The following is a 72,089-nucleotide window of genomic DNA, read 5'->3' as shown; positions in this document are numbered from 1 at the left end:
CAGATAAAGGTGGTTTATATGTCCACCTACAGAAATAAACACAAATCATTGTGTTTATTTCTGAATTCTGAGAATGGATTGGAGTGGGGTCAATATTGGAGACAATCTGAATAGGTAGTGTTGTGTTTTGTTTTGTAATTACAAATCATGGGGGAGGCCTGACATAAGATGATATCCATTTGGTCTCCTCTTCTTACTTTCTTCCTCCAATTCTGTTTTTTTCAGGTTCTCAAATTATGACACTCTCTCGGCGTGTCCCTTCCTTCTCTCCCTCAACCCTGGACAGCCCCACTGATTTGCTTCTCAGCAATATTCTTTTTAGTTATGTGATGGCTCAAGTTTTATTTCAAGTAACAGTTTTTATGAGCAGTATTCATAATTAGAGTTCTTTCCTTCTAAGAACTGAATGTTTGTGGTTAAACCTAGGGGGTGACATTTTGATGTCCTGAATGTTCTGCTTTCATTCAGAAAAACTTTCTGAGTCTTTTGGGCAGCTGCTCCTGTATTTACCCCACGATCTGGTGTTGAAAGAGCTTTCCCTGTTTTACTAAATGGACTATGTGCTGAACATAATTCTCCCACCAGCAAAGAAATATTTTCAAACACAGTGTCTATATGATATTAGAAATTATCAACCCAGCTCTCTGCACGTTAGGGCCAGTACTTTTTAATCATCCTCAAAATCACGTGGGCTCCTCTGGCATGCCATGTTCCTAATATCCGAAAGTCTTGAATTAGTGAGTCTATCACCAAATTAAAAAAAAGTCAACGATTGCTTTATTGATCTATAATGTCTTTATTTGATGATGAATTATATCTCTTGGAATGGAATGAAATTGTATTTCCCCAGAAGCAGAATTGAGAGAACTTGATGTGGGAATTTTGCAGAATTTCGGATACTTATATCCCCTAAATTTGATCCCTAAACTTCTTCAATAGCAAGAAAACCTATCTTAATTCAGGTACTATAGAGGCCAAGAGAAGTGCCTATATTTAACCTTATCCAATTATCCTTACTGTTTTTATCTTCCTACTGTCTATTATGAGATGAAACCATCCAGTTCCATGGTTGCTTAATTAAATTCAATTCATTTCAAAATTATAATTATTTTGACAATGATACTTCAACTTATAATAATTGAATGTTGACGTCAAGTGAATAACATCTTAACGCCCTTCCAACTGACGATTATTGTAAAAAATAATTCACATTGAAACTCTATGAATCTGAGAACACTATAACTGTTCAGTTTTATAGGAGACGGAATCCTGAAGAAATAATTTTCATAAACATTTATGATTTATTGAGATCTGAATCTGCCTAGAACTTTAACGAGAATATTTTTGATTTATAGATAAACTTAAGTATTTGGCTTGAGATAATTATTTAATGCCAATTGGGAAGCGCCAAATTCATAGCTAAAATGATTTGAGGCAGAACCGAGTATATGTTATATGTAAACCAATTAAATGTAAAATTCCCATCCACTTTTCTGGACATCTGTATTTGGAACCTGTTTCCTAAATAAGATTTTTTTTTAAGCTTTTCATTGGAGATTGTCTAAAATTAGCCACTTCCCCCTCTGTGTGTTTGTTTTATTCCCTCTACCAGTGCATTGTTTTTAAGAAATGATTGAAATGGGAAAGTAATACACAAACTTAAAATATTAGGAACATGCAATGACTGTGATCATATAGACATTTCATAACTTGAATTAAGGATATCTATTGAGTAGCAAATTAAAAGATTCCCTCTTTGTCTCTCTATCTCTCTTTTTCTCTTTATCTTCCTTTTTCATTCATTTTTGTTTCCTTTGGTGTCTGTTCTTTTTCTTGCCCATTCCCTCCCTCTCTCATCACTCCTGGCCCTGCCCCAACACCTGTGCTTCAGCACATGCCTTCTGCTGAGTATTCTCTCAGATGTAATGTATTTGTTCCGAAGGCAAATTATCAGAATGCCTCTTTCAGGACTGACCTAATTTGGAACTCAGAACATTCAACATGAGGTAACCAATAAAGTGGTTTGGCATCAAAAGAGTAGTGATTTGCAGAGAGCAACATTTATGGTGGTTTTTGCTGGTTATAATGTGGAGAGTTATTTAATAATCACTATTTGATTATAGCAATTTCCTTTTAGTGATAATCAAATATGTGGAGGACTTACACTTCCGACCAAGATGAAGTAACAGGGACTAGATTTACACTCTTGCCTGAAACAATGAATATATGAAACCAGGAAAAATATATGGATATATGTTTTCAAGATACTGGATATCAGTCACTAACAGAAAATCATACCCAAGAGGAAACAAAGGAGCCCTATGATTTTCTGACATTGCTACCTTCAGAGAATTTCATGGCTGGGGCCCAAGGAGTGGAAACCCAGACAAAGACCAGCAGATTCCTGTGGTGAGGAGATGAAGCTGAGATTCAGGGGAAACCAGAGCAGCTGAAGTTCACAAGACAGAGCACTGGATAGAAGTGAGGTGCACAGAGAGAGAACTCTGGATGTCTGCAGAATCTCCCTCAAGTATTCAGTAAAGTATAGATTATCACACATGTTTGGGGAAAGGACCATCTGAGAAGATTAGAGAGAAGAGTGCCCAGCACTCAGTCAAAACTGGAAATGTGAGTTGTTCCCACCAGGCGAACTAGACAACCTTAGGGTTCATGGCATGTTGGGTAGAGTGATGAGAAGGGGAGTCTTGCTTCCATGGTGGGGAATGATTGGGCTGGACTAAAATTATACGCTCCAGTCTCACCTGAAAGTCTTTAAAGCAAGATGCAAAGGAATCCTTCCACTTCCAAGTAAGGTAACCACCTCCTAGAACAAAACACAAGATCATTTATAAGAAAACAAAATTATTCACCCAACAAGAGAAACACAATGTCTGGCAGGCAATCAAAAATAACTAGGCAAGAGAGTGACATCAGCATCATGGCAGAGTGAGCTTTCCAGTAAACTCTTCCCCCTATAAGATACAACAAAAGAGTCAAGCATAGACCAACAAGAGACACTCACACTGCACAGAGAGACATCGGAAAGACCCACACTGCTGCACATCTGAGAGTGGACGTGCTGGGGCCCCCAGAGGAAGTGGGGAGTGGTAAGGAGGAATATTCTCCCTTCCCACCAAATTGGCAACTTGGGTCACATGGCTCCCAGAGAGAGGGGAGGGGCGGCCCTCTGCAGGGAAACCGTAGCTCTTTGGGCTCTCTCAGCCAGTGAGAAACTCCACACAGAGGACTCAGAACTGCTGCAGTGGTGCCATCAACATCTGAGCACCCCAGAAGAGCAGATAACGAGCGGCGAATGAGAAGGCCCCCCCACCTAGAGACCCAGCAGGCAAGGGAGAAAGCCCCTTGCCCCCTGCCTGCCCAACACTACAGATCAGCCGACCACTCTAAGCAGCCCCAGCAGAATGCAGGTGGCCCCTGGCAGCAGTGGAGTAGCCAGGGCAGAGCCCGGGCAGTCTCAGTGGTGGCAGAGTAGCTGGGGCAGAGCTGAGGCAGCTCACAGCAGTGGAACAGATGAGGCAGAGCAGAGCGTGGGTGGCTGTGCGGCAGAGTAGCTGGGGCAGAGCCCAGGTGGCCTGCGGTAGCAGAACAGCCAAGGCGGAGCACAGCGCTGTCAGCCTATGGCAGCAGAACGGCCGTGGCAGAGCACAGGGGGCTCAGATTACACAGCCCTTGACCCTCACACAGTAACGGCGGGTGGAAACTGCAACAAGATATTTCCAGGATGAGGAAAAACAAAGCCAATACAGCAACCACAATGCAAAAGTACATTAAATTGCCAGACCAGAAGGAAAATGACAAGCAACCAGAAATCCACCCTGAAGGCACAGAAATCCATAACCTAAATGACAGAGAATTCAAAATAGCTATTATAAAAAAGCTCAATGAAATACAAGAAAACACAGGTAAATAATTCAAGGAGATAAGGAGTTTCTTCACAAAAGAGATTGAAATCATAAAGAAAAACCAATCAGTATTGATGGAAATGAAGAACACAATGGAGGAGATAAAGGAGAATCTGGAATCTTTAAAGAACAGAGCTGCCAATATGGAGGAAAGAATTAGCATTATAGAGGGTAGGAATACAGATATACTCCAGGTGGAGGAGGAGAGAGAACTAAGACTAAAAAGAAATGAAGAAAGTCTCCGAGAAATATCCAACTCAATTAGGAAATGTAACATAAGAATTATAGGTATTCCTGATGGAGAAGAGAGGGAAAGAGGAACAGAGAACCTATTCAAGGAAATAATAGCTGAGAACTTCAAAAATCTGGGGAAAGAGCAGGAAATACCATTAAGGGAAGCCAACAGGTCACCTAAATATGTCATCAGGCAAAGGCCCACTCCATGGCATATAATAGTAAAACTGGCAAAGGTCAATGACAAAGAAGCAAGATTAAGGTCAGCTAGACAAAAACAAAGAATAACATACAAAAGAATTCCCATCAGGCTCTCAGCTGATTTCTCAACAGAAACTTTACAGGCTAGGAGAGACTGAAATGATATATTCAAAACACTGAAAGACAAAAACTTTCAGCCAAGAATACTCTATCCAGCAAAAATATCCTTCAAATATGATGGAGAAATAATAACTTTCCCAGATAAACAAAAGCTAAGGGAGTTCATGGCCATGAGACCCCCACTACAAGAAATTCTCAAGAACGCCCTGAGGCATGAAAAAAAGAAGAGAAAGGAAGTACAAAGCTTGGAGCAAGGAGAAAAATGGGTAAACAAAATCAGAAACATAGTAGATATTCACTAGAATAGGATAGCAACCTCTTAAATACCAAAATCCAAGATCAAAGGAAGGAAATCATCAAAAATAAATATAACCTCATCACTTTAAACACACACCCACAACACAAGATAGAATAAGTTGTGACAAGAATAACTTCGAAGGGGAAGAGGAAAGAGATTGAATTGACTTAGTAAAAGGGAATAAGAGGCCATCAGATAATGGACTATCTCATACACAAGATTTTTTATACAAACCTCAAGGTAACCACTAAACAAGTAATCAGAACAAAGTCACATATGATAAAAAAAGAGAAAACTAAAAGTGTCATAAGACAGAACAACCAAACTGAACTGGCACACTGAAACACATGGGACAAGAAGGAAATGCAAAAGAACCAGAAAATAGGCGATAAAACAGCAACATCAAGCCCTCATATATCAATAATTACTCTAAATGTAAATGGATTGAACTCACCAATCAAAAGACACAGAGTGAAAGGATGGATTAAAATGCAAGACCCAACAATATGCTGCCTCCAGGAAACGTATCTCAGCTCTAAAGACAAGCACAGGCTCAGAGTGAAAGGATGGAAGACAATACTCCAAGCTAATGGCAAACAAAAGAAAGCAGGTGTTGCTACACTCATATCAGACAAAGTAGACTTCAAGATAAAACAAGTTAAGAGAGACAAAGGGGGGCAATATATAATGATAAAAGGGACACTCTACCAAGAAGACATATCAATTATAAATATATATGCACCCGACATAGGAGCACCAAATTATATAAAGCAACTATTAACAAACCTAAAAGGAGATAATAACAACAACACAATAATAGTAGGGGATCTTAATACCCCACTTACACCAATGGATAGATCATCCAGATGAAAAAATCAGTAAAGAAACAGTGAACTTAAATGAAAAACTGGATGAGATGGACCTAGTAGACATATATAGAGCACTCTATCCAAAAACAGCTGACTACACATTCTTCTCAAACACACAGAGAACATTCTTAAGGATAGACTATATGTTGGGAAACAAGGCAAACCTCAATAAATTCAAGAAGATTGAAATCTTAACAAGCATTTTTTCAGACCATAATGCTATGAAACTGGAACTCAACCACAGGAAAAAAACTGGGAAAGTGACACAGATGTGGAGATTAAACAACATGCTACTGAACAACCAATGGATCATTGAAGAAATTAAAGAAGAAATCAAAAAATATCTGGAAACAAATACAAATGACAATATGCCATAGCAATTCATATGGGATGCAGTAAAAGCAGTCCTGAGAGGGAAGTTGATAGCAATATGGGCCCACCTCAACAAACAAGAAAAAGCCCAAATAAGCAACCTTAAATTACACCTAACAGAACTAGAAAAAGAAGAACAAACAAAGCCCAAAGTCAGCAGAGGAGAGAAATAGTAAAAATGAGAGCAGAAATAAATGAAATTGAGACCAAAAAAATAGTAGAAAGGATTAATGAAACAAAGAGTTGGTTCTTTGAGAAGATAAAAAAAATTGACAAACGCTTAGCCAGACTTACTAATAAAAAAAGAGAAAAGGCTCAAATAAATAAAATTTGGAATGAAAGAGGAGAAATTACAACAAATACCACGGAAATACAAAGGATTATAAGAGAATATCATGAGAAATTACATGCCAACAAATTGGACAATCTAGAAGAAATGGATAAATTCCTAGACTCATACAACCTCCCAAAACTGAACTAACAAGAAATAGAGAATCTGAATAGAACAATCACAAGTAAAGAGATTGAAATAGTAATCAAAAACCTCCCAAAAAATAAAAGTCCAGGACCAGACAGCTTCTCTGGTGAATTTTACCAAACATTCAAAGAAGAATTAATACCCATCCTTCTCAAACTATTCCCAAAAATAGAAGAAGATGGAACACTTCCTAACTCATTCTATGAGGCCAACATCACCCTGATACCAAAGCCAGACAAAGACAATACAAAAAAGGAAAATTACAGGCCAATTCGCTGATGAATATAGCCAACAAATATTGGCAAACCAAATACAGCAATACGTTAAAAAGATCATACACCATGATCAAGTGGGATTTATACCAGGGACACAGGGATGGTTCAACATCCACAAATCAATCAACATGATACACCATATCAACAAAACGAGGAATAGAAGCCACATGGTCATCTCAATAGACGTAGAGAAGGCGTTTGACAAGATCCAACACCCGTTTATGATAAAAACTCTCATCAAAATGGCTATAGAAGGAAAGTTCTTCAACACAATGAAGGCTATTTATGACAAACCCACAGCCAACATCATACTCAACAGGGAAAGTCTGAAAGCCATTCCTCTGAGAACAGGAATGAGACAAGGCTGTCCACTCTTGCCACTCTTATTCAACATAGCTCTGAAGGATTTGGCCAGAGTAATTACGTAAGAAAAAGGAATAAAAGGAATCCAAATAGGCAGTGAAGAAGTGAAACTCCCACTATTTGCAAATGACATGATGTTATATGTAGAAAACCCTAGAGAATCCACTGGAAAACTATTAGAAATAATCAACAACTACAGCAAAGTCACAGGGTACAAAATCAACCTACAAAAATCAGTTGCATTTCTGTATGCTAATAATGAACTAACAGAAAGAGAGTTCAAAATGATAATACCATTTACAATTGCATCAAAAAGAATAAAATATCAAGGAATAAATCTCACCAAGGAAGTGAAAGACCTATACAATGAAAACTACAAGACATTATTGAAAGAAAAACATGATGACATAAAGAAATGGAAAGATATCCTATGCACATGGATTGGAAGAATAAACATAGTTAAAATGTCTATATTACCTAGAGCAATCTACAGATTCAACGCAATCTCAATCAGAATCCCAATGACATTCTTCACGGAAATAGAAAAAAAGAATACTAAAATTCATTTGGGGCAACAAAAGACCCCGAATAGCTAAAGCAATCCTAAGGAAAAAGAACAAAGCAGGAAGCATCACAATCCCTGACTTCAAAACATACTACAAAGCAATAATAATCAAAACAGCATGGTACTGGTACAAAAACAGACACACAGATCAATGGAACAGAACTGAAAGCCCAGAAATAAAACCACACATATACGGACAGCTAATTTTTGACAAAGGAGCTAAGAACATACAATGGAGGAAAGACAGTCTCTTCAATAAACGGTGTTGCGAAAACTGGACAGCCACATGCAAAAGAATGAAAGTGGACCACCTTCTATCGTCATTCACAAAAATTAACTCAAAATGGATCAAAGACCTGAAGGTGAGACCTGAAACTATAAAACTCATAGAAGAAAATATAGGCAACACACTATTTGACATTGGTCATAAAGGAATCTTTTCAGATGCCATGCCTCGTCAGACTAGGGAAACTAAAGAAAAAATAAACAAATGGGACTCCATCAGATTAAAGAGCTCCTACAAGGCAAACAAAACCAGGATCAAAATGAATAGACAATCTGCCAGAGAAAACATTTGCAAAACATATATCTGAAAAGGGGTCAATCTCCGCAATATATAAAGAACACACACAACTGAACAACAAAAAAACAAACAACCCGATCAAAAAATGGGAAGAGGAAATGAACAGACACTTCTCCAAAGAAGATATACAGATGGCCAATAGGCATATGAAAAGATGTTCAACGTCACTAATCATCAGAGAAATGCAAACCAAAACAACGCTAAGATATCACCTCACGCCTGTTAGAATGACTATAATCACCAAGACAAAAAACAATAAATATTGCAGAGGATGTGGAGAAACAGGAACCCTCATACACAGCTGGTGGGAATGCAAACTGGCACAGCCTCTATGGAAAATGGTATGGAGATTCCTCAGAAAACTAAAAATAGATATATCCTATGATTCAGCTATCCCACTACTGGGACTATATCCAATGAACCTGAAATCAACAATCCAAAGAGGCTTATGCACCCCTATGATCACTGCAGCATTATTCACTATAGCCAAGAAGTGGAAGCACCCCTAGTGTCCCTTGACTGATGATTGGATAAAGAAGATGTGGTATATATATATACAAGGGAATACTACTCAGCCATAAAAAAAAAACACAAAATTGTCCCATTTGCAAGGACATGGATGAACCTGGAGGGTATTATGTAAAGTGAAATAAGCCACAAAGAGAAAGACAAACACAGGATAATTTCACTCATATGTGGAATATAAACCAACACATGGTCAGAAAGAACTGTATTGTGGTTACCAGGGGCAAAGGGGTTTGGTGGGTGGGCACAAGGGGTGAAAGGAGACATGTATATGACAATTGACAAACAAAAACGTACAACCAAAATTTCACAATGTTATAAACTATTAAGACATCAATAAAAAATAACTAGGCAAAAAAACAGAAGAATGAGGCCATTATTAGGATAAAAATCAATCAGTCAAAACTGAACTAGAGCAGACACCAGTTAAATAACAAAGACGAAGCAATTATAACTGTTTCATATGTTTAAAAATTAAATAGAGACATGGAAGACAGAAATAAAAGAATTTAAACTGAACAAAAATTAAGTCAAAATGAATAAAAGATCTCAATTTAAAACCTAAAACTATAAAATTTCTAGAAGATAACATAGGAAAAAATCTTTTAAATCTTGGTTGAAAGATTTTTTAATATAATACTAAAAGTATAGTCCATAAAATTTTTTAAAATAACTACATTAGACATCATCAAAATGAACTACTCTTTGAAAGAAACTGTTAGGAGAGTGAAAACATGGACTTGGAAGTATCTTTGCAAAGAATAGACATAATAGAGGATTGTTTCCAGAATGTATAAAGATATGTAAAGAACTCTCAAACCTCAATAATAAGAAAACAGACAATGCATTTAAGAAATATGCAAAAGATTTTAACAAACTTCACCAAAGACAGAGGTGTCAAATATATATGAGAAAAGAATGTTCAAATTTATTAGTCATTCAGGAAAAGCAAGCTAAAACTACAGTGCACCTGCCTATCAATGGCTAAAATTTTTAAAAAGACTGACAGAACAAATGTTGGTGCAGATATGGAGCAACTTGCTCTCTCATACATATCTGGTGGGAATATTATGTTGTACAACCATGTTGAGAAATGATTTGGCAATTTGTTTAAAATTTAAACATACACTTACCATATGATGTAGCCACGTGTCCTTACATTGAATATGGGTGTCCATAGAAGCTTTATTTGTAAGAGCAGAAAACTAAAATAACTCCAAGTCCATCAACAGCTGAAGAGAATAAACAAAATTTCTTACGTCCTCACAATGCAATGCTTCTTAGTATTTAAGAGTAATAAACTGCTGATACACATAGCAACATGGATGAATGTCACAATAATGATCCCGTGTGAAGGAAGTCAGGAAAAAAAAAGTGCATAGTCTGTTTCCGTCTATGAAAATCTCCTGAAAAAGCAAACTAATCTATAGTGACAGAAAGCAGACAGTGCTTGCCTGAGGATGGGGTCCTGAGCAGGGGAGGGACGGTTGGGTCTCAAACGAGAAGAAGGAAACTTTGAGTGTCCATATGTGTTCTCTCTCTGGATTATGGTAATTGTTTCACAGATGCGTACTTATAGGTCACCAAATTTTACACCTTAAATACATGCAGTTCATTGTATGCAAATTATACCTCAATAAAAATGAATTACTTAACTTCATGGATTGCAGATATGAATTTTTATATCCTGAATTTGCTCTGAATTGGGAAATAGGGCTTTGACTTCCTTATCTGTTAATTACAATATCAGAGATAGGTGTTTTGCAAGTCCTCCCAGAATGTTGATTTTGAGGCATTTTGTCCTTTCTTTCCTAGAACCATTCTGATGGCCATTTATTCACAACAGTGGTTGGTTATTTTTAAATTTTGAAATATAAAGTCTTGCATCATCCCCCACCACCTACAACCCCCCAAATCCCCCGAACCCCTTTTACCCCACAGAGGGTTCACTACATTTAGGACATATACGTATTGTGGGGGCTGAGAAAATGGATAATCAGCTCTTCTTTTATCCTATCAAAAATCCACGTCTAAATAGCAATGCTCAGTCTACCACTTGACAAATCAGTGTAAGGGAGGGCTGATAATATTTCTAGATGACAGATCAGTTTAAAAAAAAAAATCTCTAAATTGCCCTTTAATCAGAATAATAGCCAAGGAGACTGAGTATCCAGGCAACCATGCAGAGACTGCTGGGGCTGTGAGAAGCCTTCCTCAACCCTGGTGAGAAAATCAGCCCACTCTCCCCTTTGTAATAAGCGTGTTATATGCGACCACATGTATTTTGGGGGGTGAATGTAAATTATGGGAATTGCCTCTTAAACAATCATGTGACTGTGCAGTGTGCTGAAACGTTGTGTGACACCCCATGTGCAGACACTCTTCACAGCGCTGTTGGCCATCTCCATAACGTGTATCACTGTCACGGAAACTCCCGAAAACACCAAAAACTGCCCATAGCTGAGAATCTGTCCTTGCAGATCTCTGCAAAGACCTTCTCTGTAGGTAATGCCAGCTCATTTTGGTGTAAGCAAGCATGCGAGACCACACATGTGCCGGGGAACTTTTAACCCAAAATATCGTGTCTCTTTTTTTTACTGCTTTTGCGTGACTCACAAGATTTCCTTACTTCATCCAGGCATCCATTCTGCTTGAGGCAAAAATCACCCACTCAAAATGGCATTAGTACATAATCCCCTTTCTGTCATGAGTAAATGAATTTCAGTCCTATCCTTGAATGGCGTTATTTCTTAACAAAAGAGAGATTACCTGCATTGCACACACACACACACACAAATCAAGGAAATTCTTGATAGATTATGAGGCAGTGTGCCTTGAAGTTACATTGCAGTGTTAACCTCTGCTCAGGGCAGAAGATTTCCTCCAGGCAAAGCTAAATGGAAGAGGCATTACCTTATTGAGACAATGGTGGCTTCAGGGGGCCCTAGTCGTGAACTCAGGTAGAGCCTCTGCCACATAGTAACTGTGTATGTAAACCTGGATAAGACACGCAAACATTGAGTCTTAGCTTTCTGGTTTGGGGATAAACATACATCATCTTAAAAGATGGCCTGAAGACTAAATGTAGTGATGTAACCAAAATTCCTGGTGCATCAGCCACATTTTAATTGTTCAAGAAATAGTTTAATCTCACCTCTTCTAATAACTCAACTGAATTGATAAACTTTCTTGGATTTGGGAAAATATCATTAATTTAGTTTTGAAAAAAAAATCCTTCTATTCTGTGGAAGAATAAATCTGCATTTCAGTAAGCCTAGTACAGGAAGAAAAATCACTGAAAATTGAATTCCATGTATGTGACCTCGAGTAAGGCTATTAAAATGTGTTAGTTTCAACCTCTACCAGATAAGGATATTGACTCAGCTCTACAAAGTCTATAAGATAATTGTGAGTATGGAGGCATCAGAAATCATCCAAAGAGTTAAAAAATGTCCAATATAACATAATCATTGCATTATAATTGTCAGGGGATAATTAAATTTTTTCTGATTATTCCTTACTCTTAGAAAAATATCGATATTAAAATAATATAAAACAATTGTTTTTTCTACTGTTATTGTATCTTATTCCTTAACTTTTTATTTCCATAATAACTTTTATTGAATTCAGTATTTATTTAGACAACTAAATTGGACAAAATTGTGAAAATTAAAATGCTTTACCTTTGAATATCCTCTAGGACTACGCTTTGTTAATAGTATTTACACTTATTCATTTGTTAAATAATTATTAAGTGCTGTTCTGCAATATGCTAGGTACAAGGAATATAGCAATTACTAAGTCTGATTTGGCTCAGGCATTATGTCATTTACAGTATAATGGAAAATACAGATCTTGTGCAATAATAATAAGCATAAGAGCAAATAATTGAGTGATAATTAGGGGTAATGCAGTGGGCTATCAGAATATATAATAGGCAGCCTTAATCTCCTCTGGGCTGCTGAAGGCCAATTAGGAAAAGACCTTTGGTGAAAGTCATGATGAGGACTTTGGTCTTACCTGCTAAGGGCACCAGGAAAGTGACTACTGGTAGCTTTGGGCAGAGGACTATAAGGATGATATTTTCTTTGTAAATAAGAATACTTTGATGGCTTTGTGCATTAAAAAGGTGCACATGTGATTGCAGCCAGACCACGAGGTTATACACGAGACTAGTGGCTTAGAATGAGCTAGTTTATGAAAGATGAGAGGAATAGATGTGAGAGGGTGGAACGTACACAGAATGTAGTGATGTATTAGATTTGGAAGTTGAAAATTTCAATTGGAAGATGACAACTTGAGTCACAAGTGAATATTCAGGTTGAAGTGATTATGGAACATCCAAGAGAAGACTTGGATTCTTCTATGGGTTTGGAGCTCAGAAGTCGAGGCTGGAGGCTGACGTTGGTGATTTTCTTTAATTTCCCAGGAATTCAGCAGTGCTGCCATGGTCTAAGGTGCTGATTTGATAGTAAAGCCAGGAGCAACTGCAGATAGGTTTCTAAAATCGGCTGCAAAAACTACAACTATGGCCCACGTGAGGGTCTCCATGTCCCAAAATGGTAATTTTCTCTTACGTGCCAGATTCCATCTTCTACCTTTTTGTCTCACGTTAGGCACCAAAAGGGTTTGGGTTTCAGGAAAGGTTTTGATGATACCTCCACTTTTTCTCTTATCTGTGGTTTTGAACCAAAATAGCTTACACATAAGGAATAAAGCCAAATATGAGCTGAGGTAACACATTATTAATAGCTGGGAAAGTGCACAATATCCATCTTCTACCCCAGGGCAGGACTCCTCTGATGAGTGACAAGGGGATTTCACGTTGGTGCCCTGGTGGGTGGTCTTTACACGGCAACCACTGCCTTTGGTCATTAGCCACTGGACGGCACTGAGGTCGATGGAGAAAGAGACCTACCAACAGCAAAATATGGGTTGCTGCCTTTTTTGTGTATTCACGTGGGCACAAATATTCAAAGAGGCTCCATGCATTCTCCATCTTCTCACGACTTTACCAAGCCTTCTTGTTGCCATTTTCCCAATCCTTAAATGTTGTTCCTTCTGAGATCCTGAGCATCTGGCCAAAACATTAATGACTTCTCATAAATCACTAATCCCTTCCTCAAAATTAACAACTACATACATATATATATGAAGTTCTCTCATTAGAAGACATTCCTCCTCTGTTCTATTTTGGAGTCACCTCACCTAGGACAGCCATGGTGGAGCACTCCACTTGCAGTCTGAGCATCACGGGGAATCACCTGTAAATGAAGCTCACCTTTTTTCCTCCTCAGTCAGCTGCTCGCTGGGAAGTCCGCACGAAGCCACACATGTGGATAGAGTGAGAGATAGTAATGTGGCAGAACGAGGCACATTGCTAATGCAAAGAATCTGCTCAGGGTGCTTACCTGTGCTTTCAAGATCTATTTAGATCTATTTGTGCGTATGCTACTTGTACTTGGTTGTGATGAGCAAACAATTAATGATGAGCCTCCCAGATTACATGGTTACCTTTTGCCTGCTGGTCAGTATATCACTCTCTCCTAGTGCCTGGTAGCAAGCCAAGGCTTGGTTATTAACATGAGCTTGGTTATGAGTAAAACAAGGATGCAAAATGGCTGAGGTCTCCATATGATCCACTTAGGGCTTTCTGGAAGCCCCATGAATTATCCTAATCTGGCACAGAAACTTGTAGCACTGTTGGACGCACAAAATTATGAAGTCCAATTGGCAAAGCCTGTTCCTCTGGAGACAATACCAGCTGTAGAGCTGCTTTATGTAGAGGACTTTATGTTTGTGTCACCACTATCACCCTGCCCACAAATTCATGTGTTGAAACATAACCCCCAATGTGAAGGTATTTGGAATTGGAGCCTTTGGGGGTGATTAGGGTTCAATTAAGTCATGATTGTGAGACCTCATGATGGAGTTAGTGCTCTTATAAAAAGAAGAAGAGACATGGGATGTGTGTGTGTGTGTGTGTGTGTGCACAAACCAGGGAAGGTCATGTGAGGACATTACCAGGAAGATCCCTCACCAAGAACCTAACCATGCTGACACCTTGATCTTGGAGTTCAGCCTCCAGAATCATGAGAAATCTGTTTCTTAAGCCACCCAGTCTGTAGTATTCTCTTATAGCAGCCTGAATTGACTAAAACAAGAGACTGTTTTGCTCTGGGCCTCACTCCAAGTTGATATTGTGACTCATTTTCTTAGTGGTGAGAAAGAAAAGGAGTAACAACCTGTCCCAGACAAGTGGACTTCAGAAATTTCTTAGAGATTGCAAGAGCTTCTATTTTCATGGAATTTAATTCTCCTTCTCTGGAACACTTTTACTATCAAGACATATAGGAAACCTGCCACTTCCAGCCTTCCAGGTAATCTTGGCATGACGTTACTAGCATAGGAGATCACCAATATGCCCTGTGGACTTACAGAATCATTGGGGTCCCTTTGGAATTAATTATGACACAGAGCCAGAGATATGATATAAGACCCTAAATCTAAACTCTCTTCTTTCCTCCTAAGAATTGTATTCTTATAGGATCCATTCCTATACACATTCTTCAGGAATTCAGTGATAGAAATTCAAAACATTTTCACTGTTTTGTATCAATTTTGATGGATCAGTGTAGGTAGAAACCACGTGGAGAATTTTAGGATATGTAGATATCTCTTCCCAGGTGTGTGGATATGCGAAGGAATAGAGTGATAGGAGAACTGCTAGAATGCAGGGTGGGCTCTAAGGGTTGGTGTTTGATTTGGTTCTGATTTTTAAAATAAAAATCTTCAGTATGTTTTAATGCTAAGTGTTGTTTACAGAGGAAGAGAATGAAAATAAAGGGATAAGAGGGAGTAAAGGCATAGACAAGAAGGGATCCAGAGAAAACACGCAGAAACTTGACTAAGAAATGAAGAGCAAGGAGAAAAGGAGGTATAGGTGTGGAGTTGGTTATGGACATTGGTGAGCGCTGAGCTGATGCTATTGAATGGATCGCTTATACCAATTTATTCACTAATGGAGCAATATTTTTCTAGTCCTACTCTGTGCCAGATACCACACTAAGCACAGGAGACAGTGGTGAGAAATATGAGGTATCTGTTTTTTTAGAGTCTACATTGCATCTTAAAAAAAAAAACAAACCTCTGAGACTAGTTGGGATCGAGAGAAAGACATTTGTGTCTTCCAGGTGAAACATTGTGTGAGTTGGGGTCAGTGTCCAAAAGAATAATAGAAGCAAAAACAGCAATTGTTTTGATTGTTTTCTGATTTTTTTGCAGAGGAGAGGAGGAATAATGATCTGATAGTCGTTTGGTTATATCGTGGACGATTCCAACTCCACCTCCAGTCCCTGGGCTACATGAGGAATGAAAGAACAAACAGGTTCAATAGTCAGGGTTTCAGAAAGAACACAGGTTTCTTGAAAGGAATGAGCAGGATGGAAGGAGCTGGAGTTTAATGAGGATTAGAACCCTAGAGATGATGGAAGATTAGGGGGGTGATTTCATACAATTTCCCCACGGATTGCAACCACTTTGAAAAGATCAGCCTGCAGACATAGAAAGATTTATTGTGCTGAGATCAACTTTGTTTTGGCATAATAACTTTATGTTGCAGTCACACCAGGTTTCTTTGTATTAATCTCTCAGATTCAGGGAAGGATTAAACTTTCCCACAGGATGTTACAGCTCGAAAGTGTCTTGGAAACAACATGAAAACACACATTTATTGACTTATATCTGCATTTATAACCATAGCTCTCTGTCAGCTAGTTTTTATTTTTTGCCCAAGTAGCATGAGTATTTTACATAGAAACATGGGAACAAATAACAACAGATGCTACTCAAAAATGAAAATACTTTCCTGTAAAAGGAAAATAATTAAGGGGAAGGGGTATAAGGATGAGTGGAGAAAATAAGTGCCTTTTTTCATCATAAGACTTTAAACTTTGCTTTTAAATATATCTACATGTATTACGTGAACAAAAATAAACTAAAATGCAATAAAGTAACTGCAAGAAAAGAAAGAAACAGAAAAGTCTGCTCTGTGTGTAAAGTGGCCAAATTTGGGCACATGGAAGACAGGCCATGTGTGGGCTCAAAGACAGTAGCAGGTGACATAATTATAAACAAGGCAGTTGGTTCTGGACCACATAGGAATCAATATTTAAGACAAATAAAGCAAATAAACATTTCTGCTTCCATCTATATTGTAGTAGCTTGTATCAGACCTATTTTCTATTTAAGAACAACCAAAATAACTGGATAAAATGCACAAAACCCTCAACTATTCAAGGGCATTGGAAAGCAGTCAATGGACTAGGACTTGAGGAGGCAAGACACTGGAGAAAAGGAAATTGAAAAATACTGAGCCTGGATTTCCGTGTGGAATTTCCTTTCTAAACATTTTCCAAATTCTGACCTGCTAAGGAGTGAACAACCAAGAAATGGAAAGGAAAAAAGTGGCTAAGAAGCTAAACTCTAAGCAGAGCAAAGTAGATGCTCTGGTAAGAACCACAAACTTCCCATAAACGCTTTTAAAGAGATGTACCTCAAAAGTAGAAAATGACACTGAAAATAGATAAACTGTCACACAGCCACTTCTATCTCTGAGAGTATCAAAGTGAGTTTATGTTGTTATAACTGGACTAGAAGAAAATCAATTATAGTCTGGAGAAAGAGAACTTTAAATAGAGCGTCTACTACTTCTGATGCCCATGTACAGCCTTCAATAAAAATGACTTGACATCCAGGAGTAGACCTATAGGTAAAGCAGGTATTAGTTATCCATCTCAAATTCTTAACTACAGTGAATACGTTTAGGAAATTAGATAACAAGATGGAAAATTTCACCAGAGAACTAGAATTTATAAAATAGAATCAAAAGGAAATTATGGATCTGTACTTAACTATTATTGAATTTAATAATCCAGCAGAGGTGTTAATAGCATATTAGAAACAGTAAAAGAGAGTATTAGTAAAGGGGATTATAGGTCAGGAGAAAATATACAGAATAAAGCAGAAAGAGAAAAAAGGATAGGAATTCAGAAAAAGGGTCATGAGATGTATGTGGGCCTCGGTGAAACGACATGACATACATGGGATTTCATTCCCAGAAGGATAAGGAATGGGGAGAGAGAAGGACAGAAGCCATATTTAAAGAAAGGCTGTTTAAAATTTTTCCAAATGTGACAAATTAACTCACGGATTCAAGAAATCACAGATTCAGCCCCAAGCCAAATAAATATAATGATAATCACACCTTGAGACACATGGTTAAATTCCATAAAACAGAAAGGGAAAAAAAAAAAGTTAAAATCATCCAGAGCTATTACCAGCGATTATCTATAAAGAGCCTAAAACAGAAATGATGGGAGGCTAAAGACAATGGAATGGCTTCTTTAAACCGAAAATAATAAAAAGCTATGAAACTAAAATTCTATACTCAGTGAAAATAGACTTTAAAAAATGAAGAGCAAATAAAGATATTTTCAGGCAAACAAAATCTGAACTAATTGACATATCAAAATAAGGTCTTAGGCAGAAATGAGGTGATTCCAGAATCTTGAATATGCAGGAAGAAGTGAAAAGCCAGGAAAGATATCGTGCAGTTAATACTAAATCATTGTTAATCATCTAAAACTACAATCACATGAGTAGATGGTGTTCAAGATGAGATTTGTGTCCCTTTGGTTGAGGAAGAGCAAGTGAGGTGTGGACCTCATAGCTGAAGGCAGACCCCTGTCTTTCCGACAGTTAACGTACTCAGGTCCTCTTCACGTTCACGCTTCAGCGCGTTTAGGATGAGTCTTTCTCAGAACCGTCACCTAATCCTTTCTCATTTAATACACCAAACGTGGCTGAATAGTGAAGAAAGCACAAAGGACTTGGAAGCCCCAGTGGAACCCCTAAACCCCCAAGCCCACCTCCAGTCTGTATCCTGGACTCCCCGACTTTCCTGCCCTTAAAGATGAAATGGAAATTTGGAGCCAAAAGCTTCTGCTCTGATCTCAAGTCTTGGTGATTTTCTTTATTTCTAAGGGCTGAGCTGCATTAGCACCAAACTGAGACAACAGTCAGGAACTGCTGTTTTTTTTTAGTTTTCTCCCAAGTGTCTTATTTCCCTGACACCTTCTTTCAGCAGTGTGAGAGGCACAAGACTGGAATAAAGGCCCTAAACCAGAAAACGGTATGTAATTAATGATCTCTCATCTCTTTCTTTTCTTTTGGGAGTCACAGTACATTTTGTCTTAAGATTTGTTTGTATATGCAAAAAAAATAGTTTCAAAATGATGGCGACTTACTTCCAGTTCCAGACGAGATGGAGTAAGCACATTCTGCTCTATTCTTCCAAATGATTTCAGTGAAAAACCTTAGACAATACATAAAATGTATCACGAAACTCTTAAAGATGGAGAACGAAAAGTCAGACTGGCTCAGGATGTCGAGATGTGAGAAAGGACACAGTGGTGAGTTCCTTTTTTTATCCCCTGCCTATGGGAAGTGTTGCCTACTACATATCCCAGTCTGGAGAAGCCATTGACTCTGAAATGCAGTGGTGGAGACGGAAAAAGGCCAAAGAAAGCTCTACTTTGTCTAGCCAAAGGGGCTGCCAGGGGTGGCCAGTAGGGTGGAGTCTTGGGCAAACCCAGCCTACTCCAGCTGAGCACGAGGAAATGACCACACTCACTCCCTTCCTCAGTGGCCTCCGTGTCCGGCAGGGAAAAGAGAGAAGCCAGTGTCCATCCCTGCTTTGCAGTGATAAGACAGAGCTTCTCTCCCTGTCAGGTTGAATGGAAGGAGGATTAGGTAGGGGATGAGCTGGAGAAAGGGGTTCTTTAACTATGTGAAGTCTGAGGTAACATCCCGAATGTGGAACTTACAAGAGCCAAGACAGCCAAAGGTTTGAGGACTGAACACAGTAACAACCACTACAAAGACCACAGACTAGCCTGGGCCAGCACACTCTCAGGGTCACCAGAGAGAAGTGCAAAGGCTTTCAAATCGACATTTAAACCACAGTCCACAAGGTGTCCAGGACATGTGTGCTAGACCTACATAGGATGACCACCTGATAAAATGGAACATTTAAAGAGGAACCAAAGTCTCATAACACAATACCCAAAATGGCCAGCATGCAAGCAAAAATCAGTTGCATACCAACAAACAGAATTTCTCAACCCTACTGAGTGCAGACAAAGAACAGACATGAGCAATGAGATAAACAGATGCTCTAATTATCTGACAGAGTTTGTTGTCTTCAAGTAGTGACTTGGTGACTAAAAAAAACCCTGAGAAAAGTGTGCTGTTTTGCTGTGGAGAAGGTAACCTGCAGGTGTGAATAACCCTTGTTGACCCTTAATTGGACATCATATAAATAAACTGAAGGCTCTTGGAAACGGAATCTGAGTTTGAAAGATTAGACCTATGGAGATGATTTATTCAACAAATACACCAGCTAGATGCCTACTAGGGAGAGTAAATCAGAATCTCTACTTCTAGGAACCTATAATTGATCAGTAGAGATGGGACATGTCCGTGGATTATACACTTTAGGCAAAGATAGATTATGTATGCCCAAATACACTTTCTCACATGTGAATAGTGGCCAGGAGAAATCTATTCTCATCCTCTCCTAAAAGTCCGTGTAGGAGATGGGTGGGAATCCTAACGGATTGAGGTATACACATGATGCGTTTTTTTTTTTTTTTGCTGAGGAAGATTGGCCCTGAGCTAACATCTGTGCCATCTCCCTCTATTTTGTGTGGGAGGCCTGCCACAGCATGGCTTGATAAGCAGTGCATAGGTCCGTTCCAGGGATCTGAACCTGTGAACCCCAGGCCACCAAAGCAAAGCACGTGAAATTAGTTAACCACTACACCAGCAGGCAGGCCCCACATGATGCATTTTTTATATTTTTAATTTCAAGTATACACAAACATCCCTCTTCTCCCATATCTCTGTAACTGTCAGAGGGAGGAGAGTTAGGAAAATCTCCACCAGTTATGACAGTGTGCACCACCCAGAACAGCACCTGCTTGCATATCGTTCAGAAAAAAAAAATTGTCCATATAAGTTAGCCCATGTTCACTAAAAACAATCTAGATAGTGCAGAAAATTTGTAAAAAATAGAGCATAAGTACTTTTAATCACAGTCACAGTTAACCTGCTGTCTTTTCTTCTCGTCTATTTTTTTTCCTAAGTAATTTTTCTATCCTCTGTTGTTGACATAACTTAATTAACAAGACGCCTGGGAGGTATTTTTTTGTCTTTTCACAGAACGTGTCAGAGTAGGGTGAAGATGAGGAATCCATTATAGGTTTGAATTTAATAATGAAGAGAGTCCACAGCTAGAGGTGATGTAGCTTCTCCACCACAGCACCCTATCCACATCCACAGGCAGGCTGCATGGACGGTTCAGATTGTGATGCTGAATCCCAGATAAGGATCTCAATGTGGAAGTGGATATGTCCATTCTTAACCTGAGAGTGGTTAAAGAACAGGCATCCAGTCAGACAGAGCTACCTTCTGAGTCTCATCAGGGTAGAGGATAAGATGTTGAAGTAATTATCGCCAATTCCTCAATCAGATGAGAGGAATGAGAGCACACCGCTTCAGACATCTGTCAGTTTCTGATAGAGTTTAACATTTATCTGGCCTATGATCTGATAATTTAATCTCTGGATACTTATCCCAGAGAAGTAAAAACATAAACACACATACACACACGCTCACAACTTAAATAGAAATATTTGTTGTTTATAATAACTTCATTCAAAATAATCAAAACAGTAGGAAGCATCCCAAATGTCCATTGAGGGGAGCATGACTAAACCAACTGTAGTTTATTCAAACAAAAAAACACTTCTCAGGAGGAAGAAAGAAGGAGCTAACAAACACAACCACATGGACGGATTTCAAAACATCTGCAGAGTGAGAGAACTCGGGTACAGAAGAGACATATGTCTGATCCCACTTACGTGAAGCCCAAGAACAGGGAAAACAAATCTGTGGTGATGGAAATCAGGACAGCCTGTGGGGCGTGGGAACCAATGACGGACCCAGAGGAACCCGGTGAAGGAACCTGTCTGCTCATTAGGGTGGTGGCGACATGAGTTCATGCATTTCCAAAGAGTCATTCAAATTGCATACTTCAGACCTACGCAAAAAGGGAAGAAAGAGAATACAGAAAAGTCTAGGAAAGGAGAGCAGGCATTAAAGGACATTGGGAGAAAATACACCAAAAATCTTGGTAATGTCTTTCATGCAAAAAAACCCGGAAAAGGACACACTGGAGGATGACGGGTGTTGCTGAAGAACAATGCAAATTCTAGGTGTGGTGGTGACGTTATTGCTGTCTGAATTGAAAGAGAACCTTAAAGATGAAAAGCAGTGATGCCCGTCCCCGCAGATTCTGGCCAGGGCTTTTAATTCTCCTCTCTCTTTCTTTAGAGGCCATTTTCGGAATTTTGTTGAGACTATACATCTTTTATGGGCTGAATTGTGTCCCCAAAATTCACGTGTTGAAGCCCCATCCCCCAGAACCTCAGAATGTGACTGTATTTGGAGATGAGGCCTGTAAGGAGGTGACAAAGGTCCTTATATGTGAGGGAAGAGAGAGCTCACAGAAGAGAGGCCAGGTAGGGACTGGTCTGCAAGCCGGCTTGTCCTCCCGGGCACGGAATCGGCTGGCACCTTGATCTCGGACTTCCAGCCTCCAGAACTGTGAGAAATAAACATGTATTGTTTATAAGCCCCCAGCCTGTGGTATTCTGTTATGACAGCCCAAATGGACTAAGACATCTTAGCTGTCTTGCTCACTCCTGCTTTTCCCAGGTATGTCTGTTTCCTCTGGAACACTTCAGTGGAGCCACGCAGCTGCACCGTTCAAGAAGCAGTTCCCTTAGACTCTCATTGCACAAATCCTGCCTGCTTTCTCTCCCAACTGAGCTGAGGAGTTTGCTGCTATGAGCTGGAATTGATGCACCGGTTATCTGTACCATTCACTGAAAACTTCATCAGGAAGATACACATCAACACCTTTTCTGGTGATTGCCTTTGTGAGGCATATGAACAGAATTAGCCTTCACTAACCTTTTTAATATTGAATTAGTAATTTATCCGACACTCTCTAATAGCATCCAGAACGTCCCTATATTACAGCACTAACACACTGCCATTTAACGACTTCAGACAGAGAGCTGGAACGTCTTTAGTGAGACAAGAAGATATATATTGTTGGGAGAAAGAGTGGAGCCCAATCATGCCGGCTCTTCTGTCTGAGCCACTGAATAATCTCGAGATTGGCCTGTGCTTCCCAGACATTTTGAAGACTAGTCATCTTTAAGAGAGACAACATAAATTTTACCCTTGTTATTATAAATCACCAGGGCCACTTATCATTCTGTTGGCCAGTTAAATGTATTAAATACTTTATAAAAAATTCAGTGTCATATCTAAATCATTGGAAGTTCTGAACAGTCACTTGTCCATAATTTTTGACAAATGATTATTAACACTTACCATTAGCCAGACATTGTTTTAGTGCTGAGAATACAGTAGTTAAAAAAGAAAAGAGAAGGAAGAAAATGTGTCTGCTCTCATAGGCACGTCATTTTAGCTGAGTTGGGCAGATAATCAACAAATAGATTAGTCTGTATATAATATGTCAGAAGGCAGGATTGGAGCGTGGCTACCTTAATTTACATGTCGGCAGGTTCTCTAATGAGATGCATAAAGCACAGCCTTACGAGAAGCGTGGGAGTGAGCACACAATGCAGATATCCAAGAGATGGGCATTAACAGCGGGAGGAGCAAGTAACCATCCCTGAGGCCAATTAATCAAGGTAAGAAATGAGGTAAGTGATGAGTAAATGAGAAATAGCAGAGGAGAGCAAGAGACGGTGGGTGGCTGCATCATGTAGGTGCTTGTGGCCCATGATAAAGAACATTTATTTTATTCTTAGCTGTGAAGCCACTGAACCACGAGGAGCAGAAGAGTACCACCGAAGGACTTCTCTCTGTAAGGCTCTCTCCAGCTGCTGCATAGACAATAGAGCTGAGTGGCAATGACAGCAGACAGGGAAGTCCAGTGACGCGGTCATCTTCCAGGTGGGATGTGCTGTGGAACGAGTCATCTGTTGTGAAGGAGAGATCCGCTCTATTTGCCGATGTTCTGGGTTTGCACATGGAAACAAAAGAGAAAATAGCTAGAATTCTCAGAGCTTGTGAACTGAAGAACTGAATGAGAGGTGTTGCCGTTCGCTGAGACAGGGAGCAAACAGCAATAACACACTGGGGTGGAATACTGAGAAGGAAATGCATGCTATGAGCAAGGGGGCAAATAGCCACAGTGGCCTCATAAACTGTGAGTAAACGGGCGTTTCTGTAGCAGGTGCACAGAGAACATGGAACCTGAGATTGTACCGGGACACGCATTTGTCCACGTTCTACATCTGCACCGCGTCCCTCTCTCGCTCCCCGATCCTGACTGAGTATGGATTATGTCTTCAGAAAATTGCTTCTCATTTTTTTTTTGTTTCCACTGGCGGACCTATTTCTCATGTTCAGTGCCCTGCTTTCAGAGTGCTTCTGGCTGCTTGAATGAGCAGGGAAGAACATTGTAATGACCCGACACCATCTGCGAAAGGAAAGGAGGTGACAGACTGTGTTGGGATGTGACAATCAGGCACAAGGTGGCCCCTCTGGAACAAAGTTGTTGTGCTCCCAGAGAGAGCTCCCTGAATGTGACAGAACAGAGAGGTCCTCATCCCACGGGGCTGAATCTGCCAGCCCCCAGCCCACATTTTCAAAGCGCCTCATGCATTGCCAGAGAGAATCTGAGGCCACCAAGTTTACTCTCCCTCTTTCTAGAAATGTGTGTTAATGAGCAGACCACTCTCAAGTATGAATGCAATGATTCAGACTTACTAAGTCTCCTTAGCAGGAGTCTACACCCTTACCAACCGTGGTCTGTGAATTCCCAACGGCTCTCTGCTTCTTCTCGTCACGAGGTATCTCCACAGAGTGACTTTGTCTCGTCCTTCTTTCTTCATTCTTCACCTTGCACATAGTGTGCACCCAAAATAACTATTGAAATGTTAGAATATTGATAATCAGTACCAGGATCTGAAGAAATCATGGTGCTAAACTAATTCATAAAAAGTGAGGAAATGAGATGACGTTAAAATGTCTCTACCACACTGATTTCCATGTACTTAGATTATCACTCAGTTTCTTCTATGGAAACATTAAGTCCAATAAAGAAGTGCTTGGTGAGAACTCAGAGAAGGCTTAGGTTTGGTTAAAAAGTGTAAGTTGGCCCCTCCAGCTCCTTGCCCTGCAGACTCCAGCGACGCTCAGCCCACAGGGGTGGGGGAAGAGAGCACTGGGGGCTAGTAAGCCGACCCACAAGGGTGTGTATCCCTTCGTCCACTACCCGTGAACATGGCCTCGGTCACGGCCGTGCCTGATGGAAGGGGCTGGGCAAGGTGGCCGCTCCTCACAACCACCCAGGAGTGATGCTCAGGGTCGAGCTGGAGAACAGAGTTTGGATGAACAGCTAGTCACTTCTTCTACAGGTTAATTCCAAGTTTATAGAAATTATTTGGAGTTAAAATGGCATGGATCATAATTTTTATGTTAGGTCAACTCTCTCCTGATGAATTACACTGACGTCTTTATATCTCCCTGAACTTTCTCTAAATCACAGTATAAAATGTGTTTTCTCTGAGGTTTCACAGGAGATCTGTTCAGACGAGCCGTGCTGGTGTCTGGGGTTCCAGCTTCACTCGCAGAGCTTGCGTCTTCCTGAGTGTCGTGCCTTGTGCTCTTACTCACTTTTGTGACAATTACTTTTTATAAAGATTAAGTCAGGGAGGTCAGATAGTGTTTTCCCTAAGATCTCCATTTTGCTGAATGATACATATGAAATAAAGTCATTTTTATTTTAGCCAATGATGACTTTTCCAACAAATATCTCTCAATTATAGAGGCTCATTTTGTGCTTGATATAGAAGTCAGATTCCAGTAATAAATGCAGGCAGGTAATAATAAGAGTATCCAAGCTTATAATCCCAGTTTATCATTTTATACCCAGAGTCCCCAAATTATAAAACCAGCCTGATGTGAGAAACACTTTAGAAAGCATTTCCAGCAAAAAAATTAATATAAAGCCTAAAGAAAGACATGTATAAGAAATGAACTTTTTATAAAGAATATTTTGACAGTTTATTAATATAATTTATTAAAATTATAATAACCTACATTGTCTTGGAATCATGTATATTTTGGGATGATTATATTCATAGAGAAATGATGTACACTAGAAGCATTTGATGTTCAACTTTATGGACTATTTCTATATTTATAAATAAATATATTTCTATTGGTGTATTTGTTCCTGTATGTTTATACCTGTATTTTTTACATTTTACAAAAATAAAAGAATATTTTATATATAAAGATCACTTGTATATATATGAATAAAATTCTATTATTTCTCCTGATTAGAAAGTATAGTCATTTTAGGAAATACACAAAATATAAAAAACATATAATAAAATATACTAAATATAAAAATATAATAATAAATATAAAATCAGCTATAATCTCTACATATCTGTTTCAATCTCTGATTTTTCTTGTTCAATAAATTTACAAACTCTGACTTTTATTATACTCATAATTTCTCCTATAACAATTTATTATTCTAAATTGTGAAGAGCCATGTACTCATACATCTGCTAAGTCTTCACCCACCAAGCTGTTCTCAATGTCTTTTCTGGAAAATGGTTGCAAAGTTAGAAAAATATAGCCTCCTGCTATTTTTTGGTGATATACCAACATACACCGTATCCCAGGGGATATATCTTATATCTTATCTTTTTGATGTTTTAGCTGATTGAAGCAGGGTTTGAGAATGCAACTCCCAACCAACTGCACCCACACACGTTCATCTATCTTGCATCTAACCTCAAGCAAAAATGCTTCTGAGAGACGAGGAAAGGAAAGGGTTTCAGGCACCTTTGTCCAGCAGCAGGCTTCACGATGTTTGACCAGTGATAGAAACTTGAAAGTAGTGATTTTTCAAGGATAAGTTCTGCTAGTTCAATGTGTTCCTCCATTATTAATTATGTGCAGTGCATTTCCCAAATATGATTCATTATATCAGCATCGCCTGAAGGTGAAAACTATGGTCTCCAGATTGTTAACACCTGATCAGGAGAGATGCCACCTAGGTGGCATGGAGGTGCACTGTCCAGTGAAAGTCTATATGAAGCAATTAGGAAATAACAAACCTGATGTTGATTACTCAAAAAAATAAACTATTTTTAGAGCAGTTTTAGGTCAGCAAAATTGAGAGGAAGGTACAGAGATTTCCCATATACCCTCTCATCCCACATATGCACAGTCTCCCACACTATCAACATCCCGCACCAGAGTCTTTCATTTGTTACAATTGATGAACCTACGTTGACACATCGTCCCATGACCCAAAGTCCATAGTTTCCATTAAGGTGCACTCTGGGTGTTGTACAGTCTATGGGTTTGGACAAATGTATGATGACATGTATCCACCATTATAGTATCATACAGAGTAGTTTCACTGCCCTAAAACTCCTCTGTTCTCCATCTGTTCATCCCTCCCTCCCCCAGCCCTTGGCAACCACTGATCCTTTACTGTCTTCATAGTTTTGCCTTTTCTGGAATGTCATAGAGTTGGAATCGCACAGTATGTAGCCTTTTCAGATTGGCTTCTTTCACTTAGTAATATGCATTTAAGGTTCCTCCCTGTCTTTTCATGGCTTGATAGCTCATTTCGTTTTAGCACTGAATAATATTCCATTGTCTGGATGTCTCACAGTTTATTTATCTACTCATCTACTGAAGAACATCTTGGTTGCTTCCAAGTGTTGCAAATTATGAATAAAGCTGCTATAAACCTCAGTGTGCAGATATAGGTTTTCAACTCCTTTGGGTAAATACCAATGAGTGAAATTGCTGGATTGTATGTTAAGAGTATGTTTAGTTTTCTAAGAAACTGCCAAGCTGTCTTCCAAAGTGGGTGTACCATTTTGCATTCCCATCAGTGATGAATGCGAGTTCCTGTCACTCCACACCCTTGCCAGTGTTTGGTGTTGACAATGTTCTGGATATTGACCATTCTAATAGGTGTATAGTGGTATCCCATTGTTGTTTCAATTTGTATTTTCTTGATGACATGATGTGGAGCATCTTTTCACAGGCTTGGTTGCCACATGAATATCTTCTTTGGTGAGATGTCTGTTAAAGTCTTGGGCCCATTTATTAATTGGGTTGTGTTCTTATGGTTGAGTTTTAAGAGTTTTTGTATATTTTGGATAACAGTCTTTTGTCAGATATGTCTTTTGCAAATGTCTCCCATTCTGTGGCTTGTCTGCTCATTCTCGACAGTCTCTTTTGCCGAGTAGATGTTTTTATTTTTAATGAAGTTCAGCTTACCAATTATTTCTTTCATGGATCATGCCTATGGTGTTGTATCTAAAAAGTCATCCATACTCAAGGCTATCTAGGTTTTCTCCAACGTTGTTTTCTAAGAGTTTTATAGTTTTGCATTTTATATTTAGGTATATGATCCATTTTGAGTTAATTTCGGTGAGGGGTGTAAGGTCTGTGTCTAGAGTCATTGTTTTGCACGTGGGTGTCCAGTTGTTCCAGCACCATTTGATGAAGAGACTATCTTTGCTCCACCGTATTGCCTTTGTTCTTTTGTCAAAGACCAGTGGCCTATATTTATGTGGGTCTATTTCTGGGCTCTCTATTCTATTCCAGTCTTAAATATTCCTGTTCTTTTATCAATACCACACTGCCTCGATTACTGTAGCTTTATATTGTTTTGAGTGTCTATTACATTTTAATAACAGTACAATTGTGCAGGAGTAGGAATTTTTTTTTAATTTTATTTATTTATTTTTTCCCCCAAAGCCCCAGTAGATAGTTGTATGTCATAGTTGCACATCCTTCTAGTTGCTGTATGTGGGACGCGGCCTCAGCATGGCCGGAGAAGCATGAGTCGGTGCACGCCCGGGATCCGAACCCGGGCCACCAACAGCGGAGCCCGCGTACTTAACCGCTAAGCCACAGGGCCGGCCCAGGAGTAGGAATTTTAAAGCCTTAAAATTCTTTTTTCTCAATGCTTTAAACTGTGCCCCCTTTTGTTCTAATTTCTGTGTTCCCTTGAGAAAGCTAAAATCCTGCAGGGTATCTCCTCTGTGGCTGGTGCCAGGGGCAGGATTAAATACATGTCACAGCCTAATCACGGGAGACCAGGTCACTGACGGGGGTTTGTAGGAAACATGATGTGACCCAGGTTCATAAAAGTCTGTGCATTAAGTTCTTACAAAGGCCACGGTATTTGCTTTACTTGATGGAGTGACGGACGCTGTAAGCGTGAAATGGAATTTTATTTCTCAGCAGTGTGAAGAGCTGGGGAAGGCTGTGACTTTGGATATAGCTCCAATGAAATAAAGAAGTATGTATTAAGCTGTATGCCCAGCACAAGGCCAGACATTTTGAGGAAAATCAAAGCAGATACCTCTCAACCCCAGATCTCCTCATATTATTTACGTATGCACTGCATTTTGACAGTCACTATGTTATCATCAACCCTATATGGTATTTCAGGTAAACGGCATGAGAAATTGATTTTCAACTCCTTCTTTTTTTGAAAAAAAAAAAGCATAGAAATACTTTCTCTTATCAGTAGGCAAGACAAAAAAGTCTAATATTCTTTTCCTTTTAGAAAAGATTTATTCACCTGCTACCATTTCTGAACTTCTAAAACACAACGTGACAAATACAAGTCTCATAAAATATCCTGGTTCTGATGGACAAGACAGCAGAACTCGATAACAAATGCTGAGTGGGAACCGCCATAGCAGAACCACTCAGCCAGAAACTCAAACCTGCCAAAACACTCTTTAAAAAGAAAGGTAGAGGAACGTTCTTCAGAAAGGGTCTTTTAACAGTCAGAGGCCATGCTGTTGTTCTGCAGAAATGCAAGGAAGACAGATCGTCTTCTCATGCTTGGATGTGCCAAACTTCTGCCCGGGGCACCGCTAAACTGTATTATTTGCAAGATGACATCTTCCCCTTTATCTTTAAAGGTAATAATATTTTAAATACAAATATAATTAGTGTAAAATAGTATTTGATGTGAGTACATCTTACAAATTCATTCTCATGGTCTCAAAAAGCCAGCAAAAAAAAATCTATTTGTTTTAAGAGAAGAGGTGCATTCCTCTTTCCAATGTATTCTTCTAATTATTTTTTTCCTGTCAAAAATATCTCCCTCCTTCTTTAGAAGGAAAATAAATGCTAATTTGTATACCAACACATAGCACTCAATCAAAGATCCTTCCTCCCTAACACGTTTGCCAATTGTGTGTCTGAAAGATACTGTGAACCCACAAGTGGTTTGTGACAATTAATATAAAGCTGGCATTTCACACCATGCCCTTCAGGAGACCTACTTCATTAGGAGTCTGTCCTGGGTGTAGATTTCTGGGCAGAGAATAAAACTCGCTCTTTCTGTCACCAAAAATACCTTTTGAGGTTTTCTACTTACTTCCTAAAGGTAATAATTTCTTCTAGAGGTTCCCAAGCACTTACACAGCCCTGGGAATATTAACCATTTATGATTTGCTTCAGTATCGTAATTAACTTCTCCAACAGTGCAGAAATTTCGGGTCCAGGGATAAGCTGATCAATAGAGTCGGCCCTCTGAACCCGTGGGCTCTGCATCTACAGATTCAACAAGCCACACACGGCAAGGCCTATGAGGTCTGTGTCTGTTCTGGAGAGGTACAGACTTTTTCTTTCTTGTCATCATTCCTTAAACAATACAGTATAACAAATATTTACATGGCATTTACATTGTATTAGGTATTATGAGTAATCTAGAAATGATTTAAGGTACATGGGAGGATGTGTGTAGGTTATATGCAAGTACTTCCACCATTTTTGTATAAGAGACTTGAGCATCCATGGATTTTGGTATCTGTCAGGGTCCTGGAACAAATATCCCATGGATACCAAGGGACCACTGTACGTATCTGCCTTGTGTAGAATATCCCTTTATTTCAATTTCCTGTCAAGTGGTAACATTATAAACATTTCTAGAGGCCAAGCTGCAAAATTTTAAAACAGCCCATAACTGAAATACCTCCAGATAATGATTCCACTGGTCCTGTTCCAGCCACAGGTGGAGGTTTTCCTGGAAACAGTTGGAGGTGACATATCTCTGCCCAGGTTTGTTGACTCCTGGTTAATAGCTGTCCTCAACCACAGAGCCAGGGCCTCCTGCATTCTCATCCTCCTGGTCAATATATGCAAGAAGAACCCAACCCAGAGGAGCAAAGTTTACCCAATGACAAGCCAAGCTATTTAATGACCGCTAATCTTAATATGTTGACAGTTGGTCAACTGTGGTTGAGGACCACAAGGTTAATGAAATCATGGCCAGATCTTGCTGAAGACAAGATAACTACAAATTTGTGATGTCTTTAGCAAAGTTGTGAACCCCATCTCCCAACCCAGATTTACTCTTCTTCACTTTATTTTCTCTCCTTTCAAATATTCGGTGGGTTTCTGCTGCTTGGAGGTACTGCCAGCCTCTGAGCAGGGTTTCTCTCTCTTGCCCTCTTTGCTTCCAGTTAAAACTTAGGGCTTTCGAGAACAGTCTGCTTATGGTTGTCTTCTCAACTCCATAGCAAGGACTGGTAGAAAACTCATGAGAGAAACTTGTCCCAGCTAAAACTGTCGTATACAGTACACACGCTTTCATCAGCTCCCACTTCTCATCCATCGATTAGTCTAGCAACAATGGCACACCCGGGAGGTGTACTGTAATTGCAAAGGGAGGAAAAATAATTAGAGAAACATTCCCATGGGTAAGGAATTTTCGTCTTCCCAGATAAACAGCTTAACACTGTGGAAATGATAGCAAAAAATGCAATTGTCTCATTTGGGTTTGCATTTCTCTGATGACTGGTGTTACATACAGGTGAGGTTCAGTGAACAGGAGTTGGAGGAAGGGGGATTCATAAGGGTTGAAAAAAGCTCACACATAGGAAGCAAACTGAGGGTCCAGTTCAACCTGCACAATGTGGAGACAAAGACCTTGAAGACTAGTGAAGTGGCCACCCAGGTCCCCTGATCTTCATCAAGTTCTTTTTCTTCTAACCTGTCAACAGGCAGAGAACTTGGCTTAGAAAAGTGAAGATCTGAGCTAAGATTTGATCATGGGAAGGATTCAAAGTGGCAGATTGTAAAGTCATTAAAAAACAAAAGCAAGCCTGGGAGTGAGTGGTGACTAGAGTCTGGTCTTCAGGTCACAGCTGCAAAGGAAGGAGGGGTCTCTGCAGGAATGGACACGAACAGTCAGCTTTGCCAAGATCAAAAGCCACCCCAAATCTTTGCGAAGATCAAAAGCCACCCCTATGGCTTGTAGGGCTCACCAGGATCCCATGTGGGCTGTGGGGGTTGGAGGGTTCCACCACTCTGCCCTGGGGCCTTCTCATCCTAGAACCAGGTGGAAACATCCTCTGACTGGAACATGTTATTCTCATGGCAAAGGGCAAAAGCAAAGGTCAACCCAGACGAGGCAATCAAATTCCGAGCTCCTGTTCTGATGTCAGCTATGGTGGATGTCATGTAGACTCATGACGGGTCACATGGCCAGCCTGACAATGCGATGAGGAGGTGCATTCCACCTGGAGGGAGGTGCTGCGGATCACAAGACAGCCGGCGGGATGTGGGATCCTCTCCTAGGACAGAAGCAAACAGTCACATCAGCCAGAGCTACTCTAGGCTGAAATAGATCAACCACTTGTCTTCCCGTTGTACTTGCACTGAGCGCCGTTTCTGATCAGATTAATAAAATAAAATGTTAGAAGTGCCTGATATCTATCATGCACCTTTTGTCTGTCTGCAGCTCCAGGCCACGGCGATCGGTGAGAAAACATCCAGTTGAACATTGTTCTACGTTTGTTTCTAAAACTACATTATTTGCAGAAAAATTTTCCTAGTGAATTTCTGTCAGATTATTGGTAGTGTTGAAAGGAAGTTCTCAAAAGACAGCTTGACTTTAACCCTGTCAATCTGACTTTTCTGCACCCCCCAAAAATAAAACCTACATCTGAGGCCCATCTTTTCCACAGCTGTTTGCTACACGGAGGTCAATGGACTCCAAGCTCTGTCAGATTTAAGATCTATCAGACTTTAAACAGTTTAAACAAGACTGACTCAAGCATGACTGGATTCACCATTAGAGCGAAAAAATCTGAAGTCCAAGTTCACAAATTTTTTTAGAGCAAATGATACAAGAAAAAAAAACAGGTCTTTGACAAGCGCCTGGCATTTCTCTCAGGGTTTCGTCTTCACAAACGCTTTCATATGTCAAGAGATTCAGAGGTTGACTACTGCTACTCCCGTGGTAACCTAGGAAACATAATCAACAATAGCCTTTTTGGCAATCACGGAAAATGAATTTACATTAAAAAATAAATACTTCTGCTCCTCTTGTCTAAGCAATTATACTAATTAGATTAAAAAATCCTGACATTTCCAATTAGCATTTACTACCAAACGTATACCTGCAAATATAACAGAAGGTAAATACTGATTTGCGAAACCAGAATAAATTGCATGGTATCATGCCACAGGCGTGGAATTTGACAGCACAATATGTTAGCATTATTGTCTAACTCTTACTATTTTTAAATCAAAACAATTATTTGTAAATTATAAGTGTTAGGAAAAATGTAAGTGAAACATTTGGAAATGAAATATGTCAAGTTGGGCTCAAAGCAATTAGAAAGCAAAAAAAAAAGTTATCTTTCAACTAAAAAGTCTGCAGAAGATCATAAAATCTGCTAACTCCCCATCAACGGTTACTCATGATGGGTGTTTTTCAGGTCTCCACACCTCGTCTACTCCCACGCATTGTGATGATCTGGAGAACAGACAGTCCAATGGATTTGCTACTGACCTGTATACTCGCAGCAATCACACCTAAGGTGGATGGACTTACTGCTCAATCCTAGATTCAGGGAAATCCAAATTCAGATTTTAACGGTAGAGTTCCACATATGTCGCACAAATGTTTGGTGTGGTTTCCTTTTCACCGTTTTGTGCTGACACTCTGAAATTTCCCTTTTATTATGTTGGTCAGAGAGATGCACATCGTGCCATGGCCAGGTGCAGCTATGGGAATCTTCAACACCCACTTTTCCTGCAAACTCTTCTGTGTCATTTGCTTATGATGTTCCACTGAGTCCCTTTTAATTTTTCTAACAGTAAGTGGTATTTGTACACATTTCCCTGGCTTGTTGACCATCAGTCTATGTGTTTCCCTTAACCAATAAGGCCTAAGGAACGAGACCTGAAACTAAGTTCACCTTCCCTCACCTACAACATTTTTCTAGTTACAGTGGAAAAGAAATTCAAGAAAATAAACTACATTTTTTAAACTCTAGTTTTCAAGATTGTCTATTCTGATAAATAATCAGACATTTGCTATATTGAAGACTGTGGTTCTTCTCATAAAAAGGACTTAAACACGAATTTTGTTAAATATCTTAATTTTTAAACTTAAAAAAACATACCAACAGGTGGCCTAATGCCTGCGAAAACCATCCCAACTGACCTGCCATTTTGTGTGTAATTGTCTCAGTCTGCTCAGTGGGGTGTCGAGAGGTTCATCCTGTGGAACAAATCTTTTCCTCCATTTTTGTCCCCAACTTTGATATCTTTGTCCCGCCCCCACCCCCAACACACATACCGCACACCTGCACACAGAGATACTCATGGACTCACTCACACACCCACACACAATATGTTTCTCAGGTATGGTTAGGTTAAATTGCAGTGATAAGGTGAAACCCACTCACCATGGCTCGACAAAATGAAGGTGTATACCTCACTCATAGACGTGCCAGTGACTTGTGGTAGAGTTTGCTCTACAGTCTTTCAAGGACCCTGGCTGACAGATGATCCACTCTCTTTTGCTACAACTAGGTCATCAATAACATGGGAAGACAAAGCTGGAGGGTTAGCAAAAACACATGCTCTGTCCATGGTTCATTGGCTAAATCTAGTCTGATAGCCCCCCCCAGCTCCAAGAAAACTGGGGAACATGGGAAAACTGATGGAATATTAGATGAGCAGCCAACATGCAACACTTGGTTATCGCTTCCTACCAGGAATGTAAAGACTGTGAAAGAGATATATCACCAGGAGAAGTAAGCAAGCTGGGATGATAGTCAAAAGAATCAAATTATAACCTTAAATGCCAAAAGTAAAATGGAAAAATGAAAGAACAAAAACCTTTAATTCTTATGGGACTCAGTTTCTTCATGAGTACACAGTAATGGGATAAGAAGAGATATTTATCCAAGGTTATCGTGAGCCTGTGTACATAAGCCTGATATAGATTCTGTATCCACCAGGGTAGGCATGGATGTGCTGCAATGAATACACTAAAATTTCATTGTCTCAAAACTCAAAGATTTATTTCTCACCTTCTCTGCATGTCCGTCACAGGTGCTTTCTGGAGCAGCACTGGTCACCCTCAGAGAGGGAAGAGGGAAAACGGAAAATTGTGCACTGGCTTTTTTTTTTTTTTTTTTTTGTGAGGAAGATCAGCCCTGAGCTAACATCCATGCTAATCCTCCTCTTTTTGCTGAGGAAGACTGACTCTGAGCTAACATCTATTGCCAATCCTCTTCCTCGTTTTCCCCAAAGCCCCAGTGGATAGTTGTATGTCACAGTTGCACATCCTTCTAGTTGCTGTATGTGGGACACGGCCTCAGCATGGTCCGAGAAGCAGTGCGTCGGTGCGCACCCGGGATGAGAACCCCGGCAGCCAGTAGCGGAGAGCTCGCACTTAACCGCTAAGTCACGGGGCCGGCCCCTGCACTGGCTCTTAAATTTTCCAACTCTGCTTCTATTTTCCAGGATGAGATAAGTCACACGACTATGCTTGACTCTATCCAGCACAGTGGTGTCATCTCACCATGGACTCAAGAGAAGTGCCATATTTGGACTTCCTTAAAGGACATAAAAATATGATAATCAGAATAATTGAGATGACAATGTGTTTATACATGTGTATATGCGTCTATAATGCCTCGAGGGCAGGGCCATCTCTATCACATTCATCACTATTCCTGGTCCTTGGCACAGAGCCTTACACCGGGGACACCTCTTCAATTTTGTGTGAAATAGAAGACAAGAGAAAATTAGATGAAAGGAGTAGTCTATGTTAATAGCTTCCAGATGTTTGTTGTTATACTCTCTTGAAAAACAGAAAAAGAAATAGTACCTTCTATCATAGACACCCTCCAGGTCCCATGAGCCTGCCCTACCAATTTTCCAAAGTTCACTTGAAACGCTTGGTTTTTTTCTGATTGAACTTCACCTCCAAAACCTCTTTTTCATTTAACACCCCCCCGCCAAACTTTCTGGATTATTATTGCTTCTTTTTCAAGTGTCATTTCAGGAAACATGGAATATACTGAAGAAATGTGACAAATTTCTATCTGAAGAAGGAAGGAGAGAGGTGAATGTTGAATAATGGATGAGACAAAGGCAATTTGGAGTAATTGAGGTGGCTTTCTTAGGAATCAGAGGAATTGTATAAATTATATTCCAATAAGATAAAATATTATATGAAGACACATTATGCATATTAAGTGGGTATATATGATAAATTATTTGTACAAAATTATGAAATACATTTTAAAATTCAATTCTGGTCTTTAGTTTTTAATTTTCATATTTCTTTAATAAAAGATTTTCAAGATATAGGTGTAAGTAATACTTATTAAGTTTTAAATGTTTTTTCTCTTGTGTTTTTGTATAAGAAAGAAATTGATATGCCCAAGAAGAAGGATCAATCACATATAACTGCCCAATTCTCATTTTCAATATCCCTAAAAAGTAACTCTTTGTCACATTGGTAAGATACACAAGCATGCTCTTGTTGGGAAGTCTAACCTGAAGGGGTTTTTAATGATGGGGATTCACAAAAGAAATGGTGACATATTGAGAGCGCACAATTATAATTACAAATAATTGCGTAATCTTAAATTAAAAAGATGTGGAATAAACGTGACTACTCCATTCAGAATAATAAATATATTTGTTTCTGCAAGGACTTTACTTGGCATTCATATTTTTTTTCATCTCAAAACTAATTAACCTGATTTTCTACTTAAGAAAAAAAGTTCCAAACCTGACACAACACACAATGTATTAACAGATTTCATTAAATAGATTGAAAATCTTTATTATTGAGCTGTAAAAATCTTTTTTTTTTTTTCAGGAACCAGAGGTGTTGGGGGAGGTAATTATTTTTTCACTTAATAAAAAACAATTTTTTTCTCTGGGCTTCTACGGGACTTGAAAGTACACAGGCCAGATTTAAAGGTCTCCTCAGCTGCACTGTATGAATTGATAGATCATCACAGACATAGTAAAGGGAGTTTTCCTAAATCACGGAGAAGTGTGTGAAACAATGGTATTGTGGCAATGAGGTGGAGTGGAGTCGGGGAGAGAAAGTGCTAAAACAGAGCCTGGTTTAGCCATTAGTCCAATAAGCTAGTTTAAGCAAGTCACCCGTTGTCTAACGGTCCGGGTATTCAATGGCCTAATCCCACAAGAAAAATGTGACTTGAGGGATAGATCTTGTCCAATGCTTGGTTTTGTAACTTCACACACTGGTCATTTAAAGAATATCAGCTCACTGAGTCACACAGATCTTCCAAATGTTGACACATTTCATTAGTAATATCAGAAAATTATACTCACTAATACCATTTGTGTTCTCATGGGGAAAGTCTTTACGTATTGAGAAGGTGTCAAGCATTTAAAATTTAATTCATCATTGGGCACCAATAATTTTTTCTCTCAAGTGACAGTTTCACTTTGTTCATTTTTGAGAACATATCTGCCAAATACCCAAGTCTGAACAACTATAGTTGTCTGCCAGGCTTGAAGTTAAATGGTGTCCCATGAAAAATATCTGCCAGTTTGGCTCAAAATTCAAACAAGTGCACAAATGCTCTTTCTCAAGAGAACCATCACTCTTGGTTATGCAGGAGGAGTATTTTATGCATACGTCCCTTCTCATCCGACAGAATATTTAGAAAGATGTGTATTAGGGTGGGCATTTGATAAAATAAGTAATTTTACTGCTTTTATAAGGGCATCCTTAAGTGACATTGTCATTTTTTTAAATGAGGGTGCATTGTGCTGAGTAACACTATGATAACTAGTACAGCTTGGAGCCACTGCCTTGACTTGCTAAGGTTCCAACAGCTAACCCACCACTGTTTTTCCACTGAAGGTGCAGATATCAACAATTCTATGACGCTGCAAATAACCTCATAATTATTATGACAACAGTTTTGGCCTCTGAGAACCTCTGAGAGAGTCTCAGAAAACCCCAGACCACATTTTGAGAAATTTTGCAACAAATACTTATATTCAAAAAGAAAAAAGATATAAACTCAATCAGATTACTTCTCACCTAAAGACGTTACAAAATGAAGATCAAATTAAACCCAAGGGAAGTAGAAGAAATAAAATAATAAAGATAAAACTGGAAAACACTGAAATAGAAAACAGAAAACAATAAAATAAAATCAAGGAAACCTAAAGTTGAACATTGGAAAAACTCCATAAAATTGATAAACTGTTAGCACCTTTGAATGAAAAGAAAATTGAGACAACACAAATTGCCAATATCAGGAATGGAAGAGGATACTTCACTAAAGACATTAAAGACATGAGAAAAGAATAAGTGGGTACTGAAAACATCTTTATTTCAGTAAATTTGACAATTTAGATGGAGCAGACAAATTTCTTGAGTGATATAAATTAATAAAACTGACAACAATAAGAAATCGAAAATTTGATTAGCCCCAAAGCAATTACAAAAATTGAATTCACAGTTTAAAATTTTCCCACAAGTAAAATTTCAGCCTCATTGACTTCACTGCTGAATTGTATCACACATAGAAGGGAGAAATAATATCAATCCTATGAAAATTCTTTCAGGAACTAGAGAGGAAGGGATACTTTCTATTTCAGTTTATGAGCCTAGTGTTACCCAGACTTCAACCAGACAAAGACACAACACAAAGGAAACCTACAAACATCCCTTGTGAATCTGGACACACAAAACAAGTCTCCATAAATTTAAGAAGATTGAAATAATACCAAGCATCTTTTCTGACCACAACGGTATGAAACCAGAAATCAACTATAGGAAGAAAATCAGAAAAGCCACAAATACATGGAGATTAAACAAAATGCTACTGAACAACGACTGGGTTAACGAAGAAATCAAAGAAGAAATCAAAAAATACCTGGAGACAAATGAAAATGAAAATACGACATGCCAGAATTTATGGGATACAGCAAAAGTGGTTCTAAGAGAGAAGTTTATAGCGATACAGGCCTATCTCAACAAACAAGAAAAATCTCAAATAAACAATATAACAATGCACCTAAAGGAACTGGAAAAAGAAGAACAAACAACGCCCAAAATCAGTAGAAGAAGGGAAATAATAAAAATCAGAGCAGAAATAAATGAAATAGAGACCAAAAAAACAATAGAAAAAAATAATAAAACCAAGAGCTTGTTCTTTGAAAAGATCAACAAAATTGACAAACCTTTAGCTAGACTCACCAAGAAAAAAAGAGAGAAGGCACAAATAAGTAAAATCAGAAATGAAAGAGGAGAAGTTACAACAGACACCTCAGAAATACAAAAGATTATAAGAGAATACTATGAAAAGCTATATGCCAACCAATTCGACAATCTGGAAGAAATGGATAAATTCTTAGAATCATACAACCTTCCAAAACTGTATCAAGAAGAAGTAGAGAATTTGAATAGACCAATCACCAGTAAGGAGATCAAAACAGTAATCAAAAACCTCCCCAAAAATAAAAGTCCAGGACCAGACGGCTTCCCTGGTGAATTCTACCAAACATTCAAAGAAGACTTAATACCTATCCTTCTCAAACTCTTCCAAAAAATTGAGGAGGAGGGGAAGCTCCCTAACTCATTCTACGAAGCTGACATTACCCTGATACCAAAACCAGACAAGGACAACACAAAAAAAGAAAATTACAGGCCAATATCACTGATGAACATCGATGCAAAAATCCTCAACAAAATACTAGCAAATCGCATACAACAATACGTTAAAAAGATTATACACCATGATCAAGTGGGATTTATTCCAGGTATGCAGGGATGGTTTAACATTCGCAAATCAATCAACGTAATACACCACATTAATAAAATGAAGAACAAAAATCACATGATCATCTCAATAGATGCAGAGAAAGCATTTGACAAGATACAGCATCCATTTATGATAAAAACTCTGAATAAAATGGGGATAGAAGGAAAGTACCTCAACATAATAAAGACCATATATGAGAAACCCACAGCTAATATCATCCTCAATGGTGAAAAACTGACAGCTATCCCTCTAAGAACAGGAACCAGACAAGGATGCCCACTGTCACCACTCCTATTTAACATAGTATTGGAAGTCCTAGCCAGAGCAATCAGGCAAGAGAAAGAAATAAAAGGGATCCAAATTGGAAAGGAAGAAGTGAAACTGTCACTATTTGCAGATGACATGATTTTATATATAGAAAACCCCAAAGAATCCACCAGAAAACTTTCAGAAGTAATAAACGAATATGGTAAAGTTGCAGGATACAAAATCAACATACAAAAATCAGTTGCATTTCTGTACACTAACAACGAAGTAGCAGAAAGAGAAATTCAGAATACCATCCCATTTACAATTGCAACACAAAGAATAAAATACCTAGGAATAAACTTAACTAAAGAGGTGAAAGATCTGTACACCAAAAACTATAAAACATTTCTGAAAGAAATTGAAGAAGACACAAAGAAATGGAAAGATATTCCGTGCTCTTGGATTGGAAGAGTTAACATAGTTAAGATGTCCATACTTCCTAAAGCCATCTATAGATTCAATGCAATCCCTATCAAAGTTCCAACAACATTTTTCACAGAAATAGAACAAAGAATCCTAAAATTTATATGGAACAACAAAAGACCCCGAATAGCTAAAGGAATCCTGAGAAAAAAGAACAAAGCTGGAGGTGTCACACTCCCTGATTTCAAAATATACTACAAAGCTATAGTAACCAAAACAGCATGGTACTGGCACAAAAACAGACACACAGATCAATGGAATAGAATCGAAAACCCAGAAATAAACCCACACATCTATGGACAGCTAATCTTTGACAAATGAGCCAAGAACATACAATGGGGAAAAGAAAGTCTCTTCAACAAATGGTGTTGGGAAAACTGGATAGCCACATGCAAAAAAATGAAAGTAGACCCTTACCTTACACCATGCACAAAAATTAACTCCAAATGGATTAAAGACTTGAACGTAAGACCTGAAACCATGAAACTTCTAGAAGAAAACATAGGCAGTATGCTCTTCCACATCGGTCTTAGCAACATCTTTTCAAACACCACATCTGACCGGGCAAGAGAAACAATAGAAAAAATAAACAAATGGGACTACATCAAACTAAAAAGCTTCTGCACAGCAAAGGAAACCATCAACAAAACGAAAAGACAACCTAACAATTGGGAGAAGATATTTGCAAACCATACTTCTGATAAGGGCTTAATCTCCAAAATATATAAAGAACTCATGCATCTCAACAACAAAAAAACTACCAACCCAATTAAAAATGGGCAAAAGACCTGAACAGACATTTCTCCAAAGAAGATATACAGATGGCCAACAGACACATGAAAAGATGTTCAAAATCACTAACTATCAGGAAATGCAAATCAAAACTACAATGAGATATCACCTGACGCCCGTCAGAATGGCTATAATTAACAAGACAGGAAACAACATGTGTTGGAGAGGATGTGGAGAGAAGGGAACTCTCATACACTGCTGGTGGGAGTGCAAACTGGTGCAGCCACTATGGAAAACAGTATGGAGATTCCTCAAAAAATCAAGGATAGAACTACCATATGATCCAGCTATTCCACTCTTGGGTATTTATCCAAAGAACTTGAAAACACCAATTTGCAAAGGTACATGCACCCCTGTGTTCATTGCAACGTTATTCACAATAGCCAAGACTTGGAAGCAACCTAAGTGCCCATCAAGGGACGAATGGATAAAGAAGATGTGGTATATATACACAATGGAATACTACTCAGCCATAAGAAACGATGAAATCCAGGCATTTGTGACAACATGGATGGACATTGAGGGTATAATGCAAAGTGAAATAAGTCAGAGGGAGAAGGTCAAATACCGTATGATTTCCTTCATTAAGTAGTAGATAATAACAACAATAAACAAAGACATAGGGACAGAGATTGGATTGGTGGTTACCAGAGGGGAAGGGGGGAGGGAGGAGGGTGAAAGGGATAATTCGGTACATGTGTGGTGATGGGTTGTAATTAGTATTTTGGTGGTGAACATGATGTAGTCCATGGAGAAATTGAAGTACAATGATGTACACCTGAAATTTTTACAATGTTATAAACCAATGTTATTGCAATAAACAAAAAATTTATTAAAAAAAAAACATCTGGACAGCATTACCCAGAACAGACTCTTCATCAATAGAATCTGGCAATATGTAAATAGGAAGATACATTATAACTGAGTGGGGTATATCCAAAAAATGGAAAGTTGCTTTGATATTTGAAAAATAATCAATATAATGCTCTGTATTAAAAGGATAAAGGATAAAAATAATTTAATCATCCCAACAGATGAAGAAAACAATTTTACAATATTCGATAGCCGTTCTTCTTAAAAACTCTTAGCAAATGAAGAAATTTCAAAATGATAAAAAAGTCGTGTATGAAAAACCTACAGCTAACATCCTACAAAGTGAAAGACTACATGCTTTCCTGCTGAGACCAGGAACCAGGCCATCACATCCACTCTTGTTACTTCTACTCAGCATTGCTCTGGATGTGCTAGCCTGTAACACAAAGAGAAAAGGACGTAAAGTTATACAGATTGGAAATGAAGAAGAAAGCTTTCTTTATCTACAGGTTACATAATCATTGTACATAGAAAATTAAAAGCAATTAACAAAAAATTACCAAAATAACAAAAGCGAATTCAGCACTGTGACAATATACACAAATGAATTGTGTCTACATAGTATCAAAAACATTTGGAAAATGCCTTTTGAAACACTGCTGGCAATAGCATCTCTACACGTAAAATGTTTTACAATAAATTCAACAAAATATATGTAAGACCTGTATTCTAATAAATACAAAACCTTGCTGAGAAAAAAAAATCTAGAATATTGTAGATATAGACCATGTTCATGGACTAGAGGCCTCAATACTGCTGAGATATCAAGTCTTCCTAACTAATACATTTGTCAAAACTCATCATTCAATTAAAATAGATGCATTTTATTGCATGTAGGTTATGCCTTAAAAGGTTTACTTATGAGAGATTAATTATGTATTATAAGGTGCTGTTGCAAGTGACTATCCATCAGGAAAAACAGAAAATCAGTCCCTTAGTTTATGACCTACGTTAAGACAGGCATTCCAGTTGGACTAAAAGCATAAACAGTAGCCCAAGAATGCTCTTCTGAGAACAGGCACCGGAGGGAATGGAGCATCTCATGGCTCAGGAGAACTGTCACACCAAGACTGGACCCACAGCAGAAACACTAGAAAAGGTAGACATAATTGGCTGTAGAAAAACTGTAACCTATTGGTATAGCTAAACGTTATCATCAACAAGGGTAGTAGAAACATGACAGATTTGGAAGAAATCCAGATTGGAAGAATTGAAGTCATGCCTAAAGTTAATAATACTGTATTGTGCACCTAAAAAGTTTAAGAGGGTAGAATTTATGTTGTGTTCTAAACATACACACACACACACACACACACAAACACCAAAGGGACAGGAGAAAACTTTTGGAGGTGATGGGTATGTTTTATTACCTTGATTGTGCTAATGATTTCACAGATATGCATATGTACAAACTCATCAAATTCTATACTTTTAATATGTAGTTTTTTGTACATTAAGAATACCTCAATAAAGCTGTTAATAACTAACTAAATAGATAATAATTTTAAAAAGTAAATTTGACAACAGCTAACAAGAAGAATTGTGAAGCAATTCAAATGGCCATCAAACACAGATGCTCCTCAACTTGCAATGAGGTTACAACCCAATAAACCCACTGTAAGTTGAAAATATCATTAAGTCAAAATGCATTTAATACGCCTAACCTACCTAACATCCTAGCTTAGCCTAGCCTACCTTAAATGTGCTCAGAACACTTCTGCTAGGCTACAGTTGGGCAAAATTATCTTACACAAAGCCTATTTTATAATGAAGTGTTGAATATCTCAAGTAATTGATTAAATACGGTACTGAAAGTGAAAACAGAATGGCTATATGGGTGCAAAATAGTTGTAAGAGTATCAGTCGTTTACCCTTCTGATTGCTCGTCTGACAGGGACCTGCAGCTCACTGCCGCCAACCAGCATCAGGAGAGAGGATGGTACTGCAGATCACTAGCCCAGGAGACGATCAAAATCACAATTCGAGATACAGTTTCTGTTTCTACTGAATATATATCACTTTCACACCACTGTTGAGTCAAAAAATCCCAAGTCAAACTATTGTAAATTGGAGACTGTCTGTATATGAAAGAACAAATTCATTGGCAGGTAGTTAAATGCTTGCAAAAGCGCAGAATTACTTTTTGCCCATCTGGCCCAAATTTACAAGCTCAACAATTCCTATTGTTGGTTGAGATAACTGAAATTTTCACCTCCAGGCGTTGAAGGTGGAAATTTGAATTAGTCCATGTGGAAACCCTATCTGTTAAAAATACACACACATTTGACCCAGCCGTCCTAGACTCAGCATCTCCTCCACTGCAATCATGTCATGCATGTGTAAGGGTGTGTGATGAGGACACAGTCTCCAACCCTGATTCTAGTGATAAATGAGGAATGTCAGGTCTCAGTGGTGGGAGCCGTCACCCCCAGCAGGAGGAGCTCTTTATCTCCGGCTTTGTTGGGAATTGCTGGCGCACATGGGTAATAAAAGGCAGTCCAACTTTGAGTCAGATGTACTTTGTTCCAACGTTCTCCACAGTTAGTTCTCCACTGCCAGACACTTGTTAACCTGCTAATGAGGAAACGTAAACACCATCAGTAGTGCTGTGCTGGAAGACTCTATGTAACCTTCACAGGATGCAATCATTTGCAGCCGCTGAAAGGAATGAATTACAACTATTAGGATTTCCAGGAATTCCTCCTGCAAGTGAGTGGTAAAGAAGGAAAGCCAGAGGCAGAAAAGTGTGTAAATATGAAACTATTTTCACAAAACCGAGAACAACAACCCTACACGTTTTTGTTATCGTTATAGGATTTTACATAAGTATATGAACATACAGACAATAGTGAAAAACGAATAGTCAATTATTAATGTGAGTTATCTAGGGGAAGGGATTGGAAGCTGTGGGAGAGAAAAGGCAGGAAAAGGAAGAGGAGAAGCCCTATCAAAAAAGAAAAAATTAAAAACACATGTTTGACATGACTATATTCATACAATTATAAAAATTATGTGTGTGCATATTTGTTGTTTTATCTATAAAACAAAATAAGGTAAAGGAATATTACAAAACTGAGGAATTTGGGAGGAGACTGTTGGTGGTTAGACGCTCATTAATGAGGAGAGATATTAGTATGGAACCTGGGGCGTGGATGGTGCTTAGTCACCGGCATCAATCTATCTTTCTTATGGTATCTTCAGATTGTGCATGGGAGGTATTAGAGAATAATACACTGATGAGAAGAAAACACAACCAAACTTGACAATAGACACATCCATCCAAAATTCAGACATATTCCTGGGCAGAGTGGAAGACATAACTACAAATAACCCTAAAAACACTCAACCAAATGATCCAGTCCATCAATCTTCTGCATTAGTTGGGATAGGAGTTGAGCTTCTGTAACCAGAGGCACAATACAGCTGTGACGAGAGAGAGAGTTCATTTCCCTTTCAAGTGCCCACTCTAGGTGAGTGTTCAGGCTGATGGGAGGCTCTACATTGAGCAGACACTCCAGGATACAGTGGGAGAGTCACATCCCCACGTTCACCTCTGCCTTCCGAGTTTGCTTTACTAACTGCCATTCTTGGGGTGGGAAGAGAAAAAGCAGGAGTCTAGGCTAGTGTTTTCCTCTTGAGCAAGTAAGGTGGACGTTGGGACCCATCACTTTAGATCACAATCCCCAGGGAGAAGCTTAATCTCATGGCCACTATCAGCTACCAGAAAAGCTTCATAACTGAGTCTAGCATTGTGGGCACTGAGAGAGGAATTGGGATCTGGTGGATGACCAGCAACTCTCACCCCACTCTCTTTACTTCTGAATCTGTCCAAACTCCCAGGATCTCAGTAAGTCGCCTATAGGAGCCAACTCCTTGGAAGAAATAGGTACCAACCCCAAAACACCAGGATGCAAACTCCAAACACAAATCCACAGATATCTTTGCAAGAAATGCAATTGAAGATGTGCTAATCTGACTAAGCCAGGGGAAGAAACAGGAGTGAATCATCACCATCGTAAATCAGGTTCAAGTTAATCGACCAATGTAAAAAGGACATGTTTATATCCACCAATCCCTCTAGTGAAAACCCGCCTGCAGAAGCCACAAGTCATGTACACAGGGTCATTGCAAAGAGGTGATAAAATGGAGGCAAGTGGACAAAGCCTGGAGAGTAATGGGGAAAAATGCAGTAATTGTTGATCTGGTGGAATTGTATTGGGTATAATTTTTTGGACATTTGATTAAAAGTTGTTGGACTATCTTTTCACTGTTTTTGGAAAATATGTCTGTAGGGGAGATGCTGAAGGTGGGTCTTCCTCCACTTCTCCCCTCCAGGAGAGTGCACTGCTAGCATTCTCCGAACCTCCAGAGATTCTTACTAATCCCAGATGCTAAATCAATTTAAATTTCCACAGTGGACATTTGAATCTGTGAAGAGGTTCCAGTCTCAATTTTCACATTGTCACCAATAAAGTAAACATATAGTTTTCTCTGTACTGTAAGCTAAAGAGATTAGCTACTAAAATTCTCTAAAGTTAATTCCACAGCAGTGCCTGCAGTTTCTGAAACACTCTACAGGAAAAATGGAAACAATGCAAAGCAAAGGCAATGGACTTGGATTCCAAACTGATAATGGTGTCTGATGACCTCATCATTTGCTCTTTTTTTTTAGCTTATTGGGGAAAGGGAATGGTTTGAGTCAAAATTGAAAAGAAGTAAAAAATGCAAAAGGTTTTAATCATTTATCAGTTACTTCTTTTATCTGTACCCCTCTTCTTGGAAATAAGAGATTATAAATGACCATTTTTTTGTGTGTTTATTTTTCTTAGCTAGAAACTACACAGCCCACCTGGGTTTATAACACTATTGCTACCACCATTCCAATATGTGAGGCTCATTTATAAGGACACGTGTCTTGATTTTAACAAGTAATGATGCCTTTCTGATCAAAAGATTAAAAATCTTCCAGTATGTACTTTTATTTTGTAAAATATGATGTCTCAGATAGCTGTACTATTTGGATTAAAATTTTAAAGTACGTTTAGAAAATGTGTACACAATGGATGTATCTGAAATTCCATACCTCTTGCATGTTTTCGTTGTATATTCATTAATATTCACTTTCCTTTTATGTGTCTATATTCCAACTGCCTAAATAGATCCTAAACTTGTAGAAGGTGCAGTCTTCTTTTTCTATCTCTTTATCTTTCTAATGCCTATGCAGAAGTCATTAGGAGTATGAATGCTCAGAGAGTTTTGCGAAGAAAGCTACGCCTTGAAGAGTAGATTGGACTTCAGTTACTCCAGAGAGATTACATGACTCACTGCACATGGTTAGTGATAATCATGGCATTGAGGAGGTAACAGGAAGATTTGCATATTTAAATTAGGAAATAATAGAAATAAGTAAAGAAGAATCATCTTATGAGGTTCCTGAATAACAGAATGAGGAATTTGATTTTATTCTAAAATTCTCGATGTTGTGATTAAACTTTTATAATTAATATATTGGGAAAGTTCCTCCAAGTATATAGAAGAACACTGAGCACAGTTGTGGAAAGTGAAGACAACAGGAAATAAAATGAGACTATCTGTTATATTAGTTCGTGAAACTCCATGACGTGGAAGGCTTCACTTTTATTTCATTATTTCGTTAAAAATTTGGAAAGAGAATGGTGAAGTGACTTGAACAAAAAAAATATTCTATAAATCTTAAAATGCTCTCAGTAACTAACTGCACACCACACATGACTAGTTACACATACCAAATTTACGTGCTGTTGGACAATCTGTTTAAAGTGTGTTTATTTTAAATGTAAAGTACTTGGCTTTTAGTGTTCGGTATTTCATACTTCAGCTGTTCTCACACGTGTGCTCAATTCCTTAGGGCACTGAGCTACTCTAAGTTGTAGTATGTGTGTGTGTGCTTTAAAAAAAAAATAGTTTACATCCGATTTTTAAACATCAACACAACTCATTAAAGATGATGTTATTTTAAGTTGATTTTCTCTTTTTGCCTTTCCAGTTCTTTTTCATCTCTAATTATGCATCTGTTTTGGTTCCTATAAAGAAGCATTTTGCTGTGAGCTAATTTTATTAGTCAAATTTTATCTTTAGGAGTCTACTTTTTACATTCACTTACCTCATAGCTCCCTGGGGACTTGCTGTCATTGCCAGCATCTTGGAATCCTTCCTCTCTCCCTTCCTTCCTTGCTTCCTTCCTTCCTTCATTTTCTTCCCTGAATTCCTCCTCCCTCCCTCTCTCTCTTATTCATTCTTTTTCCTTTCCTTTTTCTATGCTACTGACAGCATCACTACAGAAACAAAAGAGACAGTTGTGTTCTGGAGAAAAGAACACCTTGCTTTACTCCATTCTGAAAGAGCAATCAACTGCCTTATTTAATATGCAGTACGGAGCGGAGAGGCCATGTCACAGAACTGTGATGGAGTCCAACTGTGATTCCAGGAGATTCTGAGACATGGTTTATAGCTCTTTTTCAAACTAAGGCATATTTCAAGATAATACAACAAATCTGAAAGTAGAAAGGGAAAGAATATTTCAATTAATGGATGAAAAGGAAGAAAATGAAGAAATAGAAAACCTGAAAAGAGCAATAACGACTAAGGAGATTGAATCAGTAACCAAAAATCTCTCAATACAGAAGAGCCCAAGACCAGAGAGCTTCAAAGGTGAATTCTAACAAACATTTAAAGAAGAATTAATATCAATTTTTCTCAAATCTTTCAAAAAACAGAAGAGGAGGGAAAACTCCCAAACTCATTGTAGGAGGCCAGCATTATCCTGATACCAAAGCCAGACAAGGACACCACAAGATAAGAAAATTACAGGCCAATAGCCCTGCTGAACATAGATCCAAAACTCCTCAGCAAAATTCAAGAGCTCATTAAAAGCATCATACTACATGATCAAGTGGGATTCATCCCTGGGATGCATGGATGGTTCTACATATGCAAATCAATAACTAGGATACACTAACATTAACAGAATGAAGGATAAAAATCATATGACCATCTCAACAGATGCAGAAAAAATACAAGAAAATCACCTAGAGCTGAGAGAAAAACTGATGAATGCTGAAATTGAAAAGAACACTGAGCATTACACAACATTCAAGGGGAGGAGAAAGCCTTACCCAGTAGGGGATTTTCATTTATGGCCCCCAATCTTCACCCTCACCAGTGTCCATGACATCTTCCATTTGTCTCTGAAATTCCTGCCACTAAAGGGGTGAAGCATACTTTCCTGTTCCTTAACTTTAGGTATGGCCACGTGGATTACTTTGGCCAATGTAACAGTGGTGTGTGTGGCATGAAAAACACTTCCGCAGTTGGACTTGCTGTTTTGTGTTCCTGGCAGTAGCATTACAAGAACACATCCATGGGAGTTCAATAATCTCAGAAGGATGGAAGGCACATGACACAGAGTTCAGCCGTCTGGTCAAGCATAGCCCAGATGAGCTTTCCCTCAACTGAACTGCAAAACCATGAGAATAATGATTGTTGTTTTGGGAACATTTTCTACGGAACATTTTTGTGATAATAGCAAATTGATATTCCTAGACTCAATCATTATGATTTTAAAGAATACTAAATTCAAAGTGTCCTAAAAGCTTCTAGGAGTGCAGAGATAGAATTTTTAAAAATATCCTTACAACTGAAAAGGAATAAGATTTTTCACTGGTAAGAATGAATTCTAGACTACAGAAGAGTTTGACCTTCAAATACGTGAGAGCAAATGGTTTTTCTCCTAGAAGAAATCTATCAATCAAGTTCAAAAGATAGACTCATGTTCAGTCATGTAAGGGCTCAGAATATGAACTCAGATGTTTCCCTTCTGGAAAAAAAATCTAAAAACAAAAAATTTGGCTTAATCCTGCAAGGGGAAAAAGAAAAACAATAAAAAGAAAAATGTGACATATCAAAAATTGTAGAAATAACTTAGGATTCCAATGACAGGCAACTTTAGTATGAAAGATTTTGTACAGCCTGAACAGCAATCAATCTACATAAGAAGAGCACGTCAATGTCCTCTAAAAACAATGGCTTCAAAATAAAAATGGAATAAAAATCAAGCAATAGTGATGGTAAGAAAGAAATGGAGGATAGTAATAATAGGTTAAAAAGTATATAAGAGAGCTCCAGAGAGCTCTGGAGAAAGGAAAAGGAAATCTCATTTTATCAAAGAAATACACCAATATGAGTCATGATTTGGTGCAATTTGTGGGAACTTTTTCTTTCAAGTGGCATAGATTTCATGAAGGAAGTATAGTCAGACTTCCTCAAGTAGCCATGTGTCAAGCAATATTAACTTAATCATACTAATATAATCTTTATTGTTTACTGACTCTTAGAGTCAACTCTCAGCCAAATGCAGGAAGAGGAAATCAGAGGACGGAGTAAAACGTTGTCAGTCTTGACCATGTCTCCAAATTTTCACTCCTGCCATTCCACTCCCACCAACTCATATTTTACTTAATCTTTATAATTCTAGGCTTCAGCATGAGATGCTATTTTTAGTTTTAAAAATCATGAGTTTAAAGAGCCTGTGAAATAATTGCTATACTTTTCTGAAGCCCAGGAGAGATTTATGGCCTAGAGATTAAATGCACTTGGATTATAATCCATATGGCAGCTGTCTCTCTGCCCTTTGAGGTCTGGATATAATTCTTTTGAGCCATCCTTTGCTTTCCTGGTCCCTGAGGAAGAAAGAATCTATCTCCGAGAGTCTACAGTCTCATCCCTAACACTCAACTGAGGCTGTCGGGGTGTGGTTTTATTGTGAAACTTGCTTTCTAGCATGCGCATGAAAAAGATCTGGGGAAAAGGAGAATGTGGGAGAATAGCTTCATTTACATAGTAAAAATGTATTTGTATGATGTGGACATGCAAATAAATGAATAAACGATCTCAGTAGGGGAACCAGTGTCTAAATAGCCCATTTACGTGGATTGGCATGTATATTTCATTTCTCCCATGTTACTGAGCTTCCTTTCAACCTTGCCAAACAAGAGAAGAATGTTCATTATGTTACCATCACAGTGAAGACAGAGACAAGAGAGCTCTTAGATGGGGACAATGCTATTACCACTAACAAATTATAAGGAAAGAATTTGTGGAGACTTAGAGAAGACACTTTGTGAACAAATAATGTAAAATAAATTATTTTTGAAATAGTAATAAGTATATTTTCCTACAGGAAGTCTTTGGTACTTCAATTTTATGTTAACTTTAAGATGTCAGAAGTTGACAATCCAAAGTTTTGAAAGAGGATTAATATGTTTTAAGTGCATTGAGAGTGTTTAGTAATTTCTTAGGATTTCAGAAGCTTTAAATCATCAGGGATTACTACTTTCAAAAATACTGTTTATTTAAATTGTTTTCTAAATCATCTGTATGGATATTCAGGAAAATGTAAGATATTTCATTTTCAAAGAAAACTTGAAGGAGTCAGTCCTCATGGTGTGTGTGTGTGTGTTTTGTAACAATATTTTTTGAACTTCTAAGTTTATAGTTTAGCTTCCACATGAGCAAAGATCATGGAAAATTTTCTTTAATTTTTAAGAACTTTTAAATTAATTAATAGCTTATGAGATACCATCAATAAGATCATGTGAACGAGGCATTTTGTAGGTAATAAGAGTGTGAGTGAATTAAACCTTAGGTCTATCAGGCTCTCCTGTAGATTAATTGAAGATTAAACAGATTTGAGAAAATCTTGCTTTTTAGGTTAAAATGTAGCATGAGAGTGACTTGGCAATATACTTTCATTAGAGCAGAGACTCTGTACATGCTTAATTACCTTTACACGAGATCAGTTTGCTTCCATTCTCCTTTCAACTCTTCAAGCGTCACAAAAACATGGCGAGAAATAGATGTTGCATTTATAAAGCAAATCATAAGATCAGTATACAGCAAAGGACGGTTGTAAGGCAAAATCATCATTATCATTGGCTATCTAAAGAGGGCTAGGCATGGGGAAGACCTGACTCTCATTCTCCACACACTGCAGAGAACTCTTATTTTAGAAGGTGGATTTCAATTAGATATGGTTAAAAAAGGGTTGTTTCCTAGTAATAAACTGAGAAACTGTTTTTAAAAAGTTTTTATTGGTGCTTTCGTAAGAATAATTCAGTTACAAAAATGGTTACGTTATGCCCTACAAGATCTAATAGCTTAAAAGGTATTTCTGATGATTTAATTATTGGTTAAAATTTAATGTTGACTAGACTTAATAACTCCATTATTGGACACTCAATTTTAAACAAGAGGCATGAGCATGTTATATATCTATGTCTAGATATCTAGATATATACATGTATGATATATATACATATATACCATATATATATACACACACACATATATATATATATACCCAGATGGGTATGTGACAGGCCCATGAGTGCTTCCCATTAGCTACTTTGATGTAATCATTTTGTTATTATTCTTTCTTTTCTGTTCTGTGCTCTTTGTAAATTTAAATGGCAATCTAATTGTAATTTATAGTACTAATATCTATAAATATGAGCTGCTACAGACCCACACTCCCTTGTCTCTAACTCCCAAATCCAGCTGTCTTTGACAACTGAAAGTTTTGTTGTAAGCCATTGGGAACACTAATGGGCTGAACTAAATGAGGCTATTTATGAAAGTCTCTCTGTGCCCACTGAGTGCCAGTATCTGCCTATTTCCCTGCAGAGATCTTAATGTGTTTGAGTCTATGCTGCTCACTCAGGCTTTTTCGAGGCTTTTCACGTTATCTGTTTCAGGCACTGTATCATCATTTTAAAATCCCCCAAAATGCTGAGCTTTGGAAGTCATCTGACTCCCAAGGTTTCATAGAAGGAGTTGTGGCTATCACCTAGGTTCTCCACCAGTATAGATGTTCCTGTTTAAGAATCAAAGAAACAAATATTCCCAAATTGTTTTTAAAAGGGAGAAAAATAATTATCACAACTGAGAGGAGAAATAGACAAATCCAGCATTTTACTTGAACACTTCGACACTCCCCTCTCAGGAATCAAAATAATAGTAGATGAAAAATCAGCAGGGATTTAGAGTATCAGAACAACAATATCTGCCAGCTTGACTTGATTGGCATTTACAAAACACTCAGCCCCTGAACAGCAGAATGTACATTATTTTCATGGACACATGGAACGTTCACCAAGTTAGGCCATATTCTGAGCCACAGAACAAGCCATACCAAATATAAAATCACTGAAATCGTGCAAAGTATTTTCTCTGACAAGAAAAATGAAGAAATAAAACAGAAGGTATCAGAAAAGTTCACAAATATTTGGAGATTTAAAAATGTAATTCTAAATAACCCATGCACCAAGAGGAAGACACGGGAAAATTAAAAAAAAATATTTTGAGTTGGATTAAAATGAAAACATACACACATCACAAACAAGTTCAGGATTTCCGCTGTTCTCACTCTTGCTCAATATTGTGCTTGAGTTCCTAGTCAGTGCAATAAGGCAAGAAAAAAATATAAAAGTCAAATAGTTTGGAGAAGAAGTAACAAAACTGTTTCTCTTTTCAAACACATAATTGACTACACAGTACTTACCAAAGATTCTACAAACTCTTGTGGAACTAATAAGTAAGTTTATCAAGGCATAGAATACAAGGTCAATATACAAAAACCAATATCTTTTCTATATACAAAAAATGAACAATTAGAAAAAAATTAAAATAAAAACACAGTACCAGTTATGATAGTACCAAAACCCCTGAAACTTAGGTAATAATCCCAAAAAGTATGCACATGACCTCTATGCTGAGAATCGACTGAATACATGGAAAGATATGCCATGTTTATGGATTAGAAGACTCAATATTGTTAAGATGTTAACTACCCCCAGATTGATTCATTGGTTCAAAGCAATACCAATCAAAATCTCAGCAGGATTGTTGAATGGACATGGAGAAGGTGATTCTAAAATGTAGTGGATGGGCCGGCCCCGTGGCTTAGCGGTTAAATACGTGCGCTCCACTGCTGGCTGCCCGGGTTCGGATCCCGGGCGCGCACCGACGCACCACTTCTCCGGCCATGCTGAGGCCGCGTCCCACATACAGCAACTAGAAGGATGTGCAGCTATGACATACAACTATCTACTGGGGCTTTGGGGGAAAAATAAATAAAAAAATAAAGTAAAATAAAATAAAAAAATAAAGTGTATGTGGAAAAACTCAAAGGAATTAGAATAGTCAGAAAAATTTTGAAAAACAAGAACAAATGTATAGAATGCTTGGTACCTTATTTCAAGACTAACTATTTAAGTCTTAGTCATCAAAAAAGTGTGATTTGTGATATTGACAACAGCAGAAACACAAGATCAGCTGAAAAAAATGGATATATGTGTGTGTTTATATATTTATTCAATTGACTTACAACAAAGATTCCTAGGCAGTTTAATAAAGAAAGGATATTCTTTTCAACAAACTGTGTGGGGCAACTCGATAACCATATGCAAAAAAAATGAACTTTAATACGTACCTTCCATAATATTTTAAAAAGTCACAAAATACTAATAAACCTGTAAAACTTTGAAAAGAAAACAGAAGAGAAAATTTTTGTGACCTAGGGTTTAGCAAAGATTTCTATGATATGACACAAAAGCATGACCCATATCTGAAAAACATTAATATGATATTGGGGGAAATCAATGTTAGGAGTTGATATAAATAGTGGCTTATTTATTCATTTAATAGATATTTATTGAGTGTTTCCTATATGTTAGGCAATGTTCTAGGCGTGAAACAAGGTTTCATGAAAATTAAAAACTTCTGTTCTTCAAAATACACGGTTAACCATATAAGAGTTAACCACATGAAAATATGCAATTAGCTGTGTGAAAAGCTACAAATTGAGAGACAATATTTGCAAAATGCAAATCTAAGGAAGGACTTGTATTGTGAATACACAAAGATCTCTGAAAACAATCAAAAGAAAATGAAGGACCCGATAAAATAGGGCAAACAATTTGAACATTTCAGTGCAAATGACTGAAGGACTTAGAATGACTGGTTCTTACATGCAGCTCATAGGGATGCAGAATAGCACAGCTAACATGGAAAAAAAAACCATCAGTGAATTTCTTTTCACCTTAAGCGTGTACTTATATGACTCAGCAATCCCACTCTTCATGAACTTTACTGTGAGTTTTAAAAATTACACCCTCAAAAGAAGCTGTTCTGACCACATGATATTAGCTCTTATTCTCCAACCCTCATGATTTGTTTGTGTGTGTGTGTGTTTATCTCTTTCTTTAGTTAGTTTTTTTTTTTTTATCAAGGTCACATTGGTTTATAACATAATATAAATTTCAGGTGTACATCATTGTATTTTGACTTCTGTATAGATTACATCATGTTCACCACCAAAAGTCTAGTTGCTGTCTGTCACTGTACAGATGTGCCCCTTTATCCCTTTTGCCCTCACCACCTCCTTCCCCTTGGGTAACCACCAATCTGCTCTCTGTATCTATGTGTTTGTTTGTTGTTGTTGTTGTTGTTTTTATCTTCCACATGTGAGTGAAATCATATGGTATTTGTCTTTCTCCATCTGACTTATTTCATTTAGCATGGTACCATCAAGTTTCATCCATGTTGTTGCAAATGGCAAGATTTCACCCTTTTTATGGCTGAGTAGTATTCCATTGTGTATATATTCCACATCTTTATCTATTCATCCATTGATGGGCATTTAGGTTGTTTCCAAGTCTAAGCTATTGTGAATAACGCTTCAATGAACTTAACGGGTGCATGAATCTTTTCAAATTAGTGTTTTCATGTTCTTTGGATAAATATCCAGTAGTGGGACTGTTCGTCATATGATAGTTCCATTTTTAATTTTTTGAGGAACTTCCATACTGTTATTCATAGTGGCTGCACAGTTTGCATTCTCACCAGCAGTGTAGGAGGGTTCCCTTCTCTCCTCATCCTCACCAACACTTATCTCGTCTTTTTGATAATAGCCATTCTGAGTGAGTTAGTTTTGTTGTTCGTTTTCATAACACCTCTCACTCTGTTTTTTGTCTGGTTCATTTAATCATTTGCTTCTTTACTCTTGTCTCGGTTCTGGCTGCTATAAGAAAATACCACAGACTGGGCAGCTTATAAACTGCAGAAATCTATTGCTCACAGTTCTGGAGGCTGGAAGTCCAAGATCAAGGTGACAACATGGTCAGGTTCTGGTGAGGACCCTCTTCCTGACTTGTAGATGGAAGCCTTCTCATTGTATTCGCTCATGACAGTGAGAATGAGCTAGCTCTCTGGGGTCTCCTTCATAAGGGCACTAATCCCATCACGGGGCTCCACCCTCATGACCTCATCACTTCCCAAAGGCCCCACCTCCTAACACCACCACCTTGGGGGATAGAGTCCAATGCCTGAATTTTGGAAAAACACATTCAGTCCATAAGAGCTCTCTACTCGCTGCCTCAACTACCTTACCCTAATGAGAAAGCCAGTTCCACAGGTGCATAGAACACTGCCTAGCATATAGGAATCACTCCATACGTATTTATTACATGAATACGTAAGCCTCTATTCCAAATCAGCTCTTAACATTGACTTCATGCAGAAACACACAGGCTTCATGAGCCCTCCACACAGTGTGCTGTGCTAAGGTGAGACCCAGGGCAGAACTGCACCATCACCCTCCTTTCACTCTTCCACACGAGTCCCGACCTCAGCACCAGCCAAGGCCTTCCACCCCTCTCACCATTGAAGGCAGAGTTTTCATAGCCACTCTCATCAATCAAGCAGGCAGACTGCCATCAAAGGACAGATTCGACACAGCCAGATTAAACGCAGCACAAAGGGAAAGCACAAGGGTCACTCAGCTCTTTCGTAAGTCAACAGAGCACTTTGGTTTTATTTTTGTCATATATTTCAACAAATCAACAGAAAGAAGTGAGTGGCATTACACGATGTCCAGTTGCCAATTCAACTATGCTTCTTTAGGGTTTCTCCCAGAGTTTACTGTGCCAACAGCTCTGCCCACCCTTGCTCATAATTCAGGGAAGGGACTGCCCTGAGTGAAGTCGGCCAGGCCTCAATGATCATCCTAGACACTGGATTCAGACCTGATACAAGCGTTTTACCCCTGAATTGAATAAGGCAGGATTTCGCTTTTTACCTTCGTGTTCTTCTTCTGCATACAGAGAGATGCCACCCCAGCAAGAACGTCGCCTCTGAAGGTCGGTAGGTCTCACAATGAGTGCTGTTTTGGGAACCAACTCAGCAACTTGTCCTCTGTTGGCTCTGGAGGGTGTCAGCGGTTCCCGTCCCGCCCTGGGGAGCAGAGTAGTGTGCCCTGTGCTTTTCTAATTTGCTTCACTTCTCTCAGGACGCAAGTGTGCCATTTAGCAAATTATTATTGGTGCAGACACCGGATGGCAAAAGACTGAAAGAACTAAGGCAATTCCCCAAGGTCCTTGATTAAAAATCCAAGAGGAGCTTTCTTGTTAAGAATATCTTTCTACATACTTTGAAACCCATTTGTGTACTTTAGAATGCATTACACCACGAAAATCATATCATCACTCCTCATCACAGATTATATAAAACCCCGCAAGTTTTTTTCTTACAGTGTGTGCATAATTATTTGGTGATTTGAATCTCAACATATGTAGTCAATTGAATGGCACCTGGGAAGCTATGTAGCCCTGGAAAACATATGCAATATTCTAATGTGAATATACTCACTACAGTGTCTTAAAGAATTTCAGCTATAAAAGCTTTTAATTTCCCCAAATGCCCCCTCTTTTTTGCATCAGATAAATGATTCATCTCTATATAGGAACATCAATAAATTTAACAAAGACAAGAAAGTCTAGAAGCATTGGCTGGGTTGCAGTAAACTGAAATGGAACAGTGTAGAGAGAGGGTTACAGGGAGAGAGCTGGGCCAGAGGGCCCTGATCACATGCTCTCAAGTAATCAGCAGATTTTTGTGCTAACGTATGGCAGCCATAGAGAGTCCTTGAAATCATGGGAAGGACTGATGATACTGCTCATTTTTGAAATTAAAAGAAAAGCTTTATCTTCATAATCATTAACTGGTCAGCTGAAAATTTCCATAGTTGGGAAGGAATTGGAACAAACTGTCAAGTAATCAATTTGCAATCACCTGGAAGAGAATAAGGTGGCAGACAGTCAGCTGCTCTTTGGGGAGGACAAACCGTGCCAAGTCAATTTAATTTCCTTCCATAGTAGAGCGGCTGGACTTTGGACAGAGGAGAGACAATAGATGTAATCTATCTGTGCTTGAGAAAGACCTTTCACTTCTACACAGAAAACCCTCACCAAGTTAGAAGGCTGTATCCGGTGGGTGGGTGGGTAATTACGAGAGAGGTCAGGAGACAGCACAGGGAGGGCATAGCCCTGAGCAAGGGCCCAGCCCACCTGAGATTGTCTGAAAGTCACTGTTCAGAACCTGTAAATACAGCATTCACAAGCACTGGAGTAGACTCGAATAAGTGAGTTAAGTTATTGACTTAAATTTAAGTTATGAGAAAAGTAGCCAAAAAGATGGAAAAAATATTTCCTTCCCAATTTATAAAAATACATTGTATTATCTCTGTAAGTTATGGTCATTTTCCTGAATTTCCAGAAAATATAGCATGTCATGATTCAGATTAGGCAGGACCTAGAAAAAGTAAGTTAAGATGACTGAAGTAAATAAGTAAAATAAGTAGCGTTAATTTATTATTAATTTCCAGAGGTGTAATTGTCAAACGGATTTGATGAATAAGATATACATAGATACTAACAAAAGAGGTAACTTTCAACAAAGTATAAGAAATAAATTAGCTTAATAAAATATTAATGAAAGTGTGTGTAATGTCATTTCTATTGTTTTTATTTCATATTCCTGGGTTTTTTGGTCATTTGTCTCAGTCTACGTTGAAATAGGGTCATTTTTGCCAAACATTGCAGAAGGAGTCTTCAGTAATATTGTGAGAGATTTACCTACAGACCTTTCAAATACTTAAGTTTGCAATCAAGAAAAGGTTTTAAAGGTTTCAGTAAAGTCCCTGAACCACATTGCCGTTTCAGCTGTGTCATGCATCTTGTAGCAACCACCCCATTTCTGCTCCAGGCCATGTTTATATCTAAGTGCCATCAAATTTGATAAGATAAGTAATTAGACCATTTTAAAAGACTACAGAAAATCCACACAAGATGAAACAGAAAACTGAATCATCCATAGTAATTAAAGAAATGCAAATGAAAGTAAACTTGTGGCAAATGTTTGTACTTGCTAAATTGGTATTTTAAATTATAACACACAAAGACGGCAGGTTGTGGGGGTACTGAATTACTCATCAAGTATTGATAGCATTCTAAATCCTTTTAGAAAGAAAAATCTGATGTTATGGCAACTGTGGGGAAAGGGAGAGAATCCCCCTCTGCCCTTTCCCTTAAGGTTCTTATGGCTGGCCAAATAATTAACAAGACAGGTTAGCAGGAGAAAATAATACCAAGTTTAATAACATGTATACATGGGAGAAACCAGGGACACTGCGTTTCTCAACACAATAGCAGAAATTCTCGTCTTAAATACCATGTTCAGCTAAAGACAAAGGAGGATGTTGGGGGTGGGGGGAGTCAGTTACAGGACATTACCACTAAAGCACAGTAAACAAGAGTAAGGTTATTATGCAGATTTAAGGCCTCACTTTCCACATTGATAAGTTTCTAGAAATGAGGTCATCCCCCCTCCTTCCCAATACAGAGAGGGAGATACCTCTACAAATGGAGATTTCCCTTATAAATGTAAATGTTTGTCTGGCGACTCCTCGAAGGGCCATCCAGAGAATGTGGCCAGAGAGATAGAGCTTCTGATAAGATGGGCTTGTTGGTGCCTTTTCTATTGTAACATCTATTTTACATTATATTACAGCCATCAGATAGACGATCTGTTCCAAGAAGGAATTACTATGTCAAATTCTTTAGGCAGTTAGTGGGGGAGGTCAAATGTCCATCAGAGAAAACAATCAAGGTAAAAAGATATATTTCAGGGTGGCCAAATCTTGATCTCCCACACAACCATAAAGATACATACATGCTGGATGCATTATTCTCTCTCCTGGGAATTTACCTGAAGGAAATAATATCATAGAAGTAAAAGTGTGTCTTTGTATTTGTTTATAAAAGCAGTAAACCTGGCAAAATCTAATGTACACTTTGGAAGGAAATGGTTGAGTCAATTCAATCAACTCAGTGGAATCTTTTGAAAGCACAAAATTAAACACTATGAAGACTGAAGTAGAATAATAATAGTCACAAAATGGGTAAAAATCAGACTGTGAGGTGGTGTGGAATGGTAGAAAAACTGTAGGAGTCAGAAGACCTGAAATGCAGTGCTTACACGCTCCACTATAATGGGCTCTGACCTCTCCTTGACCACACTCGTCAGGCTCCCCTGATCCCCCTTTTTGACCAGGCCTCATCATTGAGCCCTGGCCTAGGCCTCCCTAGCCCAGTTTTAGCAAGAATTCTACCAAGTCAGTTCAGGGAGAATCTCTCAGATCTGATATATGATTGCCCTCCTTATCTGATCAGGGTCAGCACCCTCCATCCTTACATCTAAGCCCTTGGCCTGTCTTCAAGAATCCTGTTGAGTCAGTTTAGCAGATTCCCTCCACCATCTGATGTCTCCTTTTAGTAATTTTTCATCCACTGACCCCACTCTCTGCCCCCTGGCTGTAAAATCCCAGCTGTCTTTGCTGTATTCGGAGTGGAGCTCAGTTCTTACTGAAGACTCTTTCCCTATTGCAATAGCACTGAATAAAATCTACCTTTACTGCCTCTAGCTAGTGTCCAGCTCCGTTTCACTTCGGCAGTACCTCCAAGAACCTCCTCAACTTTCTTGTCAAACGAGATAGTTCAAACAGTCTTTACCTTCCATGCCCAGCTACCTGGCCTTCAGCAACACAGCTCGTCTCTTAAAAATCTCATCTCTGAGCGGTGAGTGAGGGCAAACTTGCAGAAGGTGATCCATCCTGATGGACTTGATCAGAAACTGAAGAAGAAACACACCGATGATTTGGTAATTTACAATGTGAAATATAATCGTCTTACCGACAGCAAGTTAACATACACATACTGTTCTAAGAGAAAATCTACAAATGAAGCCAAATTACTGGGTGATTTCTTCGTAAGCATGATATCAGAACAAAGAGAGTTAATTATGTGGTTTGAAGTTTTAATAGGGTGAAGCTTTGTTAGTCTGAGGCGTCCTTCTCCATGCTGGTTACATACATACTACATGAATCCAGAGTTTCTTTGCAAGGCAGAACCCAGACAACGTGAATGGACACAGCTTACACTGTTACATCTTATTGACACATTCTTCCTTTTGATATGCTAATCCTCATAATCAGATTATAGTCAATTGAGTTTTGCTGAAGGCACACTTTATTCTTAAGGTGACTTTGCATATCAATGCCAATTCGATTCAGAAAGTGGCATTTCTTGGCAGGATTTGTAGAGTATGAATTTGTGTAGTTTTTGCTACGTCTCACAATACTACTTCTCCACTGTGTTTATAATGTCGGCATTTGGAAGGAAACTTGTGTTTGAATCTCAGCTTTACCACATGCTGTGGTTTGGACATGCCTCACTGACATTGTGGAGACCAAGTAAGATCCTAGATTTGAAAGAGCTTTGCAGACTGTGAAGGACTATAAGGTGTGTGTTGTTTTAACCCCCTGATTCTGTGCTGATACCATCTCAGAAGGTGTGGACGTTAATCTGTTACCAGAAAGAAGGTCTTACTCTTCCCAGCCTGTGAGTACAGAGTCCTGAGGAAAGGGTAAAACATTTCTTTACTTTCTCCGTTGAGTCATTTATTAAAGTCCTCCTACATGGGAATCAGATTTCCCCTCCTTCTCTCTCTGTTCTCCTCTCTCCTCAAGACATCCCCATTTTTTTCTTCCCTCTGCTTTACTCCCAGTGTCCCAGGGTATTTGGGGGTAGATAGGTCAGATCCTAAAGTTCTACGCATGCCAAGAAATTTAGGATCTTAAGAATGAAATTAATAAGGCAAATGTCTTTTCACTCACTAAATATTAAGCAGTCATACTTTGAAACGCTGTGTGTTTCATTTAGTTCTATCTTATTTCCCCTAGAGGAGAAGTCTGCTTTAAGATGCCGTATGTTTCATTTAATTCTGTCTTACTTGAAAATGCTGTATGTTTCATTTAATTCTCTCTTATCTCCCCTAGAGGAGAAGTCTGCAGGATGCTCCCCTGCTGTCGATCACACTACACAGCAAAGACGCCTTCGCCTCACCCCGAGGAACTGGTCTAAATGGTTGCAGGCTGTGTGTGCCTGAATTATGAAGGTTCTTCTTTTATGGATATTAGGAAACTTCTTCAACCACATATAAATTTAAAAGCAAATATTACTATTTTTAACTCAATTACAAGCAATTGGGCTGGAATATAATATACAACCAGCTAAGATAAGACCTGAACTTAGTGCAATACTAAACCCCCAACACATGCACTTCTTGATGCTGCTGTAGTCTCTACTATGTTCTTCACTTTTTAATTATTTTATTTATTTTTTAATCTAAAGACCACCCAGCAACCAAAATAGAACTGACTATTCTTTTAGCTTTGTGGGTCTGTTTTATTACCTGCCCATTGCATGAGAAGCCTCCTTTGCCTACTTTTTAAAATTACTTCCTTTCTATCCACAGTTTTATTTCCCTTTTTCATAGGTACCCATTCTTGTGCACTTAAGTTATGAATTTTTAATTGATCTCTTATATATATATACATACGGTATCTTAGCTCACGCTACTACAGTAAATACCACAGACCGAGCAGTTAAACAGTAGATATTTATTTCTCACGGTTCTGGAGGCTAGAAGTCCAAGATCAAGGCACGGGCTGATTCTGTGACTGGCGAGGTCCCCCTTCCTGGTTCATCGACGGCTGTCTTCTTCCTGTGTCCTCACATGGTGAAGGAGTGAATGAGCTCTCTGAGGTCTCTTCTTATAAGGGCACCAATCTCATTCCTGAGGGCTCTCTCATGACCTAATTACCTCCCCGAAACCCCGCCTCCTAACACCGTCACCTGGGGATTAGGATTTCAGCATACAAATTTTGGGAGGACAGAAACATTTAGTCTGTAGCATATGGATACATGCAAATTCCGGAAAAATATTTAGTTTCGAGAGCTTTAATTATTCCTTTTATTTAAAAAGCATTTATTTCCTTTTTTTTTAGCCTTTCACTCAACATTACATTGCCATCTGCTTATATTGCTTTATGTAATTGTAGTTCCTTTCTTTGCTTACTCCACAGCATCCTGTTCAACATTTTATTCATGTTTTTTCCACTACTGTGTACTTCTAAGTTTCTATCAACTCATGAAGAGTTGCTCCTACTACAGACACTAGAATGGATGTCTTTCTCCTTGCCTGGCTGTGAGCATGTACAAGAGCTTCTACATGATGTGGTGTTGATGCCAAGAAGCAGAATGGTTAGGTAGAATGTTGGGTAGAAGCGCATTCACATACTCCCTCTCACTGACTTCTTCAGGTAGATAGTGCGAATGGCTGTATCAGTTTATCCTCCGTTTGCCCAGATTCTCATTAACACTTGATATTATTCAGCTTTCATTTCTCCCTAATCTGACTGAAATGAAGCGATATCTCCTTATTGTGTCTCTATACATTTATAAGTCTAACTCATTTATGTCTTCTTTCCTATAAATTGCATCTTTTTAATTTTTGATTTTATTTAGATGATGATGATATATTAATATAACACATTTGGGGTCATCTGGATATTACTTTCAAACTTCAGTGTGATCTCGGTAACTACATTTCCTTCTGTGTTGAAGATGGAGATTGCACCAAGGAGTTGCGTTGTAATCGTCAAGGGCAGACAGGGAGATGTCATACCTAAATCAAGCAGTCATGCCAAATGAAGACTAAATGGCATTATAACAACCTGCATGGGTTAAGGCTTTCTAGTTGGTCAAATAGGAAAAAGAAGTAGGATGACTGAGTCACCGTATTTCACGTGAAGAATCAGTGTACTGAACCGACCATCAGGAGAGGATGCTTCTTGCGAGTGGAGATGTCATCCGTCAATCTGAAATGATTTCAGAGTTTTGTGATGTTTCTCAATTATTTTAAAATTTCAGATAACAGAATTTTTTCCTTAGCCATTTGAGAGTACATTTCTTAGGTAGGTTTGCTTCTAGATAGTATGTTCCATCCCATTTTACTTTATTCTGGATACTTTATTTCCTACACAGGAAGACATTGTCCTACACACTGTGACAACCATCAAAGTTAGGACTCTCAGGGTGTTAATATCGCTGTCATCCAATCCTTAGATCCTACTCAAGTTTAATCAATTAGCCCAATAATGTCCTTATAGCAAAAGGATCCATGTCCAAATCATGCATTTTGTTTGGTAGTCCTGTGTCTCTACAAGGCAGCTATTTCATAATATGTCCCTCAGTTTGGGCTAGGTTGATGTATTTTTATGTTTGAGATTCAGGTTGCACATCTTTGGCAGTGGTGTTGGGTCTTCTCATTACATGCTGTCAAGTGATACTGTATTTCAGTTATCCTTATTAAAGATGATGGTCAAATTAATCACTTAATCAAGATGAGGTCTTCCAGTCTTCACTATAAGATTACTTACTTTCCCTTTATAATTAGTATTTTCGTGGGGAGGTACTTCAAAACTATGTAACCATCCTGTCTGTCTGTCTATCTATCTATCTATCTATGTATCTATCTATCTATGTATCTATCTATTTATCTTTCCATCTATCTACTATCTATATGTCTATCATCTATTTATCTAATCTGTCCATCTATTTATCTATCTGTTTACGTATCTGTCTATCTCTTCGTCCATCCCTCCATTTATATTTGCATAGACTCATGATTTCCAATTTTATTTGATGTGACAATCCACTTCTATCCTTCTTTATTTTGACGTGTTAATGATCACTGATTTGACCAGTGGGAGCTCGCGTAAGCTATTTTTTTGTGTCTTGTTGACCTCCCCGCATCGTCGAACCCTTTTGTTCTTTCTTTCACAATAAGATCTATGGAAGCCCTCTTTTAGCTATGGAATGAGCCATTTCTCGATTTGCTCACCGTTTCCAGCATCCACACACACAGATGCACACAGGTGCACACACGCACTCACACCTATGTGCGTGTATAACTGCACTCATGGTGCCTGGCCCCATGCACTGAGAGGACCTAGGGATAGTGAAATCCCGTGAGCAGAAGCAGGCTGGCACCCTAGCTCATTTCAGAGAGCGCCTCTCAGTGTGCAGGGCTGGTAACACACGGATAATTAAAACACACACATCCATGTGGGCGTGCACACGTACACAGTGTGTTTATATATACCCACACATGTCACCTTTCTACTTACTTCTCTATATATCTACATACACGGAAGATCCTGAGTCCATGTAAATCCCTCCAATTCCACCCAAGACCACAGGTTCATTCTACTTTTCTCCCTGTCCGCATTTCTCTAACAGTGTGAAACCTGTTACAGCCATTGTCAGTTACCATTGACGATGGCTGTCGTCACTGTCAATATGCTAATGTATCTGATCAGTCCCTTGTTTTTAACCAACCTGCCATCTCTGTTTTAGCCAACTCCCCTCTCCACCTCCACCATGGATGCCCTCCTCACCCCGCTCAGTCCCTGAGCCCAGTCCAGACCTTCCATAGCCACGCAGGTCCCCCCACCTTACTTGGACTCCAACTCCTGTGCCCAGTGCTTTCTCAGGGCCACTCACACTATTCGCTGTTATGGCTGAATAATGGCCTAAAAGGCGTTAGGTCCTGAAACCCCAAACCTGTGAATTTTCCCTTATATGGCAATAGGGACTTTGCTGATGTGATTAAAGAGCTCCATGAGGAGACTTTGGCCTGGGTGGGCCCTACAGTAATTGTATGAGACTCTACTACAGACAGAGAAGGTAAAATGATGATGGTCCAAGATGCTGTGCTGCAGGCTTTGAAGATGGGGGAGGGGTCCCTGAGCAAGGGAGCTGGGAAAGGGGAGCAAACTGATGCTACCTGCAGCCTTTGGGGGAAGCGTGGCCCTGTCAGCACATGGATCCAAGCAGGAGAAACGCATTCCAGACTTCTGCCTCTGAACTGTAAGAGGATGCATTTCTCTTGTTTGTAGCCACCAAGTTTGTGGTCATGTGTTACAGGGGCCCTAGGAAATTAACCCACCTGCCGTGTCCGACCCTCCAGGCTGTGCTGCTCGCCATGAGGCAGGCACACTCCCTCTTCCCACCCAGGCAGTCTCTCCCCATGTCAGGAGGCCCAGAAGGCCTCCTCTCCCTTCTCAGATGCTGAGATTCTGCTTTGCGTTATCACAGATTCCATCCCAAACCCCTCCTCTGCTGCCCACTGTCCCCCAGTGCCCAGGCCTTGCTTGTCCTCCTTGCCCCCACTGGCTTAGGTCTGAATTATTCAATAGGTTAATGGAAGGGAAGAGGAAGAGGAAAGTCTTAAATCCAACTGTAATTTACCTTTCTTTTATAATTGAATAATAGTTCTAAAAGTCAAAAGATACGTACGTTTTTATATGACTGTTTAAGAAAGATTGTAATAAAACAAATTTAAGTTAACATCAAAAGAGTTAATTTTTTTTAAAATTATAAAGCATCTGTATATTTTTCAAATTTGAAAAAGATGTCCAGGAGAATGATGAATTTCTCTTCTTCACCTTCACCTCCTGAGGTACCTTTAGGGTATGTTATGGTCTGAGTTTGTCCCCTCAAATCCATATGTTGAAACCTAAACCCCCAGTGTGATGGTATTGTGGGGAGAGAGGGAGAATCCCCCTCTGCCCTTTCCCTTAAGGTTCTTATGGCTGGCCAAATAATCAACAAGACAGGTTAGCAGGAGAAAATAATACCAAGTTTAATAACATGTATACATGGTAGAAACTCAGAAATGAGCAAGTCGTCCCTCTGTCTAAGCTGCTTGCTTAAGTATTGCAGCTAAAGGCGAGGAAGGTATTGGGGGGGTAGTGGTCTGGGACTCCAGAGGGCAAGAAGACAATTCTTTTCAGGGTCATCTATAGATAATGTGTTCAGGGAGAGATAGAGTTTTTTGATAAAAGGGGCTTGGTGCCCCTCCCATTGTAACGTCTATTTTACATTATCATTACAGCCATCATGATAGAAGATCTGTTCCAGGAAGGAGCCACCATGTCAAATTCTTTAGGCAGTTAGTGGGGGAGGTCAAATGTCCCTCAGAGAAAACAATCAAGGTAAAGAGATATATTTCAGGGTGGCCAAATCTTGATCTCCCACAGCATCAGGAGGTGAGGCCTCTGGGAGGTGAGTAGGTTTATGAGAGTGGAGCCACGATGAATGGGATTAGATGAAAGAGACCCCAGAGAGCTCCCTCGTCCCTCCCACCATGTGAGGACACAGCGAGAAGATGTCTATGAACCAGGAAGCGGGCTCTCACTAGATACTGAATCTGCTGTTGCCTTGATCCTAGACCTCCAGGCTCCAGAACTGTGAGGAATAAATGTCTGCTGTTTATAAGCTGCCCAGTCTGTCCTATTCTTCTATAACAGCCCAAACAAACTAAGACAGGATATTTCCTAAGGTTGAAAACCGGGTATCAAAGATTGATTTATTAGACCAAATGTTGAGTTGAAATGCCAACTTGGCCTTTCTGTGGGTACATGTATGTGTAAGTGTCTGCGGGGGTTGGGGGGTATTGTGGATTTATGTTAAAATTTTTAAATCTGCCTTAGAGGTTGCTGCCAATGAGAAAGAGGAGTAGCAGAAGGAGAAGGAAAATAAGAAGAAGACAATCAGGCCTGTTGAGAACTTCTTTTCCTTGGCCTGGTGACGGTAAATCAATTTGTAACATGAGCTTTTCTTTCTTCCCGAGCTTCTCTTGAATTTAGTATGCAGCATGGCACAATGCTTGTCCCTGAGTCTCAAAGACAGATATTTAATTTGGTAATAATGTGCAAGCTCTCCTCTACCCTGCCAATATGTCATTCCAAGGGAAGGGCTTCCTCCTGGGGTGTTCTTGGCTGCAAGCGACTGAGATGGTGAAAGTCAGGCTGAGCCCGCAGAACAAAGGACGGTAATCAGCCATTCAGGCAGAGGAAGCGGGGCCAAGGCGGAAAGACTGTCGCCCAGTACAGCCCAAGGGGTGCTAAATTACCCCTCAACCCGCTCAGCCCAATCAATAGGCACCAGAAAATCGCACATGAAGGAAAACAACTGCTGAGGAGGAAAATGGCTCAGCTGTAACACACTATGGATTAAAACTGAGTTTTACTAATTCCTTTTATTTGATCTCTTCTTGTAAGTTAGGTTACAAACAGATAATCAGCGAAGTCTTTTCAAATCTCTAACGGTAACACATTGAAAATATTTGAAATACAGTGGCACGCCTTCGAAATATTAACCAACATGCCTTTAACATTTAGCTTCCATGGTTGGGAACATTTTGCTGTGAATGATTTAAGGCAAGCTGGAACAATATTTCTAATATCGTGTATCAGCTTAACTGGAATATTTAATGATCATAAGGTCTTTACAGAAATTTATAACAGAATAATACAAATTGCTGGGATGTCCTGTAATATTTTTCTTTTGCAAAGTGTATCTAGTTGGGTCACATATATGCCCTGGTTTAACGGGGGTTTATGCATTTTAGAAAATAATTTTTCAAAGAAATTTGACAAAGTCTCAATCAAAGAGGCATTCTATCCTCCAAGTTCTCTAAAAAATTCCCCTTTATCTCTTTTAAATTATATTTTGGCTTTAGTATAAATGTTTTTCTACAAAACATCATAGGAAGTTTCACATAGAATGCTATGCTTTTACATATATTTTAATTCAAGCATGAATCCGGAAATCCCTAGTACTATCTAATTTTTCAGTCCCAAATGCATTTGTAAGAGGTGTGTCAGCTGCTGCAGAGAATGAGCCTGGCGGTCTAGCATAGTGGCTGACACCACTCAGTCCAGAGCAAGACGTCTTGGCTTCTTTTTTTTTTTTTTTTTTTCACTTACATTTTACATGTCTTTTATTTATTTATTTATTTATTTTTTAATTTTTTGTTTATTGCAGTAACATTGGTTTATAACATTGTAAAAATTTCAGGTGTACATCATTGTACTTCTATTTCTGCATAGATTACATCATGTTCACCACCAAAATACTAATTACAACCCATCACCACACACATGTACTGAATTATCCCTTTCACCCTCCTCCCTCCCCCCTTCCCCTCTGCTAACCACCAATCCAATCTCTGTCCCTATGTGTTTGTTTATTGTTGTTATTATCTACTACTTAATGAAGGAAATCATACGGTATTTGACCTTCTTTAACACTTTGGTTTGCAATGGAGTAGCTGTGTGACCTTAAGAGAGTTACTTACCATCTCTGTGCCTCATTTCTAACGTGAGATTAAGAATCTCATTATTCATTGTCATTCCATTTTGTCTTACTCTTACTATTCATTAAGAGTAATAGCAAATCTATGTATTATTGGATGTATTGACCTTGAAGATCTTGCAATTTAATTCAGCAGACAAAAACATCAAAAATTAAATATTTAGAAAGAGTTGCCCCAAATAATGTTTGATCATCTGTCAAATGGATGGTTAGCCCAGTACTATCAGAGATCTTGTTGTAGGGAATGCTTTATTTTTATTTACTTATTTACTTTTTTGCACTTCCCCATCCACCCCACTAGCCACATGTCTCCGTCTGTACAGTCATCCTTGGCAGAGTGGGAAAGCAGCCAGCCCCAGAAAGGTGGTCCTGCTCCCTCTTCTGTAATAAAGAGGGCAAGGCAGGGGCACCCTGCGGACCATGGATGACTTCCCCACACACATCACAGAGCCTCTGCAGGGCCAGACCACGCCAACCGTGTGCAGCTACCGCAGTCTAGGGGAGAGGACTGTACTTCCTTTTAAGTCGGGATTTTTCTCTCCCCTTTGTAAGCTGAGAATCACGAGAGAGATGCCTATGAAGGCAAGATGGAATGGGACTCCACTGAGGCCTGGGATTGTCACTGCCTTCCCTTAGAGCCCTTCGCAAAGGACTTAGTGTTTCGAGCCCGAGTTCATTCAGCCACAGAGCCAGAATAATAGTACCTATCCAGCTGGCTATGGTAAGGGTTAGCGCACAGCGGACGCGATGTGCTGGGCACATTGGGAAGCATCAGCATTGTCTCACTTTGGTCATTTCAAAGATGACCGTGTGAGAAAATGCTACCTATGAGAAATAATGCACAGGCATTTGATATAAAAACTTTTACCTTGCCAAAGTTATATTAAAGGAGCTATTATAACCCCTACAAAAGAGGAGGTGAGAATATAGAAGGCTACGTTGTAAGACAGGGTTCACCACAATCTACTCCACGAGGGACTCTGGGAAACTATTACGGGTTTTCTAAATATTTGCAAAAATATTTCAGTTTATTCATTTTCAGGGAAGGATGTATATATCAAACTGTGTTTCTAAAAAATCATTATAACTTTTAAAATTAACATCTGAAACAAACTAAAGTATGTGATGAAAAATTGTAAGATTTTGGTGAAATATTACTCATATAAACTGAAACACAAAGAAGGGGCATATTTACTTCAAGTCATTTTGTTGATTAAACTGTTTCCATTTCGGGAGTAGAAAACTATTACCAGACCCTAAAAACCTACCATCTCTTTATGTTCCCCTGGGGTGCACTTTCTATAACATTAACCCACCAACCAGCACCTAGATTGAAATGTTTGATATGAAAGATGGTCATGTACCAGACTAGCACCAAATGAACTAAGATTGCCGGGTATAATGTCTTTTAAACAAAACCGCAGTGTGAGCCAAAAAATTTGTAGCATTCGTGGTTATGAGGAGAAAATAACTAGTTACCTTGTTCAAAGACTGGCAATTTGCAAATATTTTTTTGAATGCTTTTAGCCCACTAACTTATTTCCTTATAGTGAGTGTAAACAGGAAACCTAATAATCTTAAATGGGAGCTGCGAAGCAACGGCAACCACTGGTAGGACGCTCTTACTTAACGCCAATGAAGGGTAATGAAAGTGTATCCACAGGAGAAACAGGAGAGCGTGCTCGCTGAATGTCAAGAAATCTGACAAGCTCTTTCAAATTGAAAAATCAGGGGTACAAATTGCATTGAAGGCCATGGCTCTCAAGTTCTTGGTTCAGCTTTTGGACAATTATCCACGGAGGACTTGATAACAATTATTACTTACTCACGGTTCAAATGTCCTTCGTGTGAGGGTAACCGTTCTAGGCTTGAAACCTGATCTGGTGAGAGAGTGTATGCACATTACCTATTTCCAGAGGAAGGTAAACCGTAAAATGGAGAAAATGTCATTTTGGATCAAAAAGTAATGCTTTAACTAAGACAGAAGAAAAGGTGCATAGATTTATCTGGAGACTTAGGATCTATAATGAGAGAGAATAAGACGTGAAAGAATCATCTCCATCCAGAATGCTTTCCCCAGGACTGGTT

Source organism: Ceratotherium simum, chromosome 32, assembly GCF_057802395.1.
Source record: "Ceratotherium simum simum isolate JZ-2026a chromosome 32, ASM5780239v1, whole genome shotgun sequence".
Classification (NCBI taxonomy): Eukaryota; Metazoa; Chordata; class Mammalia; order Perissodactyla; family Rhinocerotidae; genus Ceratotherium; species Ceratotherium simum.
This window is presented reverse-complemented; position numbering follows the sequence as displayed.